Consider the following 72,089-nt stretch of genomic DNA (forward strand, 5'->3'; position numbering starts at 1 on the left):
CAAAGGAGATGAAAACGCTATATTGAAAAGACATGTACTCCCATATGCGTTGCAGCATTATTTATAATAGCCAAGACATGGAAGTAAGCTAAGTATCCATGAATAATAAATACATGGGTAAATATGGATAAATAAATAAAGAAAATATGATATATATATATATACATATATATATATTCATATATACACACACACAATGTATATTATTTAGCCATAAAAAAGAAGATCTTGCCATTTGCAAGAATATGAATGAACCTTGAGGGCATTAGGCTAAGTGAAACAAGTCAAATAGAGAAGGACAAATATAATTACACTTAAATGTGGAATCTTAAAGCAAGCAAGCAAACAAACAAACAAAATGACCCAGAACTTAGAAAGAACAGCTTAGTGGTTGTCAGAGGTGAGGCTGGGGGTTGTAGAAAATGGGTAAAAGTGCTCAAAAGGTACAAACTTCCAGTTATAAAGCAAATAATTTCTAGAGATATTATGTATAGCATGGGGACTATAGTTAATAATAGTATGTTATATACTTGAAAGTTCTTGAAAGAGTAGATCTTAAAAATCTCATCACAAGAAAAAAATGTGTAATGTGAGGTGATGAATGTTAAGTGGACTTACTGTGATGATCATTTCACCATGTATTCAAATATCAGATCATTATGTTGTACACCTGAAACTAATATAATGTTAAAAATATCATTATATCTCAATTTTTAAGAAGTTTGGAAGTAAGAATCCATCATTTGGGTAAAATCCTCTAGGTAAAGAGAAAAATAATCCTAGAAAGGCATTGATTGAATGGAGCAAGAGAGGGTCTCTTGGACTTCATCTGGGACTGGGCAGTGTTCCTTCGACAGTCGTGTAGTAGGTGCTATTTCTTGGCTATTTAAAGACGCTTCAAGGTCCCCTTCTCATTAGCCACCTCCCACTATGGGAGGTCCCATTCCCAGACTTCCTACAGCTGGGGACAAAGAAAAGCAAGAAATCTTTGGAAGGGGCTCCTGGGAGAGATTTTTCTTTCCAGATTAAAAAAAAAAATGAAAAAGAACCCTTCATACTTCATCTTGCCTTAAACGTGAATGTGAAGCCTAAAGCCATGTTGGCTTTATTCAAACAAAGTTAGAAATACGAGGAAGAAAACAAGCATATGAGGATGGTGGAAGATAAAGGTAGGAACATTCTGAATGCTTGGTGGCATGCAGAACTACTGAACCAATGCCAGCAAACACCTAACTTCAGATTTCTTGTTAGGAGAGAGGGAAAAAGCACCTATTGTTTAATCTACCATTAATCAGATTTTGTTGTTGTTGCTTGCCCAGAAAGCATTTCTATCAGATACAGCGTGTTATTCAGTCTTTACGTATAGGCATGTGGAGAATTAACATCAGTGCTTCATGTCCCATCAGTTCTTATAACAAGTTCCTCACCCTCTGCAGCTGCACAAATTGAATGCTCATCAGAATCACCTGAATATCTTTTAAGAAAAAAAGACCAGTGGAAATGATACCCAGAAATATTGCCTCAGTAGATCAGAGGTACATTCTGACATGGGGTTCATGGTTTAGGAACCACATCAAGATCCATTCTAGCTCATAAGCCAAGTGAAAAAACTCTAGTTTCTGTGAGGTAGTTCCTTTCTAAAAGAACTAAGAAATTCTAATAGCTAAGGCTAATCCATAGCTATCATCCAAGAAAATTCAATCATTCAAGAATGGAACACACACACTTCAGCACTTTGGTTCTCAATCTAGAGTCTTGGAAGCCCATCCCAAAAGCACTGAAATATTCTGAGATTGGGACCCAGAAACTGGCATTTTAAACAAACACCAGACAGGTTCTGATTCCTCTCCTCTAGGTGGTTACAGACTACCACTCACTCCTTCAGCAATATTTATTCATCGGTCACCATATAGCAGGCATTGTTCCAGGCCCTGGGTGTCTGTGAACAAGATAAACTAGGCCTGTATCCTGGGAGGGCCTGCATGATGGTGTGGGTGGAGTAGGGACATAGGCAAATTAAGAAGTAAAGAAATAAATCAACAGAATTTCAGATAGTAAGTTCTATTAAAAAAAAGAAAAACAACAACAACCCACCATGATGATGGAACAGACAATGTACGCTTGCAATGGCGGGGAGGAAGGTGTCAGGGAAGGGCCCACTACAAAAACAACATTGAACCTTAGGTCTGAAAGGACAGAAAGGGCCAAACTTGCAGTGAATAACAGGGAGAAGAGCTTTCCAGGAAACAGTAAGGCAGAGGCCTGGAGCTAGAATTAGCTGGCATATGTGAGGAACAGAAAGAAGGCCAGCTTGGAGGGAGCAGTAAGAGAGGAGGTCAGAGTAGAGACATAAGGTTGTTGGGCCAGTGTAAGAGGTTTGAGAAAAATACAATTTTTATGGGAAGCTAGCAAAAGGATCCTTTTGAACAGTTCTTGCTATGTCATAAATGAGTTGACAAGGAATTCGGTCCAATCACGTAGAAGCCATATAGACGATTGTGCCGGTGAAGAATGGAGCAATTTTGCAGTGGTATTTTTCTAAGCTTTTGTTACTCAAATTGTGGTCCATCAACCAGCAGCATCTGCATCATGTGAGAACTTACTAGAAATGCAGAATTTATGGCCTTACTCCAGACTTTGGAAAATCAGAACTGTATTTTAAGAAGATTTTCAGGTTCATGTGCACCTTCAAGTTTGAAAGTTACTGCTATTAAGCCATTAACCTTGTCTGTATATTGGAATCACCTCAGAGTTTTAAAAACACTGATGCCTCAGTCAAATTTCAGAGATCTTATTTGAAGGAGGGACAGAGGTAGGAGGTGGAGGGGACATCAGGATATTTATAAGCACAGCAAACACTAAAGTATGATTGATATGCAAAAGGTTGTATGAGACACTCAAACAAATGTGGATTCTTATGCCTTCTCCAAAGATTCTAATTCAGAAGGCCTGGGATAGGTTTTAGGAACTTGCGTTTTTAACCAATATGACACAATTTGAGAAACACTGCATTAAGAAACTGTTGAAAGTGGGACACCTGGGTGGGTCGGTAGGTTAAGTATATACCTTTAGCTCAGGTTCTGATCCCAAGGTCCCAGGATTGAGTCCCACATTGGGAAATCCTTGCTCAGCGGGGAGTCTGCTTCTCTCTCTGCTTGGGCATACACATGCACTCTCTGTCTCTCTGACAAATAAATAAATAAAATCTTTAAAAAAAAAAAAAAAAGAAAGAAACCGTTGAAGGAAAAAGAAATACTATGAAATGAGGATGCCAATTAATTTGGTTGCTGATTGAAGTATATCTGTGGGTAAATCTACTTAATAACTGCTCATCTTCTGAAAGCATAATAAAATAATGTAGATGTCTGATGATTATCATCCAAAGATCAGAGATATCCTCCTGTCAGAATTTATACTGGCTGTAAAGATTTTATAAAACATTCTGTAATCTAAAAAAGGGCCAAGGTCATGCACCAGCCTGTACTAAGGAAACCTTACATGTAGGGAGAAATTTCTTTGCAGGCTATAGAAGGAATTTTGCTTTTAAACCACATACGGTATAATGACTGACAACTAAATCAAGAAGTTCCTTATAGTTTCGGAGAGCTTAAAAAGCAGGATGGTACGAATAGAGGAGCCATAGCTACTGCTCTGCAGTGAGCCAGCTCTTCCAAACTCTCAGGTCCCATGTTTTCCAAGATTTTGTGCAACACTCATACCTCCAGGATTCTTCTTGTCTGAACTTCAGTCAGGCCCTCAGACTGAATATTACTTGATTCATTTCTATTTCATTCCTTGTTAATTGTCTTGTATGTGACAGCTTCATTTTCTTAACAAGATTATTAAACTGCTTAAAGACAAGGGTGATGTCCATCTCATACTTTTATTTCACACAGTGCCTGAACGTTGCTGACTACACAAAAGAAGCTTAGCAATTGCTGTTTGCTTGAATAATGGCAATAAATACATTATACTGTCTTCCTGAATGGTTTCATTGGACACGATGAGTGATCCTTAAAATAGGAAAAGCACACTAATTACTGGGAGATTCTAAAATATAAGCCATCCATCAGTATCAAAACAGCAATAAGAATAGCAACCAAGTAGTTTTGTTGTACTTTAGTTTTTTTCAAAGATTTATGGGAATTGTATCATTGAATTCCCATGACAACCTTTGACAAGGACAACTGCTGAAAAGAATTTTTTAATAATTTTTTCCATTTTTTTTCAGTGTTCCAAAATTCATTGTTTATGCACCACACAAGAATTTTTTTAATTATTGTGGTGAAAACACCTAACATGAGATCCACCTTTTTGACAAATTTTTAAGTGCACAATGCAATTGCTAACTATTGGAACCAAATTGTACAAAAGATCTCTAGAATGTATTCATTTTGCTTAACTAAAACTATATACCTATTAAACAGCAACTCCCCATTTCCCCAAAACCCCCAGCTCCTGACAACTGCCGTTCTAACAATCCAACATTTCACTTAGCATAATGTCCTCTGGGTTCATCCATGTTGTCACATATGGCAGGATTTCCTCCTTTTTTAAGTTTGAATACTCTTCCATTGAATACATATACCATATTTTATTTACCTATTCATATGTAGATACAATTTAGGTTATTTCTGTATCTTGGTTATTGTAGATAATGCTGCAATGAACATGTGAATGCATCTATCTCTTCAAAATTCCAATTTCAATTCTTTTGGATATATACCCAGAAGTGGGATCACTGGATTCTGTGGTAATTTCATTTTTCATTTCTAAAAGAACCCCATTATTGTTTTCCATACTAGCTGCACTCCATTTTACATTCCCATCAATAGCGTACAAGAGTTTCAATTTCTTTACATGCTCACCAACATTTATCTTTTGTTTATTTGGTAACAGCCATCTTAACAGGTGTGAGGTGATATGTCACTGTGGTTTTGATTTACATTTCCCTGATGATTAGTGATGTTGAGCATCTTGTCATATATCTGTTGGCCACTTGTATGTCTTTGGAGAAATGCCTATTGAAGTCCATTGCCCACTTTTAAATGGTTTTGTTTATTTATTTATCCAGCTAATTATTTATTTAGCTATTTATTGATTGAGTTTAGGAGTTCCTTATATATTTTGGATATTAACCCCATATCAGACATGTGGCTTAATTTTCTTTCCAGGTAATTTGTTGTTAGTGTATAGAAATGATTTTTGTATGTTTATTTCATATCCTACAACTTTATTGAATTCATTTATTAGTTCTAATGGTTTTGTTTGTAATCCTTAGGGGTTCTCAACCTATAAGATCATGTCATCAGCAAGCAAAGATTATTTTGCTTCTTCCTTTCCAATTTGGGTGCCTTTTATTTCTTTCTCTTGCCTGACTGCTTGGCTAAGACTTCTAGGACTATGCTGAATAGAAATAGCAAGAGTGGATATCCTTGCCTTATTCCTGATTTTAGAGGAAAAGCTTTCAGCTTTTCATTATTGAGTATGATATTAGCTATGGGCTTTTCACACAAGTCTTCTATTATATTGAGGTAAATTCCTTTGATATCCAGCTTATTGAAAGTTTTTATCAAGAAAGTGTGCTTAGTTAAGATCCCCCCCCTTTTGAGGTTGATGAAACTGGGGCTCAAAGAACTCTTAATCAGGATGCCACGGGCCTATATGTTGTCCACATATGAATTTGGAAAAGATGATCCTTCCTTCATAGGAAAGAAGCGAGGATGCCAAGTTCTGGCAAGTGGAATACCCACTGCACCTCAACTAGGTGACCTTCTGTAGAGCATAACTTCTAAAACTGTGGCAGAGGCTTTACTTGCAAAAACTTTCCCATTGCATCTTGACACATCAAAATAAAACCAAAGGCTTAATGTTCTTTACACTACCCACACTGGTCAGACCAGGGGGTATTTGTTTGAGTGTGTAAGAAGGCAAGAGAACAAAATTTCCAACCTATAGCCAGAGAAAATCAGCCATAAACAACATGAAGAGAGGAAAAACAACTTTGCATAGCATAGATTTTGTAATTGGGAAACTATAGGGAAAGACATTCCAGGCAGGTACTCTACCTTGAGAGAAAAAGATTGCAGTAGGTTGCAAAAATGGCCACCGTACTTTGTATCTCCTCCATCAAAAGGTGGAGTCTATTTCCTCACCCACTGAATTTAGGGTGGCCTTGTGACTGAGATGGATAGAATATGGAAGAAGTTGCAATATGAGAGTTCTGCACCTGGGCCACCACAAGCCTGACAGCTTGGAGACTACTGATGAGAGGCATGTGGCCCAGTCATCCCCAACTTCCCCACAGTGAGACAACCACTACCCAAATGAATGTGGCCACCTGCATTCGCACATGGTCACTAGCCAAGTCACCAGCTGACCCCAGACAAGAGTGAGCCTAGCTACTCACATGTCTGCCTCAGATTAGCAGAAGCACCCAATTGACTCATAGCTCATGAATAACAAAAATGGTTGCTGTTTTAAGCCGCTATGTTTTAGAGTGTTTATTTAGAAACTGATAAAATGAGTGACCCTGGAAACAAAAGAATCAGGCAGATTGTGAAACTGAGATGACATCTGCAAATAGAAACAGCCATTGTCAGCAGCAGCAAGGCTAAAGAACAAAAAGACAGTGCATGGTATAGACAGTACTAATCACATCAGCTTTTAATGTCATAGTGTCAGAATTAGTAGTTGCCATTAGTGGCATATTTAGAAAAAAGAAAAGGCACCTAATAAATTTTGCATATAGTGAATTATTTTTTAAAGTAATAGAAAAATCACAAATAGCTACAGATGCTTCAACCATTTGATTTATTGATAACAAAAACCATGTGTTTCACTACTTTTCTCAGTGCACCCTTCATAGAGAGCTAAGTTGGTAATGCGAATATATGAGACAGTACTTCTTGAAATGATCAGATTCAGCTCTTCCAACAATAGGCCCAACAATAGATTATTACTTATAAGTTTTAAGATATGAAATAAAAATTATGGATTAAAGGCCAAAAGGAGAAAAGAACAAAAAGAAGAGGAAGAAATTATTATGTTAACACTCCTTCAATATTGAAGATGGCGTGCTGAATCATGGTATATTCCAACATTTCTTCCAAACCTCAAACCAACTCAAATTATCTTGCTAGAGGGTAGAAGAAAGGATAGAGAATTACATAAGAGATAGAATCCATATCCATACCAAATCCCACAGTGACTGTTTTTTAGGAAATAATCATACAATGTGAGTACATCATAGAGAAAGTTGCTTAGGAGATGATGAGGTATATATATATATAAATATATACCTAATTAAGTATATATTTTTTCATACCCCAAAAATCTATTTGCAAAGAAAATTATGTTTGAAAGTAGACTACCTCTAAATTCCCAGATGTATCCTTGAAGACAATCTTGTCCTTCTGGGATTATTCTGGAGTCCATGTATTAAAGCAGCCATAGCATCTTCTACTTTCCCAGGCTAGTGGTTCCATATGGTCCATACAAACTCTTAAAACTGAAATCCAAGACTTGTCACTATCTAGCTACAGTGTAACTTTCTGATAATCCCCATAAATGTACAATACTTTTCCCTCTAACCAAACATAGGCAATGCTTTCCTGTCTCCATACTGATATCTTCTGTTCTCATCTCTACTTTTTAAAAACAGCATCTGAACTTTGAAGTCCACTCAAAAGTCATTTCTTTATTGAAGCATGGCTACTTTTCTACAGTTTGGGATATACTCATATCCTGAGTCTCATCTTTCTACCTCAGAAATTGGAAATCACATCCCCAGACTCTTTTATAGTTAGGAAGAAGTCATGTGACTGAGTCCCATCCATTAGGAGTACTCCCTTGACCCCTTGATAGACTGACTCAAAAAGAGCAACATAAGAGGTGACTGTGCTCAGAGGAAGGACCCTTCTGGTAAGTGTAGTAGATGAAGCATCTAGTTCTTCAATAACATTGCTTCTCAGCATTTTGGATAAGATCAAGTGCAGTTCTTCAGTAACAAAGAGATCTGAGCTTCTAGTTACCAACTTTCTTTGGATCTAAGATGTTATCAACTTAAAGAGGCACCATTATTTCACATAACTTTAAAATAATTTTTAGTTCTTCCAATAAAGCTATGATATGATATGTTCTTATAACTTAGAATGTTTATTTCAAACTTAATGAAAAACACGTTAGACACATAAACGTAGGGGCTTTTCATAAAATATATTGGGTATGTTTTTCACATTCAAAGTCTGACATTTTTTTAAGATTTGTTTATTTAAGAATGAGAGCTTAAGTTGGGGAAGGGACAGAAGGAGAAAACCTCAAGTAGACTCTGTGCTGAGGGTGGAGTCTAATGTGTAGCTGGATCCCAGGGCTCTGAGATCATGACCTGAGCCCAAATCAAGAGTTGGATGCCCAACCAACTGAGCCACCTGGATGTTCCTCAAAGTGTGACTTTTCTAAATAACTTTCAGACTCAGAATCAACCACGTCTATGTTTTGGCACACAATATCATTGTTTGTATCACTGGGACTGTTAATGTTGTAGCATTTCTTAAAAGAATGCTCCACTATTGTCCCTAGGAATTTCTTCTAAACTGCCAGTGTTAATTCTATGAGTGTTGGTTCATGTGAACAGGCAATGACAGCTAAATCATAACTGCCACTTGCCCAACAGCAATTATGAACAGCAGTCCAAATTTAGAGAGGTAAATACATTAGGGGAAAAAAGAGAGTTTTAGAAAAAAATGAAGTATGTTCTACCTCCATTGGTGATTCCAAGAATAGGAGTGACTTTCCAGTGTTATGATGTTATAGTTCATCTAATGAAAAACTGATTAGCGGTGCCTAAAAGATCATAAAATGGAACAAATGCCTCTACCTCTGTCTACCTGTCTTATAGTTTCCACCAGCCTAACACATAAGACTATGACACATATTCAAAGTAATTTACTGAGGGATTGTAATAAGCAGTCTCAGAATGGAGGAACAAAAGATATAATTTTAGCTAATTTGGACTTTCAATGTATCACACTAGGAAAGACACTTCATTCATTTATTTATTTATCTATCTATCTGTTTATTTGAGAGAGAGTGAGAGAAAGTTCACATCATGGGGCGGGGTGGCAGGGGGGTGGGCAGAAGGAGAAGGAGAGAGAGAGAATCTTAAGCAGGATCCACAGGCAGTGGGGAGCCTGGCACTGGGCTCAAGTTCACCACCCTGAGATCATGACTTGAGCCAAAATCAAGAGTTGGAAGCTTAATCGAATGAGCCACCCAAGGGGCCCCTAGGATGGACGTTTTAAAACTTAGATTCCCATGTATGTCATTCCCCAAAAGTCTCCCAGACCAACTGACTTCAACTCCTCCTTCAGCACAACTTACTACTTCCACAGGAATAAGTCTGACATTTAATTGCTTTCTGAGTTCTCCATCTCAAGGTGTATCCTGGGCTTCAATTAGATGAGCACTGACATCCACATCTGCTGAATCTCATGGTGCCTGGATAAAAAATGGGCTTCAGATATGGACAGGGGCTAAAGTGGGTTCTTCTGAACTACAGAACACCAATAAGAATCATGAATACACTGGTTCCCTAACAAAGTAACTGTATCTGTTAGAAATTTCTCAGCTGCAAATAATAGAAAATTTGACCCAACATGGTCTTATATTTATAACATTAATTATCTCTCCTATCAAAATCTCAGATAGGTCAGTCTTCAGGTGTCACATAGTGACCTTGACTTTGCTTCTCTAAGACCCTCTTAGATCTGCCTCTGTAGGTTATTTTCATCCTCAGACTGAGAACTAGATAGCTGCCATAGATCTAGGCATCATATCCAGATACAACAGTGTTTACAGAAGTTAATGATGACTCTCTCTGCTTCTCTTAGGAACAAATAAACTTCCCAGAATATCTCAGTTTTCCTCCACTTAAGACATTATTGAACAGAATTGGATCACAAGCCTATCCTGAACCAATCACTGGTAAACGGTTAGGACCACTATGATCGGTTTGGACCAGCCAGGACCTACCCCCAGGGCTGAGGTCAGGACTGGGGCCCACCCACCGTGCAGAATGAAGTCACACAGAGCAAGTAGATGCCTGAATAAAATCAGGGTCCTATTAGAAAAGAGGCAACTGATGGAATGGGAGAAGATATTTGCAAATGACAGTACAGACAAAAGGTTGATGTCCAGGATCTATAAAGAACTCCTCAAACTCAACACATACAAAACAGACAATCATATAAAAAAAATGGACAGAATATATGAACAGACACTTCTCCAATGAAGACATACAAATGGCCATCAGACACATGAAAAAATGTTCATCATCACTAGCCATCAGGGAGATTCAAATTAAAACCACATTGAGATACCACCTTATACCAGTTAGAATGGCCAAAATTAACAAGACAGGAAACAACATGTGTTGGAGACGATGTGGAGAAAGGGGAACCCTCCTACATTGTTGGTGGGAATGCAAGTTGGTGCAGCCACTTTGGAGAATAGTGTGGAGATTCCTCAAGAAATTAAAAATAGAGCTTCCCTATGACCCTGCAATTGCACTACTGGTTATTTACCCCAAACATACAGATGTAATGAAAAGAATGGCCATATGTACCCCAATGTTTATAGCAGCAATGGCTATAACCAAGATGCCCTTCAATGGACGAATGGATAAGGAAGATGTGGTCCATATACACTATGGAGTATTATGCCTCCATCAGAAAGGATGAATACCCAACTTTTGTAGCAATATGGACGGGACTGGAAGAGATTATGCTAAGTGAAATAAGTCAAGCAGAAAGAGTCAATTATCATATGGTTTCACTTATTTGTGGAGCATAAGAAATAGCATGGAGGACAGGGGGAGATGTAGAGGAAAAGGGAGTTGAGGGAAATTGGAAGGGGAGGTGAACCATGAGAGAATGTGGACTATGAAAAACAATCTGAGAGGTTTTGAAGGGGCGGGGGGTGGGAGGTTGGTGGAACCAGGTGGTGGGTATTAGAGAGGGCACAGATTGCATGGAGCACTGGGTATGGTGCAAAAACAATGAATAGTATTACGCTGAAAAAAAAATTTTTTTAAAAAAAGGAAAGGAGGTAGTATGTGTGAAAAAAAGATGTTAGTATATTAACTATGCTGGAATTTTTTTAAAAAATTAATGAAAAACCAAAACCAAAACCAAACCAAACAAAAAAGAAGTTAGGTAACCAATGGTATCTCCTAAACAAATAATCCTTCTAAATTATAATTTTTTCCTAGAGATGGTACACTCTAATCACTACTGATGAAATAAATACTTGGTGTCAGAACTCAGCCCTGCTCTCTAGGAATAGGTATTTGTATGCTTTGGCACATCGGGTTCTTTCAGTTCCACCACAAGTCTGGTGACATCAAAAAACGTAGAGGCCTCTAAATGTCCTTTCTTCCTTACTGGAAAATGACACTGCATTGGATTAGATTATTTTTATTCACATTATACCTCTGATAGAAAAGGAGTAAAAATGGAAAGCTTAATTGCTTTATATAGGCCTAATCCTCCCCCCAACACAAAAATCTGTAAATCCCTCCAGGGAATAAATGGTGTCTTTTTCATATTTACATATCCTATGAAGTTCCTTATATAATGGAAACTCCATCGAATAAAAAATGATGACTTGTTAATCTCATTCATTCTTTCCAGGATTAACCTTTATGACAGCTAATTAAGGCTCCAAGCTAGGTGTGGTCTATATCCAACGTGTGCATCAGCAGAGATCCTTTGGTTTTAGTATACTTTCCTCCCTGTGTCTCCAACCACAAGTATTGCCCAGAAGCAGGGACTTACAAGCTGGAATTCTAATGCTCCTTACAACGGATGGTACAGGCTTAGGTTGGGCGGGGGGGCGTGGAATGCATTCCCTAAATCAGACAAGCACTACCTACAGAAATTTAGACTTTTATAAGACCTTACCAATACTTTTCCTTTCAGCTTTACCCATCAGATAGTTCCTCATTCTTAAGAATTAGTGGGTTAAAAAAAAAAAAAAAAGAATTAGTGGGTTGAAAATCCTCTAGGAGAGAATATCAAAACTGCAACATGTTCAAACAGATATACACACAAATAGTATGTTTAAATAAAATTCTCTAAGTGATTTCAGATTTCTCCCTTTTTCTCCTTACTATCTCTTCTCTTATTTAATTCCCCTAGTTAAAAGATTCGGGTTCTTTCCCCTTCCCTTGTGGCACAGGATATTTGCTAAACATAGGGATTCATGCCCTTTGGTTCTTATTCTTTGACTTGTAATTCTCATCTCTCTATTCTGTCCCCAGACTCGAAGTTTGTTGTTATGTCTGAGAAGTCCTTAAATACCATGGTTACCCCAAGGGTCAAACTGTCTCTCCCCTAAACTGAACGCTGCTGATTCATGGAATGCCTCAGGGACTGTCATAGCCACAGCTGAAATAGTGACCCAAACAGTGATGCTTAGGTAAGAGCAGCTATTAAAAATGACCATCCCCTGTTACAAATCAATTAGCTACCCCTAATTTGAAAGACATTCAGTATGGTGTTCATACTGTGAATCAGGGAGGATGGCATCCCCTGAACTGATTCACACAATGCTAATATTTGTCAAGCAAATGAAGGAAAATATCAAGAGAGTAAAAAGTCAAACAAAAAAATCTCAATCTTAAGGTCATTTTCATTGTCTAATTGTCCCAGTGTGTTATCAAATGCTCATCTGAATGCCTGAGGAGTGAATAATTTCAGTTAATATCTATGTATTTCTATATAGAATGATGGCCAAATGTAATATATGCATTTAATTAAATATTTCAATTAGATTTACACCCCATAAAGTAACTTCACAGGTACTATTTCATTTGATCATTGTGGCATTCCGTGAAGTATGTGCTAAAACTATCCCCATTCCACCAGTGAATAAATTCTGACTCTGAGAGATTCTGTGACTTTTTAAAATCCCTAAAGCTAGCTGATTAAAAAGAAGAGAAGGACTAAAATCTACGTCTTTCACTCACTCTTTCCATTGTTGACATTGCCAATATACATTCATGATAAACTATAGTCCTCATAGTCTAAACAATTGTACCAAAAATTAAAAGTCAACAGGTTGTAATTCAGGTGCCCCTTCCTTTACGTGGGGACTGTGGCTTTCCCTTCCTGTCTATTTCTCTTTTGTTTAATGTAAGATCACAATAATGTTTCTTTAAGGGACATTTGAGAGTACCTAATGAATGAGCGATATTCCCATGAGAATTGGAAAGGACAATATGCTTAAAGGCTGGCTAAGTGACACCAGGGAATATTCTACCATTGAAATGGCTGAGCACTCAGTTTTCCCCTACTTGTCACTATTTATGCATTCACTGATGCTCTCAGTATTTGAGTTCCATCCTTTAAATCAAGAGAATGATGCTTTGTTAAACATAGGATTGTCTAGGAATGCCTGGGTAGATCAGCTGGTTAAAGCCTCTGGCCTTCAGCTTGGGTCATGATTCCAGGGTCCTGGGATGGAGCCCTGCATGGAGCCCTGCATTGGGCCCTCTGCCAGCAGGGAGCCTGCTTCCCCTTCTTTCTCTCTGCCTGCCTCTCTGCCTACTTGTGATCTCTGTCTGTCAAATAAGTAAATAAAATCTTTTAAAAAAAATAGGATTGTCTAATGAAACTTTGAACCTTTTAAAACTAACACTTAAGTACATGCTGCTTTATTATCTCCAGTTTATAATAGGAAAATGAGTTTCCATGACCCTTGGCTTTCTGTGGAAAAATATTGCCAACTTTTATTCTTCTAAAAGCATCCATGAGAGCTTGAGATGGTTTCCATTCAAACACTATTCTTGCCAAGGACTGTAGGCCAAGATCCTTGCTGACTGACAGGACAGCAACTATGATTTTCAAGTTCTATCTAATGATGTGCTTTTGACAGGCAAGGTAATGTTGCTTGCATTTTAGGTCTTAACCTATGATTCTAGGCAATAGCCTCTCTTGTCAGGATTGAAAAAAAAATAAGGTTTCATGCATTCGCAGATGTCTGAAACTCCAATGAAAGGCAATATATACTATTATATGAGATAGGATTTTGTAGATCAGATTTTTTTTAGGTTTTTAATATAATCCTGCATTCTTTTGAATCAACATTGCAAATATATTAAGCTCATAACTCCACGGTGAAGTGGAAGGCTATTGCTCAGAGCTATTGTATGGGGAATGTAACACTTAAACCACAGCTATAACAGGTCATTTGAGGGGAAAATGTGGTTTCAAAAAATAACTGAAAAATGCATTCATAGGCATTATTATACAATTGAATGTGGCAGTTAGGGAAAGGAGTGGGGCACTGACTCAGGTATGATACTCTTCTGTCCAACTCATCTGCCATAACAGTAAAGTGTATTTCTTTACTGTAGGAAAAAAAGACAAATCAACATACATAAAGCTTTGGTTGATTAATGATTCAGCTATGATGGAATCACTCAAAGGACAATAGCCAGCCTTTCCCACTAGCAAGGATCCTTACTGGGGTGTGGCAAAATAATATTCTCCATTCTGACTATGTCACCTGATTAAAGAGACTAATCTAATTGTATCATAGTTTGGGAGGTAAAATGAATACACACAGGAATGAAAAGAGGACCTGCCTTTGATGGTAAAAATAATTCATTTCTGGGCAATTCTAACTGATAATTACATAGGATATATTAAGACATTGTTATGTTTAATGAGACATTATTTTCATTTATTGATAATCTTTTAGTTTATTGATATAAGTGAGTGACACTCATGAGGAAAATTGTCAACTCAGAGTAGAAATCTGTTTTATTAAAAATAATGTAAAAATGTAAATGTACCACAATGGGTATTGCAAGGAAAACTACTTGCACTTTTTAATGTTTATTACTCCTCTCCTTTGAAACATCTACTGACTTCTGGAGGTGTGAGGCAGGGCTAGGATAAAGGGTGGTGGATATTAAGGAGGGCACTAGTTGTGATAAGCACTGGGTGTTATATGTCGGTGATGAATCACTAAATTCTATTCCTGAAACCAACACTACATGTTAACTAAATTGAATGTATATATTTAAAAAAATTTTTTTACTGACTTCCAAACATATGCCAAGTGCTGCTCTAGGCTTGGGAGGTACAACAAAAATAGACAAAAATGTTGGCCTCTGGGGCTGGTGGGAGGCTCAGTCTTAAGCATCTGCCTTCCGCTCAAGGTGTGATCCCAGTGTCCTGGGATCGAGCCCCTCATGGGGCTCCCTGCTCGGCAGGATGCCTGCTTCTCCTTTTCTCACTCCCTCTGCTTGTGTTCCCTCTCTCACTCTCTCTCTCTCTGTCAAACAAATAAATAAAATCTTTAAAAAATAAAAAAATTTCTAAAAAATGTTGGCCTTTGCAAAGTTTGTATTTATTCCAGTAGGAGGAGATAGATAATAAATAATGTGAGTAAAATATTTAATATGTCAGAATTTAAAGATTTATGATAAAAATATTAGTCAAATATTTAGTAAATAAGAATTAAGAGATTCGGAGTTCTACAGAAACTGTAAGTCCCACGTCATTAGTGTAACCCCAGAACCTACCAGAATGTCTGGCCTAGTAGATATTCAAGAAATATTTGTGAAGGTCTGAATGAACAAATGAATACTTTATGTTCTCTGAAAATAGGTCTGACACTATATCTCAAACTCATACTAGATTTTCCTTTTTTATCTGCTTACTTCCAAACAAGATTGGAAGTAACTTAAAACAAAAAGGTAAAAAGAATGTAGCTTAAGCAATAAAGAAAGACATAGAATCATGAGGTAATGGCTTTTTTAAAATACAAGGCTTAGACACAGTGGGTGATCAATAACTTAAGTGAAGGTATATTTGATAGCAATTTCCCCAAAGATGCATACATATTTTTCACATGATTTTTTCAAAAATATAGCGTATTTCCAAAATACACTATATCCCTTATCAAAAACTGAGAGGGGGCAGGTCCGAGTGTGATTTTGAAAGGAAATCTTGACAAGCCATTTCCATTGGCCTTAGCGCAATAATCCAAATGCATACGGCTTTCTTTAAAATTCCAAGAGTAGGGGTGCCTGGGTAACTCAGTCAGTTAAGTGTCTGACTCTTGATTTCAGCTCAGGTCATGATCTCAGGATCCTGAGATGGAGCCTGAGCCCCACCTCAGGCTCAGTGCAGAGTCTCCTTCCTCCTGCTCCCTCTCCTTCTGGTCCTCTCCCCACAGCACCCTCCCACCCACCCACCGCTTACACACTCTCTTTCTCTCTCTCTCAAATAAATAAATAAATCTTAAAAAAAAAAATGAAGTTCCAAGAGTAGAACTTAGCATAAAGTAGAATCTCAATAAATGCTGACATAAGACCATCAGATAAAATTGATTCTTGGACTATCTGTATAGTGTGATAATAAGATCAGGCAATCAGCATAAAAAAGAAAAAAAGATGTTCTTTTTATTTTGGTCTGTTTTCAGCAAGGATGTTTAGTGCCTCAATAACCCTGATCAAAGAAGGGTTCTTCTTAATCTCTTCAACTAAATAGATAGCATTCAGGAACCCATATGGGTGGGTGAGAGAGGACCACAGTTGCCTAACCAGTCATATCGGCCAAATCAACGCTAACAGATTTGTGGATATGAGATGTAGCAGCCAGAGCCAACATCATACCAGAGGCTATGTAGTGTCAGACAAAACTGAATTCAAGCCTTAGTTCTAGTAATTATCCACCATAGTTGGGGCAGCAATCTATCATAAATGAAATGAAGTTCTTGCCATCCTAAGTATAGGAGCTCAATAATATTTGTAATTATTTTTGAATGTAGATAACATCTGAGATATTTTGGAGACTAAATTTCTGGGACATCAACAAGAAAGAAATTTAGGAAAATCATATGGCATGGTGAAAAGAGAAGGTTTCCTGAGACTTTGGAGTAGGAATTACATAACCATCTCAAGAAAGGGGCAGATGTTGCTTACATAGAGGAGAACAATTGAGATATTCTGGATGGTGCAAAAAGATAATAGAATTATAAGCTAGAGTCGAACTGGTCTACACAAGTCCAGATCAGCAGGTATGAAGGCTCCTATAATATCCTGCCCCTCCCTAAGTATGTGAAGGAGTTAAGAGATTTTTCAACCAGCAGCCAGGATAGCTCATCCCCTTCTTTGAAAAAGGTCTGAAAGTTAACATGATAAGAAAGAAAAATACCTTCCCATGTCTTATGGGCAATGGGAAGAATGATGGGGTGGGCATGGGGATTCTTACTGATAAAGAAGCCCTTCCTTTAATTCCTTTTTTATTTCATTCTTCCCTTCCTTTCTATTCCTTCTGTCTTCTCTTCCTCTTCCTTCCATTTTCTCTTTTTTTTCCCCGTAACTCATTCAACAAGGGTCTGCGATGGAGTGACTTCCTCATTGTTATTTGCCACTGGATTCTGGATAAGTCAGGTGCTAAAAGATGCTTTCAGGTTTTGGTTTGCTTGGATTAGACCTGATATATTTTTCATTCTTCCTTTCTACATCTCCTAATGTAGAAAAGAGCAGCATTCAGATGAAAAATACATGGGTCATCAAGACAAGTTCTCCCCTTGGAGCACAGGAAACAAAACTTGTGATGACTGTGAATGAACTCTCTGAGAACCAAATGAAAATCACAGAAATAGAAACCAGATGTAAGCAATCATGAATCCAGGGCAATGCTCTGCCTCCAATTTATTTTTAGCAGAAATGTTATTAAAGTCTTTTCAGTACCATAATTAATTTTCAAGGATTGCCATTAACCTCATAGTGTAAAATGGGACAAGAAAAAAAATTTTTTTTTGCATGTAAAGTTTAGTGGAAAATATTGATTTTTAAAGTAGTTTGCTGTGTGTTTGGTGGTTGTTGGGGGTATTCAATGGTTTTTCGTTTTTCCCAGTTTGACCTAGGAGTAATGAATCTCTCACCAGAATGTAATTCGTCTTTCGATAATAGTGGCTGTTTATATATTTAGGATGTGTCAACCTCCTCAAGGCTGGGAAGTATCATAGCCTAATATAATATTTGGCTTTCAAGTTTTGGGTGTGTAACAAGAGGACCAACAGTCTTGTTGGCTAAAATCAACCCAAGGTATTAGAGTTTGGACATGAACTTGGCCTGCCCATGCCAGAGGGAATACAAGTACCTTCTTTCAGGCTCTGAATGAAATCATTAATTATGTCAGCAGCTCCAGCGATAGACCTGGAGACACTTTGCACTACTTAGCAAACAAGCTACCTTCTCAACTGTTTAGAAGTTTGGGGAAGATCTTAAAGATCTGTACTCACTGTACTTACACAGCCCTTTCCCTGCAAAATCCTCAGACTCTCCTTGATCCTGTGTCTCTTTGGTTTTACCACACCGGGGTTGGAATGAGATGAGGGAAATATGTGGCTATGATGCCCAGACTGTGTATTATAGAACTAGAAGAACATCCTGGTGCACCTCGACAATGAAACTCTTTTAAAATGAGGGTTTTTGGAACCATATCAACCACACTTGAGTTCCTGCTCCATTTAAGGCCATCATAGGTCTTTTGAGGAGTAATTTAACTGCTATAGACATGTACATTTTTGCCTGTTAAGAACAGCTTTACAAAGAATATGACCTGTGTTTATAGGACAAAAAAAATTTTTTAATCCTTTCCACAAAAAGCAGCTTCCTTTTTTTTTTAACCATTAAAAATACTTTGGCAGTTTTATGTATAATTACAGTTTAGCAGGATGAGAATTAAAGGAACAAAGTGCAACAAAATTCTGCAAAGGTCAGTTTTCTTAACATAAGTACTCTCACATAGTAATTGACTTCAGTATATTATGATACATCAAAAGTCCACACTTCCCCCCCTCATTCACACTCTCTGGGTAGTGAAGCACAAATGAAATGAAGGGGGAAATATCTTCAGGAAAAGCATGAAATACAAGCACTAAGCTTTTGAAACTTAAGCACAGAAACTTTTGAGACTGAATGAGACACAGGATGCCCCCAAATCCACTACAATTTAAAAAGAATATGCTTTATGAAAGGCTCCCGATAGAGATCAAAGTGCAACATAAATGAATTTTGAAAAACAGATCTAAGATAATTAAAACTATGCTTTCATTTCTCAAAAGTGCAGGTAGGAAGAGCTACAATTCAATTCCACAGATATCTTCAGAAGACCAACTCTGGGCATATAGCAGTGTTGGGTACATTGGGAAGATAAGCACACAAAGGAGAGACTGATAGATTTTTTTTTTCTTTTGTAGCTCATAGACTATTAAATCAATTGAATGTTTAACTGTTGAAAGTGGGGGGGGGGCGTCCAGCAGCTTTAACAGAGCTGCTGGTGAGGATGATTAAAACCCTCTCTAAAAAATGTATAAAGTTTAGCAGATTAAAGAATGAGATCTTAAAAATCTAATAAATGAGCAGTTGGGGAAAGCTAATTTTTTTAAAAAATAAAGAAACTGGGGGGAATTAGATAAACTTTGAAGGGAGAATTCTCAATTGGTATCACCATGGGACAGAGGAAAATACTAAGGCACCAATAGAGAGGAGTTAGGAGGAAAAAGCACCTCAAGTTATGAGCAGATAAGGGATAAAAAATAAAATTTATTTATATCATTTTATTTCTTCTCCTTTCTATGAAAGGAGAGTAAAGAGATGTATGGGGGAACTTCACTATCAAAGAATTAATAGAACAAACCTAATCTGAGTTATAAAATAATCATACTAAAATATTATTATGACAGTTTCATAATTTTCAAGGAACTGGGTACACATTTAAGTCTTATTTCATTTATTTTTATAAATTGTCAAAGAAAGGGAAAGTAAAGGTTTATATCAATTTTACTGACTTGGGAAAATGTTTAGAAGAACTTATAGAAAGATTCCATTTTTCTTCACTATTTGTATTCTGTAGATCCAGATACTGAGAGAAAAGCTATGAAAAATTATTGAATCATCACACTTTCTATTTTACATCAGGCATTCTCAAGGTTGTTTATAAACATATACATTCTATCTCTTTTTTTTTTAAGTACTGCACCACCATAAGAAAGAATGGTAAAAGCAACAAGCAATGTGTTTCAATAAGATGTCTTCTGATTTATGCAGAAATATGTAAATAAATATATATCTGTTAGGTACTGGATGTTAGATATGCCCTCCCCATAAATAAAGACACAAAATTCAATAAAAGCTATAACTGTTTATAATATTTTGTAGATTTTCAAGGTATTTAAGGGAATTTGTTATTCAGTTGGAGAGAGATGGCCAATAGAGGTAAGTGAGGGGAATTGCCAAGAGAAATTAAAGACAAAAATGTAAAATGTGGTGACAATTAAGAAGGCAAAACATTTTTTCTCCTTAAATACATACAAAAGCTTAATTAAGTTCATAAACAGTTCTTCATAAGAATATATTACAAGAACTGGGCAAAATGGACCTACAATGTTGCATATTACATGGAAATTTCTTTGTTTCCTCCTTTGTTAAGAAGTGAAAATCACAGGGTTCAGGGCTCTGGTGAATAATAAAGAACTCACCCCCCTGAGCAGTAATATTTTACGAAGAGCCCCAATCTGAGACACCTGACAATCTCCAGCAGCAGTGTCCCCAGTCAATAAAGCGGTTTTGTGGACATTCCCATAAGGATACTCTCCGGCATTCAGCTCATGGATGCCTTTAACAGATAGAGGAAGCATTAACAAGACCATCGCGCTCGTTCGTTTGAGAACAGAACCTTAGAACAGGGAAGGGAAGGAGGCTGCTGGATGACCAACGTTTCTCAAATCAGGATTAAATGTTGCCTGAGGGTGGGGGGAGACACCTTCCGGAAGGAACTAAAAGGAAACCCACAATTTGGACTCTAAGAGTTTCTTTGCGTCTATCTCTGGAAATCTGCCTCTGCTACAGCGCGTCCCGGAGTTGTGCAAACGAACACATCCTGCCTCGTGCCCCGCGCGCACCTGCTCTGTCGCCGGCAGCCTCGGGCCGGAGGGTGTCGCGGCTCGGGCTGGTGGGGGGCGGGTACGCGGGAGGAAGCGCGGCGAGGGGAGGGTCCGGGCCTCACCAGGACAGCCCGAACACGCAGGAACTCGTAACCACCATGGACAGCTCACTGGCTTCCCCCAGCCAGCTCCGAGCTGTTCACAAACTCCACAGGAGCCACCAGCGAGGTTGACTTTTATGCCCTGGAGAGATGCCATGTGTTCCACCGTCTACACCCCCCACCCCCACCCCGCGATCGCCAACTGCAACCACTGAGCAGCTATATATAGACAGAGCGGGCTTCGAGAATAACCCTCCTCGCCCTCACATCAGTCCTTTAAGGTACCACCGGATTCTAAGAATCAGATGGTGAGAGTTGGCAGAGAGAACTTTGTTCCACGTCCCTTCATTTCCTCTCCTCGCCGGTGCGGCCCCTCACCCCGCCTTGGCTTTGCGGATCCTGTTAAATGAAATAAAACAGACGGACCCCGGGGCTCTTGGAGCTGTACGGACGGGAGAGGCGGGCTGGCAGAGGGCTACTCCCAGGGCTGGAGGAAGAGGGAGTCGTCCCTGAACACCCGCGTGGGGCCCCGGACCTGGACCAGGACAGGGCCCCGGAGGGGGTGGTGGTGGAAGGGTGGGGTACATCTGCCCCCACCCTTCTCTTCCCCCACCCCCACTGGTAATTTATCGTCACCGTCTGCCAGGGGCTTATGTCAAGTTTGAGTCATAGATTGACCAGGAGGGAGAAGGGAGGGGTGAGCCCCTCTTGGAGGAAGTTCGCTCGCGCCTTCGGACCCTGTCCTCGGGTCATACTGTTCCCGAAGTTTCCCTTCGCCTGCAGCCAGTAGCGGGGCCCTCCTGCGAGGGACTGGAGGGCTAGGCCAGCGACTCTAAAGTATACCCGGGAGCGAAACCACGCGAAAACCCAGCGGGATGGGGCGGGGCGCGAAGGCCTCATTTCTACCGCTTGGGACAAAACGGATTCTGCGCGACAATCCGGAATCCAAATTCTCAGGGAAGGAAACCCCAAAACCCAGGAAACATAGCTAGACTTCCAAGGGGCTCTCGGGCCTCTGAACTTCTCAGCAAGCCTGGTATCCCCGGGAGCCAAGCCCGGGACTGCTTCCCTGGGAGACACACATCTCGCTCGCTGAGTCCGGCGCGCAACCACCAAGCCGGGAGACCCCAGAGAGAGAGCCTGCAGCTTTCATGCTCGCTTTCCAGAGGCCTTAATTCTGACAAGAGTACCAGGAAGAGCAGGCAGAACCCGAAGACACCGTCACCACAAGCTGAAAGCGAAAGAGACACAACGCCCATCTGGTGCCCGATGTCTTTATGCCAGAGGAGATGGGCACCCTACTTCGGGTGCTGCGTTGGGGAGAGATTGAGAGCTGCCGTGTTTTACAGAGGTAGAGAATGGCGTTAGGGAAGTAAACAGTTTTCGAGGTCCCAAGTGACTCCCGAGGGCAGCGCCTTGCAAACAGCAGGACTCACACTTTAAGAAAGCATGATTCTCCTACTCACAGAGGAGCTGGGAACCGGCCAGGAAGGCTGTGTGGCACCGCCCCCACCGGAGATCAGTTGCGGGATGAGGGGTTGTCGTCTGAGCCAGGTGGGACTCTCCCTGTGGTCTCGCACAAGTTCAGAGTTGCCTACTTTGAGGAGCCAAGAACTCGGCCCAGCCAAGGGCATCTGTCAGGCATCAGTCCAGGACATCAGGACTCCTGTTCCTAACACCCCTCCCCCACCCTCCCACCTCACCCCCTCGCCCAACACACACACACACACACACACACACACACACACACGAGCACTATCCCTAGCCAGAAGACTCCTCAGAGGAGTTATGGAGGTCATAGGTTTAGAAGGTACCTGACCTTGGAGAACTGGCCCCTAGAGACCTCCATTTCCTAAAGACCTTCTCAGCTCACATGGGCTTGTGGTCTTGGGGGGGAAGTGCTTCATTACTAAACTTTCTGGTCATGTTTGGGGAAAGCTGAACATGGCCCAGAACATAGGGAAGGGTGAGGATCAAGTGAAACCCACTTTTCCAATAAGAGAATCCATCAGCCCAGTTGCATGTCTAGGCATTTCTCCCTGAGGCAGTTCCTGCAGATGTCAGCAGCCAGCCCTATTCCTGGAGAAGATAGCCTCTGTTTGGGTCTTATCACCTAACTAGGAACAGATTTAATAATCATACACCCTTTCCTAAACCTACTTGGAATTTAAATGCATTACACCCTCTTTTTTGCTACCTTGATGTCAGCTGGCAATGGCCTCCTCTCAAGTCTCAGACCACATTCTAATAGAATCAAATAATTTTACTTGAGGTAATTTTGCAAACTTCTCTATGTAAACAAAGACAAAGTTAGCAGAAGGGATGAGTTCAGTTGTTTGGTTTCATAGGATTTTAGAAAAATAGCTTGGAGCTACAGACTGACAAATGTTATTGGTAATAAGATAAGGGATGCTGATTGGTTATAAGGGAATTTCTGAGCCCAGGTGCATTGTTTAAGGAGCTATAGGTACCTTTTTGGTTTGTATGTTTGTTTGCTTGTTTGGGCTGAGGAGGAAAAAGAGAGATTAAAAAGCTAAACATAAATGTTAGGGTTTTAAACTTAATTGCAATAGAAGATATCCCTGGAGATATCCATCAATTGGTTATTTTAACTTGAATTTAGGAGTAAAAGTGTACTTAAAAGTTTTGAAAATCTCTTCTTAAAATTGGCATATAATGCTGTGATTGGGGACTGGAAGATGGAAGTTTGGAGCTTGCTCATGGGCTAGGCATTCGTGTAGGTGTAGACCTCACAATGCTAACCTGTCTTCACATGGAAATACTTCAGATTAAGGATAGGCCTTTAGATCCTCCTATTTGTAAAGGTGCATTTAAGTGATAGCAAGGCCTAAGCAAGCATTCAGCCTCTATTGGCACTCACACCATGCCTAAGCAACCCCCCCCCCCCCAAAAAAAAACCCAAACCCTGCTAGTGTGAAGTCATCTCATTTGTAGTCATGTGTTCTCAGCATTATCCTGAAGGTTATTCACTTATACTGGGAACGATTATGATGTCAGAAAATATCCTTTTCAGAAAGGCTAAAAGTCAGGGTCCTGAGTATATATTGAGGAGAATTTCTACTCAAGGTAATAAACAGGGCAGCTTAGCACATATAACTGCTTTCTAATAATTGCCTTAGTGAGAACAGAAGAGCCTTCTTAGGAAGTTTTTAATTCATTTAAGACTTAATTTTAGTTTTCTGAGGAACATCAACAAAAATTATTTCTGGAAGAGACCGCTGAGAAGATTCCCTTCATTTGGCCAGAAGAGCAGAGAAGACTGTAAATCAAGGAAAAGGTGAAGTAATACATTATTAGGAAGCTTCAGGAGTCCAAGTATATAAAGACTATTTGTTTTTCCTGTGTCCATATTTTCTCTTTTTGTGGAGGGAGGAAATTCTAAAAATATTGGTTAGATTTTTTGCCATTAACACCAGAAAAGTGTGTGGGGAAAAGAAAGGGAGGGGGTCCATTTTGTTTCATTAGTAGAAAAAGCAACATAAATCAAAGTAGCCTATTGATGGCAGCCTCTAATTTATAATATTCTGAGAGAATAATGAATTTATTTACAGTATAAGTGATTTGATATTTTCAACCTATGCCTTCAACTTTTATTGGGAGAGGGTTGACTTTTTAAAGCCTGGCCACGTACTTTTGGGCTTTTTATTGTGGAAGCAAATATTATCATTTTAATATTAAACAACTTGCAAGTGTTAAATAGATCATTTGTGATTTACATTTTTGTTTTGTTTTGTTTACAGATTCCCCCCCCCCTTCAGATGTAATGCTTGCTTTAAGGCTCCTGCTTCTTTTTGGAAAAAATTTATTATAAATCAGAAAGTGTCAGAGGTTCAAAGATTGACATTTCTGAGTGCTGATACTTTGTCTTTTCATGCAATGCAAACAGATCTAACATTTAGAAATTCTTAAACGAGGGAACTTGTGGAAATTCCCAGATTTTTTTTTCCAGTGGGAGGAAGCCAAGTTTTTTAAGTATGGAGTTTAGAGTAATCAAATGAGGGAGAAAGAAACTTGTGAGAAGGGGTGACTGTCACCCAAACTAAGGAGCTAATATTAACTGCTAGCTATCTGCACTTAACGAGTGGGAAAGGGAACCGAGATTAGCGGGGGAGAGGGCGCTATTTCACCCACCCTCGGTAAAATCCGTGGTGCATCAGACAGGAAGCCAGACTTGATCAAAGGTCAGACTCCCTAAATCACCTCACATCTCCAAATCACACAGCGCATTGAAATCTACCAGTGGGGTTGTATGTCTAGAACACAAACATCCCTTGAATGGTCCCCAATTACCCGCGTTCATTTCAGAAAGATAGAGGAATCCGTGGGGCGGGCGTTCACATCCGCTGCAATCCTTTCCTAGATGATACTGCCCAGTAATTCAGAGCAGTCTTCTTCCCCGCCCAGTACTTTGGGAAGAACCCCCTGCTTTCCCTTCGCTTCTCCGAGGCAGAGCCGCGTACAGCGATAGTTCCGCTTCATCTGCGGGCTGAAGCGACACGGATAGAGTCATCCCAGAATATGTAACAGGGGACTGGGCGGGGGATGGGGTGGGGTGGGGGTGAGAGAGTAGGTTGTCGGGAAAGGGTGGATTAGACTCTAGTCGGTGGGCGAAGGGGCTGCGTGCGCTCCCCAGGAGTGTCCGTCCACCTCGGCAATTAAAAAGAGGGTCTCCATCACGTATGCGGGTTTTCTTGGACCAGCTCCAGATGTCCTCACTATTCTAAGACAGCAAGAAATGCAATCTCGACCTGAAGTCTGGAACCTTTTTTACTCTTCTAAGCGAACGCTCCCCTCCCCCCCGCCGCCTTAGGCGATGCTCCCCACTCAGCGGGTCCCCGGAAAGGGCCACGGAGGAGGATTCCCGTGTCGCTCCCCAAGCTCCCGGGCGGCTTAGGGTTTCTTAAAGCTAAGGGCCACCCTCCCGCGACCTCCCCGCGGAGGTTTCCGGGCGCCCACGCTCTCCAGCCCCTTACTCCTCTGCCTCGGTCTTGCCGGTTCGCCCCCAGCGGCCTCGGCGGCCGCGCGTCCAATCGGGCGCGGCTGGCGCGACGCGCCGGGAGCGGTGACTGTTTCGGGTCGCCCGCACGCCCTCGGGGACCTCAGCGCGCTTCTCCGCCGTGCAGTCTGGGGCCGGTCAGACCCAGCGGGCACTAGGAGATCCGCCCACGCCTCCGGCCTCCGGCCCCCGGGACGGCGCGCGGGACCGGCGCTCTGGGGTGGGGCTCGGGGGACCTCGGGGCAGCGCCGGGGGCCGCCGAACCGGAGGCGCGGGGAGCTCAGCCGCTCGCAGTACACTCCCAGCTCAGAGCTCCCCTCTGCTAACTCTGGCCGCCCGGGGCCCGCTCGGGCCGCCCGTCGCCGCCCCCGCCCCCCGCGCGCCCGCGCCCTTGCTCGCCCCGCGCGCGTTCCTAGGGCGCCACCTCTTTGCGACTAGCTCACTTCTCCGGCAGGTTTGCCTGGGAGCGTGTGAACATTCCTCTGCTAGGCTTTCAACTCGCCTCCAACCTGCGCCGCCCGGCCAGCATGCCTCCCCGCCCGTGAAGCGGGGCCGCCGCAGCCCTGCCGCTCGGGCCGCCGCCTCCCCTCCGCGCCGCTATTAACCCGCCCTCGTTGCCACCTGGCCCTCCTGATCGACGACACACGCACTTGAAACTTGTTCTCAGGGTGTGTGGAATCAACTTTCCGGAAGCAACCAGCCCACCAGAGGAGGTAGACAGACAGCTATGTATATATATGTGGGTCTCTACAAGTGGCTCTGGAACAAGACGGCCTAGTTCGCAAAGAAGCTGACTTCAGAGAAGGGAAACTTTCTTCTCTTTTTAGGAAGGGCTTAGCTCTGCTCCACGAACCTGGGAGAACTGCCGGCCAGATTTAATTAGACATTGATAGGAAAGACGTGTAAACACGCTGCTCATCGTTGATGCATATATAAAAGCATTTCATTGTGGTTATCATTGCAGAGGAACGTCTCTGATTTTTGTTTTGTTTTGTTTTCCTTTTGGTCCCTTTTTGCCTGTGTGGTTTTGGAAAAAGCACAGTTGCGGTAGCTGATTCCTAAATAAGTAAGTGCTGAGAGGCTTCAGAGAAAGTTTTTTTTCTTTCTTTCTTTCTTTCTTTTCTTTGCAACTTGGGAGATGCCCTTGGTGTCGGAGAGGCTAAGTGAGAGCCAGCTAAAACGGGGAGCGTGGTAGTCCCGGGAGATGGAGATTCCGGACTGACACTTCGGGCCCCTTTCCACTCTTGCAGGTCCCGAGAGCGAGAGGATACGATGCTGCGGAGGCTGGTTCAGCAGTGGAGCGTCGCGGTGTTCCTGCTGAGCTACTCGGTGCCCTCCTGCGGGCGCTCGGTGGAGGAGCTCGGCCGCCGGCTGTAAGTGCCCCGTCCTCCTCGGGGCGCCGGGTGAGGGCTGGGAGGGCCAGTGGGAGAGGCCGCCAGGCTGGGGCGCTGCCGAGGGCTCACAGCGGTCACTGATGCTCCTTGCCCGAGTTAAAAAGCGGGGAAAGCCGGTTACCTGCCGGGGGCTGAGACAGTGCCTTCAACCCCGGCGGGAGCACTGGTTGAACCTCAAGGGGAGACAGGCAAGAGACAAATTTTCCATGAGTTTCCATAAGAGGGAGCGCAGAATCTCCTCTGGACAAAGATCATCTGTCTGTAGTGAAAGGAAAAGGTTATACTTCCAGGACCTGGGAAGGTTTTGAAACGCTGAGGATTACAGGAGACGGATAACTCGGAAGACGCTGAGGGAGCCAGGGGACACAGGTCTGTGTGCGTTTGATTTACAGACTGAATGTGGGTGGCAGTTTGTGTGTGAAAAGCAGAAGCCTTACATCAAACTTTATTATGAATGACATAATTTTAAGCATATGAAATGAACCACATTACATAATGAACGCATATTATATAATAAAGTAGTAACAACTTTGCAATGGCACAACTCCAACATTAGTATTGATACAGTTCAGAAACGCTAGCGTGCCTAACTCCAAAATGAATATTAGGTGAGGAAAATTGTTTTTTCTTGGACTTATTGCTAACAGTTCTTTAATCTGGAGTCAAATGTTTGTATTGTAGACCGAAAACTTGTATTCTGGCATTCTTATTTGGTGGTTCTTTTAAGGATAATTTTGACTTTAACATAATCATACATCCAAGCACACCAGAGAAATATTACCATGTTGTATGACTGCAAGTTGGAAGAAAAGCTGAGTAACACTATCTTAATAATCTGTTGGACCTAGAAGTACCTTAATGTGTGTAATGCCATCTTTGGGTGATCTTTAAGCTGCAGACTCTGTTCAGGATGGGAAAACCATAAACATTGAGAACTGAGAGGAGTTTCCCTCTGGAGAAGGAATTAAGGGGCTTTTACACTAACAATAAAAATAGCAATATCCAATATTTACAATGGAGTTCATGGTGCTTCCTTGTAAATTCCCGAGGGTATACAAAAAGGCAACTGTTTTATATGTGCCCTTGGTCTATTATTATTAGAGCAGAAAATCTTTAAATGAAATTACTTTAGACATGTCTGAACCTTGGCACCAAAATGAAAATCTATTACGAATCTCCTAAGGCAAATTGTGTAGAACATTGTACTGAAGATAAAGCTGCATTGTATTCTTCAAATCAACATTTTACTGATGTATTTCTGAAAATTGTCTTCAGACATTTTCCTCTTTATTAAATTATTTAAAGTCCATATATAGATATAGATATAGATGTAGATATAGATATAGATGAAGAGTGAATTTTTAAAAGCATGCTTAAATACTGGCCAAAAAATACTGTCTTGAAACAGAGCCAGATTTTTCTTTACAGTTGCTTGAGAAATACCTGTTTTCTCTTTTGAGAAACAGTAAATGGACCATGATTAAATCCACAGTTATGACATAAAAATAGTGCTAAGTAGTCCTAAAGGCTATTTTTAACTCTTTCTTTGTTGCACCTTGCAAATACACATCAGAAACTATTTAACAGCCAGAGACTCTGTTACAGTTTTGTTTGTGGGTGAAATATAATATTGTAGTTAAACACTCACACTCAGCAGATGGTTATAAAACTACCACAAAACATTCTTATAGTTAATGGCTAATAGATCATCATATTACAGCCATGGTTTTTCCTGAAGGCTGAAATCATCAGTAGATGAAGATGTTTCATCAAATTATTACAGCCAAATGGAGTTTAAAAAAACAAGTCATTATTTTTGCATTGCTGCCAAGTAACAGTAAATTTTGCGTGCTAGACAAAACATTATTCTACTATTACACTAAATCAACCTAATTTCTTGAAAGAAATGTTAACATATAATCAAATCATATTACTCCCCAATTGCTTTTTACACCAAGTATTAGAGAAATTGCTTTAGATATTTTTTCTAACTAGGGACTGACTTTGAGGGGTGGAGGCAGGGGGTGACTACTACAACAATAACACTTCCTAAGCCATGCAGAGGAGGCAGTTATAAGTTGTGATAGTCCAAAAGATTTTAACTAATGGGGCTAGAGCATGAATAAATTAGAGGTTGGAAAGTGAGGCCTATAGACATTCTTGTCGCCATGAACATGACTTTCGGCAGGTAGCAACCTTTGTGTTTAAGTTAGAGAGGGAATTCCAGTAGATTCAGAACCTAAAACATAATTGGATGATTTGTTTGGGAGCCAGACTGGGTCTATTCCATTTAATGAAAAGCATAACTTTTGACTGAGTCATTTGGGTTGGAAGGGACTTGTGGTGAGTCATCTTCACTCTAACACCCGAACCCTGACTCGTGCATGTACCACAGAACTGTTCTCAAACCCAGACTCCTTCGTAAATAGCTGAGCCTCAACACAAGCCTGCTGCTCCTTTCTGTGCTGGAAGAGGCGGTCCTATCACTCCCTTTGCTCCCTGCGTTCCTTGATAGCTCCTTCAATTTTCTCTTCTTCCCTGAAAACTCCCTGGAGAGTGATTTTTCTTTAGAGCAGAAGAGCTATGTTTTGACTGAATTTATAGTTACCTATCTTAAGCATTTCTCCCATATTTCTGAAAATGTTCTTACAGTAATCAAAGGAGACCATAAACATACCATATTGGGATTGTAACAAACGCCGTGCGAACCACTGGGCTAGGGGATGTTTGCGGATGTATAGATTAATAGACTATTATTGAGACCGTATTTATCACATAAATATTTCAGAATTATCTAAGTGGAAAGCCTCCTTACTTTGGATTCATTGCTCCCCACCTGTGTATATCTAGTTTGTACATGCTAGTTATTTACCCTTGTGTGAGTTCATGTCTTGTTTTGAAAATAAGTAAAATGCTCCAGGCATCTTACTCCTTGTTGATGATAAAGATAATATTAAATCCCTGATCTTCCAGTGCAGTTGCCCAATCAGAAATTCATTCTTCACAATATTTTAAATGCAGAAGTCTTTGAGCTGTTCCTTGTGTTTGAGATTTATCATTTAAGAAAATCTGTGAGATTTAGCATTTAAGAAAGTCTGGGTTTTCTAATATTATATTAACTATTGCCCCTAAAGGCAGAAAGAAGCTTGGTACCTCACAAGAGAGACACTATTTTAAACTGAACAGACTTGTGCCATCTTTGTAAACTTTTTATAAAACAGAAGGATAGACTGACCCCTCCTTTTCTCATGAGAACCATCCTGGGAAAGTGCAGTGCTTGGGTTAAGAAGGCACTGTGACTCACAGTTGACAGGCTGGCCAAGATGACAGGCATATATGCCAGCCAGAGGGGGCATAAGCAGTGGTGGCCTGATTAGAACAGACCAACCATTAAAAGTTTTGGCTTCAAGTTAAGCTAGGGTGGACTGTATTATACATTTGGAGAGGAATACAGATCGGGTGGTTATCTTCCAGGAACTGAGAAAGAAAAGCCCCAGGTCCTATAAATGATCACTGGTTAAGAACAACTTTAATGGGACATTTTGCTAAAGGATACATCTTATGAAGCTGCAACACTAATGAAATATGCAATTAATTCCCACTTATTCTTCAAGAATGTTATTAGAGAGTATAAATATATTTGTACCAAAACCTCAAATTTGTATATTATTAAAAGTTTCCAGAATACTAACTATTGCCATAAAGTAAGTGAATTTTAATCTAGTCACATGTGGCACCTTCAAAAAGGAAGAGAGACTCCTTCATGCCTCATTTAAACCAGGCTCCTGTTAAATTCCTTTCCATTAAGTCATGTCTTTTTTGAACAAGCTGCATGGCTTAAAGTCAGTCCACACACTAAAACACTAAAAGGAAGCTGGTATTCTGGGTATAAGGTCTAGAGAAATAATGCCTGTATTTTCATGTCTTATTCTACTTTGATTCACAATATGACTGTGACATCTCTCGATTTCCCCCAGTGATAATCCAAACTCTAGAAACCCTTTTTTGGGGGGATGAAAATGGCCTTGTTGGAGAAGTAAGCTTGATCTTCAAGTAAACCGTTAAATTGCTATCCATTTGCCCACTGTCCTCATGTTTCCCACTGCAAGCTTTTTACTCTATGCCCTTCATTTCTTGTTTCCTCAACATACACTTCTGCTTCCACGGAAGAAAGGACTGAGGTCACTGAAAGGCAGTCTTTGGTCTCAGAATCAGAGGACCTGATTTTTGGATCCCTGGTTCTGTTTTCATTTTGTGGACAAAGGCAGGTCATTGAATCTCTCTGAACCTCAACTTCCCTATCTATAAAATGAAGTTAATGCTATTTTTATTTTCATATTTCTCTGAGGAGTTAAATATAAACAAATAAGGGACCCAGATACTGTGTGAGAGAGAGGTAAGACAACATGGGAGATAGCCCTGTGAACACCCTCAGATGCTTGACAGTGAACCATTTGGAAGAGTTACAGAGTGGCAGAAATTGGAGTAAAGTAAGGCACAGCTGAAGCAGGCATGATATGACTGATTCAGGTATGCAATCCCTGCATATGGTTAATAATATACACAAGAATAATACAAGCATATGTGGATGGACATTTAAACAAGAGTCAGGGTGCCACCTAAGAGGATTGATGGGAAATTAGTTGATTCTCTTCCACTACATTCTCTTCCACTACACTTCATTAGAGTGTTGTTTAAACAGAAAAGCCACTTCATACTTGCTCCTAGAGACATTTTTTAAGACAAAGAGAACAAGTAGAAAAGTGAATATCTCAATTTAATACTAAGGATAATACCCTCTGAAATTCTAAATTTAAAAAAATAACGATGCACAGAAAAAATAGGATGATCTCAATTTAAACACAAAGAAACCCACTTTAAAGGGACCACCCACTACTTTACAGAAAAATACACATATTCTCTCTCTGACACTTCGCTTTCAAATATAGGCTCTTGGTAGCCTGCACTCTACTCCTCGTATTAAAATTCAGTCTGTTAGGTAGTTCCCTAGACAGCCTCTACTGCTCACTTCATCTTAAGCTTCTGTTTGCCTTTCTTCTTAAAGCTTGCTGTTCTCTGAGATTCAGTATTATTATTTTCTTAATAGGGGATTAGTGTGTGTGTGTGTGCGCGTGCGCACGTGTGTACGTGGCTGTGCACTCGGGTGAGTACTCAAGTAAATTCAGCCTCCTTTTAATTTCACAGCTAGGACATCTGGATTTATTTTCCCAACATAAGTCTGAAAAACATGAAAAGAAGCTCGGTTTTTTCTGTCCATTGCTGAAAATTACAGAATCATAATGTTTTAAGTTGAGAAGAGAGCATAGAAATCTCCGAATCTGACCCCTGCCTTTTAAATGGAGAGGGGCATGTTCTCACCAAAGCCACAGACCTAGAGAGCGGCATAAATGGGATTTGGGGCTACAGACTCTGAACTGCCCACACTTCCTTTCCCTCTCTGCTCTTTCCCTGATCCACAAGCCTGCTGCCCTTCCAGCGTATGCTTTGCGTTATCAAAGGCCCTTCCTCTTGTCTTTGAGGTCTATACCAACAACTAAAATATTCTCCTTTTCTTCCTCCCCTGCTGTTTTTTTTCTTAAAGCAAAAGAGCTGTGTCTGAACATCAGCTCCTTCATGACAAGGGGAAATCTATCCAAGACTTACGGCGACGATTCTTCCTTCACCACCTGATCGCAGAAATCCACACAGCTGAAATCAGAGCTACCTCGGAGGTATCCCCGAACTCCAAGCCTGCTCCCAACACAAAGAACCACCCCGTCCGATTTGGGTCTGACGATGAGGGCAGATACCTAACTCAGGAAACCAACAAGGTGGAGACATACAAAGAGCAGCCACTGAAGACACCTGGCAAGAAAAAGAAAGGCAAACCTGGAAAACGCAAGGAGCAGGAAAAAAAGAAACGGCGAACTCGGTCTGCCTGGCTAAACACTGGCATGGCTGGGAGTGGGCGAGAAGGGGACCACCCATATGACATCTCTGCGACATCGCTGGAGCTCAATTTACGGTAACTGGCTTCTGTGCCCCATAGCCTCTCTTTGGTGCTGCTCTAAGCTGTGTGGTGTCCCTTCCTTTCACCCACCATGGCTTGAACAAATCTTGAATGTCCTCCCTTTCTGTCCCTCTATCCATTGCTCCACAGTTTAAAAGCTTACAAAACAAGACAGTTCAGCATATTATCTGCCCTCAAGTAGTGTCCTCCCACCACCTAAGCACAAACAGGGCTTGGATAACCTGTTTCTCTTCCTCCACCATCGCAACCCCAACACCAATCCTTTACTACTGTACCAAAGAACTTCTCTTCTAAGTCTGGCTTCAGAAACCCAGGACCACCTTCATCATTTGCTGCAGAAGTTTATTCATTTCCCTACTCTCGCACCTTGGCAAACTTTCTTGATCATTTTGTCATTTCTTAACTTTTTTTTTTCACTTCAGGGGTGAACATAGAAGGCTTTGATATGATCTACAAACACTACAAAACAATACCCTACCATAGACAATTCTGAGCCAGTCACATTTTCCATTTAATTATATTTAATTAAACCTTAACTTTATTTTTCATTTAAATAAATGTTAAACATTTAAACACACACTCTCAATTTATTTAATTGAATTTAACTCTGGTTTCTACCAACCCATGAAAAAATAGTCATGAATTCGGAAAATTTTTAAGTTTTGACTTGGGAAGGACATAAGTTTTTCTCATATATCCATTTATCCACTGGGAAGTTGAAATAATTTTCCAGGGCATTGCAGTAGGAATAATAAGACTTCACATTTACATGGCTTGTTCATTCTTGGCTCACAGATGCAAATGGTAATGGCATTCACTGACTTTGGGGTCAGATACCTTAAGGTTCAAGTCTTAATAGGTCTGAACCTATTAAAGTTCACAACCTTGGGCAAGTTACATAGTCTATCTAAGACTCACTTTCCTTTTCCGTGAAGTGAAGATAATAACTGTAACAACCTCATAGAGCTGGGCAAAGATTAAACAAGATGACATGGGCTAAATGCTTGTCATAGTAAACAATAACGTGTAACTTGTTGTTTGGGTACTTTTAGATCTAATAATGATTGTTCTATCTATCTGGATATGTGTGTCTGCATGAGGCGAAAAAGCAGCAAATATTAACCTCATTTTATAAACCAGAAAACCAAGGTACTCCATGACTAAAGGACCTGAACAGCCCTGAGAGCTGGGATAGGTAGTCCTCAGAACTGGATTTGCTTCCCCATCTCTGGATATTTGGTCCAGCACTGTGTTTAGTGCTGCCTCTTAATTCAGACATTTCCACCAACACAATCTTTTCTGTTTTTTACTTTTCAGTTTAGCTCTTCTGTGGGGTTTGAAAGAAAGAGGAAACCACACAAGGACGTGTCATATGCAGCTAATGATCTCATTAATTACAATCCCTTGTTACCTCTCCAGGCTTTCCACTGACTAGTAGAGATAAAATTACAGGGTGATGTTTCAAGGGGGAGTACGGACCTACTTAGCATCAATTCTCTCTTTGAGTTAGTTGACAAAACTCATCATTAAATAGCTTATAAAATGATAATTATATTGGATGAATATTTCCACTGCAGTAATTAAGGAGTAATGACACTAAAAAAACTTTTAGCAGAGTGAATGACCTATTCTGGAAGTATCTAATGGATCTATAACGGGTAACAAACCCTGTAAATCTTGGCCAAGAGCACATATTCAATGTATTTTAAGAAAGGATCCTAACTACATATTTATAACTAATGCAAGAACTTTATTGCCAAAACCCATTTTTATCCATTGTTGTACTCTGTGTGTGTGTGTGTGTACATACATTTATTAGAATTCTGAAAACGAAAGTATACTTTTTTATGGATTTCATTTATTTAGGATTTGCAATGCTCTGAAGTATCTGGGAATTTAATGAAATTCAGCACTCATCAATTCTTATGCCCAAAGCTACCCCTATGTTAAGGGAGATCTAGTAAAAATTAGGCAGTGGCCTAATCAAATCCAGACCTAGGACTAAAAGAAATAGAATGTTTCTGCTTTCTCCTTTCTGTTCCCTGGTTGTGAGGGATGTTCATGGAAAGCACTGTTTGTCTGGCAGCCGGATGTTGGCCCTCTCCCAGTACAACCCAGCAGAGGTGCAGGGAAGATCGGGGAGATTCAGGAGTGTACTGATGAGACTCGATGGGGCCATGCAAGTGTTCTAATCCAAACAGAATCTTTTCAGAGTAACTAGGTTACAGTTTTGTAAGCAACCGATCTTTTATTAGTGTCCTCTCTTTAGTCTCTTTGCATAATTATACAGTAATCTGATGATATGGCAAGCACGAATTGTAGTAAAATATATGTAGTATTTCTTAAAAGAAACTACTGAGCTAAAACTGTCTGGCTCCTCTCACATGAACCCGTTGGAAGTATATAGTTCAAATGTTGGAAATCACATTTTGGAATTTTTGATGTTGTAAATGTGATGTCCAGATACGGTAGGACTCATTTAATTGAGAACATATATTTTGCCTCGGTAAATATTGACTTAGAAATAATACAAAAGTTTTCAATATTCAAAAGAGACTCTAAAGTGTTGTCACACACATGCACAAACACACACACACACACACACACACATACTTTCAGGCCATGTTATATGTTTTACTTGGCTATTCTAAAACGTGCCATTATAACAAGCAAACTGGCTGGACAAGGGGAAATATAATTAAAAGATCTTTTCCTTGGTCCTTTATTTCTTTTTTCTTTCCTTCCTTCTGAGGAAATAATTGTTCAAAATACTCATCATTCCCTCTTTGTTTGCATTATCCTTAAGTTCAATTCACTACATACTATTCGACATGAAAACATTTTAAAATTGATATAGCACACAAATTATTGAATTTTACAGTCACTTTTTATGTTTTCTTCATAACATACATCCATCCACCATTAAAAATGTTAATCTTAAATTATTTTCTCTGCAGTTAGGAGCTATTTTGCCATTCTAATTAAAATGATTAGTGAAGATGTCAATTTCTTAAGACAAGAAAGCATCCTAAATGTTCAACTTGCTTATCTTTCTTCAAGCTGCATGTGAAGTTCCTAACTTGTCAAAAGTTGGCTCTTCCGTGGTTTTCACCACCATATGGGTCTGCCATGTAAAACTCTGCCCACACTCTGGCTATTAATGCAATGGCACAGCCAGTTGAGTTCCAGTCCATAGGTGCTTCTTTTAGACACCACTGAAATAGACACACAAAAGAAGAGAAAGGGAGAGAGAAAAGCAGAAAAAATGCTGCCAGCCCATCTTAAAATACTGTCACTACAATGTTGTAGAAAGGGTTGGAAGAGATGTGAATCTCAGGTGGTAATTTATTCTGTGTAATAAACAGTGAAAAACTGCTATTTTATACTTTTAAGTTAATTGATTCTTTTTCTATAATTTAATATGGGTTTTCCCAATTTCTAATTCCAGATCAATTCCAAAAACCAGCAGAGTGAGAGACAAATAGTTCTTAGTTTTGACTTCAGAAGCTAAAATCCAAAAATAATTTCATTCATTAGTGTTTAAGGACAGCTAAAGCAATGACTGATATCATCAAATAACCAACCAAACATACTGCTCAATTACACATCCTTCCAACATTTACTCCAAATCACACACTCTACTCTCCTAACAGCCATTATCTTAGTGAGAGATTGGCCAAATGGAAACCTGAACAGAATAAGCAACCTTTGGATTACCCATGTCAGGCATCTCTGGGGAATAAGCTTTTAGCAAGGTGTACTTGATGATGGCTTGCACAACCTAGTCTTATTTCCACTCTCAAATGTGTGCCTTCTCTTCCCAGATTTGCCAGTTGGCAGCTTTGGAAAATTCCCCCAGGGTCTCCTTTTTCAGACATTATATAGAATTAGAAACCAAGCCTTTGCTCTTCTTGTACTACACTGATCATTAGATCATGCTGAAGACCCTGCCCGCAGCAAAGGTTCTGGAGAGTCAGGCAGATCCCACTGATACCACCTACTGGGAATATTTACAAGAAATCCCTGGAATCTTTTCCATTGTAATTCTGTATTCCTTTATTTTTTATGCCTTTTCACTTGTTAAGGAGAATTAACCTATTTTCTTTTTCCTCTTTTCTCCCTTCCTTCTCTTTTCAGGAGGCATTGAAATTTTTAGCAAAGACCTTCAGAGGACGTATTACAGGATTCTGTAATAGTGAACATATGGAAAGTATTAGAAATATTTATTGTCTGTAAATACTGTAAATGCATTGGAATAAAACTGTCTTCCCCATTGCTCTATGAAACTGCACATTGGTCATTGTGAATATTTTTTTTTTTGCCAAGGCTAATCCAATTATTATTATCACATTTACCATAATTTATTTTGTCAACTGATGTATTTATTTTGTAAATGTATCTTGGTGCTGCTGAATTTCTCTATTTTTTGTAACATAATGCACTTTAGATATACATATCAAGTATGTTGATAAATGACACAATAAAGTGTCTCTATTTTGTGGTTGATTTTAATAATGCCTAAATATAATTATCCAAACTGATTTTCCTTTGTGCATGTAAAAATAGCAGTATTTTAAATTTGTAAAGAATGTCTAATAAAATATAATCTAAATTACATCATGACTCAGAAAGTGAATTATGTATACCCTTTAAAATTTCTACTAGAAGGAACATGATGTAATATTTTTAACTATATTTGAATATAGCCGTAAGTATAATATGTTTATATTGGTATATATTCCAACATTTTCATATTAGCTTTTAGTTAAAAACCACTTAAAATATATTTTTTCCAATAGTGAAGTTCAATTCAATAGAATGGCTGAACTACTTAGACATCCTTTTATGAAGTATGTCTAATTTGAAGTAAAGAAGGAAGAGAGCAGAAAAAGGGCAGAGAAGTCAGGAGAAAAGATTCAAGAAACTCAGTCCAGAGAGTTAGCCAGATCTGAGAAAACGGAGAAAGGCAGATCAGGAACCTGAAGGCCAGGGATAATTTTCACCAATGTAAAGTTTAATTTTGAAAGATCTTGCTCTTACTGGTAACAGCAAGAAGCATAAAAGAGCTATTGAGAATTTTACCAGGGAAAGGGATAGAGTGGGAAATATATATCAGCTCAAAAAAAAACCTTCCCTGGGGCGCCTGGGTGGCTCAGTGGGTTAAGCTTCTGCCTTCGGCTCAGGTCATGATCCCAGCTCCTGGAATCGAGCCCCATACCGGGCTCCCTGCTCAGTGGGAAGCCTGCTTTTCCCTCTGGCACTCCCCCTGCTTGTATTCCCTCTCTAGCTGTGTTTCTCTCTGTCAAATAAGTAAAAAAATCTTAAAAAACAAACAAACAAACAAACAAAAAACCTTCCCTGAAGAAGACTGCTTTCCTGTTGTATCACTCAGGATTCCAGGGACTTGGGTTGCTAAATAGAATGGTGTGATGCCATATGTAATCACCTTTCCACTATGACTATCATCCTATTTGTTCCTACCTCTGTGTTCAGATGAAAACAGACTTTCTTCTACAGAATTTTTTCTTTAACTGTCCACAGCTCAGGACCCACCCATCAGTAAAACAATACAACAAGACAGAAAGTCTGTGAATCAAGCAAGCCCATATTTAGGAAGTATTCTGTTAATGCTCCCAATCCTGTTAGATATCTATTAGATGTTTGGAAGATGCACAAGAAGTAAAATACCGTAACTGCCCCCGAGACTCTCTCATCCTAGTCAGTAGATTATACATACATTTATAAGAAACAACTAAATGCTGGATACATGATCCAAAATTCTATGAACATTTTAAAAAGGAAATACACACAAAGGGAGAGATTGGTCTGAGCTCTATGTGATTAGAATAATGTTTCTGAGATATTCAAATATTCAGACTGAATTTATTCATGCTTTCATTTGAGCCCCATAGCCTTCAAAACAGGACCCATCTTTGTATTTTTTTGGTAAGAAATGCAAACCTATGTTAATAAGCAAATTCTAGAATTTGTGCTTAGTTTCATATATGAATTTGTTGGATACAGTTTGTAGCATTCAAATATTGAAGGCCAATACATTAAGCCTGTATAAGGCACCTAGTTTGGAGTGCTATAACAACAGATATGACCACATTTTACAAAACTCCATCTAAAACTCTAAATCTTAAGATTGTACCAAATCCATCTGAGTTGTTCCCATGAAAAATATGTTTTTTAACACTGCCTTGGTAACTACTTGAACATTAAGGTAAGGAAGTATCAGATTCAGGTCATCTTTAAGGTTTCCCTCACAAATAGCCCATCCCTTAAAAGAAAAAGAGGAAGAGGGCACATGGAAATTTATGGTTAGCAAGTCTCACCAAAGCATTACTAATACAATTAGTGTCTTTAGAGTCATACAAAGGTCTTCTAGGAGTGGTAAAGACTAAAATCATAGGATAAGGCATGGAGTGGGAAGATGAAGGAAGCAAAAAAGCCTTTTAAGAACAAATGGTGATTTTTTTTATGACATTGTCATTTTCTATGAAGGAAAAACCGAAATATATAATTTAAGATAAGTGTTTAAATATAAATAAACTCTTAGCAAATTATAGTCTAAATGAATATTGTTCAGCCTTGAGATAAGTAATGTTTATAAAGCAATAACAATTTAAATAAGGGTAAGCTGGACTAAGTTTTCTAGAATTAAGAAAACCTAATCCCCTAATTCACTATTAACTTCCTCCAATTTCATTCAAACAGAAATCTGATACTTAATTAGACATCTAAGATATAGTCATGGATATTGGGGAGTCCAACTCCAAGCAAAAGACAAGAAATGATAGTTAAGTGTGAAGCCCCTATTCCTTTCCTCTGTATTTCCTTAGCCATTATTGTAAAACAGGTACATTCTAAAGGTTTGTGCCTACAACACAATGAATATATTCAGGGCTATGTTAAGTTATGATCCCAACTTGGGATCAAGACCTTTGCTGGGACTAAGAGCCCGATGCTTAACCAACTGAGCCACCCAGGTGCTACTGGTCCTGAAAAATTTAAAGTGAATACTGGCATCTCCCTTCCTTGTTACAAAAATTAGTTTGGAATGCAGGTAGCATCAATTCTAGAAATAATGGTGAAACTGACACCTTCGGAGACAGCATAATCATACATTTCGATGGTTATGAATTTGGTTTTAATTTTCTATTACCTATTCTGAGTATCAGTTGAGCAAATCAAGCACTTAAAGCATTTTTATTTAAATTCATTAAATTTATTTTATTTTTAATATATTTCTAAAATATATTAATAACTAATATAATACTAAATTTTATTAAATTTAAATATTTAAAGCATTGAGAATTTTTCTGTATTTACCAAGCAAGAACAAAGGGAGTTAAGCTTCTTAAAATTCAAAAAGTTCCTTCAAGTCATATACTAATGGACCCAACAAGAACAAAGTCAAGTAGAACTTCAATTGTATCTTATAGTCCATTCTTAAATACTGAAATATGGTTTAATAGATGCTCATTAGTGGTTCAAGAACACAAGTTAATGCCTTTTATAAGAAATGAGAAAATATGTGCACCATCACAGGGTGTTACCTTTAGGATAATCTTGAGTTTAGTTCTAGAGCTTAATTCTCAAACTGTAAGATACAGTTTGTTATTTTTACCTTTGACCACAAAGTCCACAGAAAAATACAATCAGCTCTGGGCAGAAATAATGTGTTGAAGCTGAGAGGATTCATCTTCTGTAAATAGTATGCACTTTTATTGAGAGTTCTAAGTGTTCCCAGCAGAGCCACCATCCCTTCCTCAAACAAAGGGTCAGAGACATTCCAATCACAAATGTTTGCCACTTCCCTTTATTTAATAACCCAGCAGGTGTTAAGAACAAGACTATTACTAAAGAGTCTACTATATAGTTAGCAAAATCCTGCTACTGGTAAGCTAGTCCAAGGACTGAACATGCCAGGGGAGGTATTAAACACTGGTAGCTACAAAGATTCCAAAGACTAAAGGTATTACTTCAATGAATTACATATCACAGGTCCTGGGGTTAACTCCTAAAGAGAAATGCTATTCCTTCCAAGTTGCCAATGTTACTTCCCTAATTACTTTGTGGACTTCTTAAGGACAGGAACCTTATCATTCAACACATACTACCCAATACCAAATAATAGGATTAGTACATAGCGGGTGTTCAATAAATAATCTTTGAACAAAATTTAAAAGTTCTTTCAGCTTCCGAATGAATCAACTGAAAAGCAGAGCTGAGGAAAATGTCTGCCAGAGGTAGGAGATGGATCAGCGTTTTGAGTATTTCAGATTCCCAGGTCATGCCATTTTCTTATTCCAGTAACAAGAAGCTTGGAGAATAACTGCTCTAAGTTGTCAACTGTTCACCAGAGTGCCTTTGTTTTTTAGCCTCTGGTTTAATATGAATTTTTTCAGCTCTGTAAGTACAAGAAGCAAGGGTTTTTTGTTGAGTACACAGCGACCTCCCAGAGGAAGGGAGGAGAATTTAAAATATCAGGTTTTCTTCCTATGAATACACCGCACAGAAGTTACCCACAGGGCCCAGTTGTGCAAAAGAGGCACACTGCTATTTTGTCAAAAGATTAATGTACACAGTTCCCAACCAGAGCTACCCAACATCAGGATGAGAACATTCACATCTCTGTGTAAGTTCCTGATATGCTCATATTTACAACTGCAAAGCCCAAGGGATATATATGTTTCAAAACTGCATTTTAGTTAAACTTCAAAATGTCTTCCAGAAAATGTCATTACATTTTCCTACAACCTGGAAGACATTTAAAAATTGGAATATAAAATGTGTCACATCTGAAAAACTGGATTGTTAATGGTGACTCCTACTTCTTGCCAAACCTGCATTGCTTTGGGGTCTGAAAGATCGTTCATCCATCTTCCATTAGAGCAAGGTAATTGTGGTTACAGCTTCCTGGGTCGCCATTGAAAGACTGATGGGAAGTGGCTACATTGAGTCTCATGTTCTACAAAGTATATGCAAAACAATAATAAACCATACCATATTGGATCTAGTAATTCTATATTCACATTACTCTTTTTTTCATTTATCATGAGTTTTAGTAGGACCCTTGAATCAACGCATACTACAAAACAATATACTGCAGAGTTGCATCATAGATACCTACAGGTAAAAGAAACTAGAAAGCAGGAATGTTTTCTTAAGGAGGATGTGTTTCTCTTCAGATGATACAGTAAGAGATTCTAATTGCCCTGTTCCTCAAGAATTGGCAATTTTATTCTATAACAACATTTTATGCCATTATACCAACCAGAATGGTAGAAAGAATAAATTAGCCTAACACCAAGCCAATATATAACAGAGTTCATATTGTTCTTTTATGAGCTTGCACTATCAAACTGACACTCTCTTATTTAATCCTTCCAAGCATCCCTGATACTATGTCTCCATTTTACAGATGAGACAGCTTTGCATTAGAAGTCTTACCCAAGATCACCCAGCAGCTCACATAGCAAACAGGACTCCAAGCACGCCTCACCTGCCCTCCCAAGTCTGTACTCCATGGGCCAGATACAAATTTTGCAGTAAAGCTTGCTTCAGAATCAACTTCTTTTAGACAAAACTATGTCTGTCTTACTTTCAGTGAGTTCAGTTAAATCACAGGTCTGACACAATCCTATTTTGTTCCCTTCTCTGCCTCCTCTGAGGGTATCATTTTACCAGCTTCTGTCCTTCGTGGCATCTTGTAAAGCTGACTATTACCTATATTCCACAAAACTCATTTTTAAGTGTGCCCTCTTTCTCTCAATCAAACACACACACACACACACACACACACACACACACACACACAGGCATATGCCTGCAGCCAAGAAGCCCAGGTGTTTGCATAGTCCCATGAATGAGCAGCTGTTGCTTTAAAAGGAGGGAGGCAGAGGAGGGTGAGGGAGCGCTGGCTGGCAGGCGGGTGTGTAAACGTATACAGAGAACCACTTTCTGTAAGAAGGCTAAAACATATTTAAAATGGGACCACCTCAGAGATGAAATCTTTCCCCTCCTGCTACCTCTCAACCTGCTCCAAGACTCCAATATTCAGTTTTTCCAAGCCTCCCTCTCCCTCCCCCTACTTCCCTAGAGAATGCTGATTTTCTATGGGAACACTTGGCACATCACAGAGCGGTTCCCCTCCTTCATTTCACAGGCAGAAATAATCTCAGCAGTTAATTATTTCCCTGGCCAACAGAGGAGTGGGCCAGGCTCTGCATGCTCCTCTATCCACTGCCCACACAGGGCAAACAATGAGGGTGCCCTCATGGTTTCTTTTCAGTGGGCTTTCATCTCTAAACTGGCTTTTGGTTAGTGATTTATTTATTTTGAAATTACACAGAAAGAGAACAAGAAAATGTTTCCATTGAGATCAACTTGATTTAGGAAAGAAGAATGCCTTCGTCACAGGAGGGCGCTGTGGAGAGAACAAACAGGGCCGGACTGGAAGGTCTGCCTCTTTTGATTTGGAAACCAGCTGGGGCAAAGGTGAAGATAACATACCAGCTCCTGAAGGTGCTGGCTTGACTTGGTTTTGAAAGCATTGGCTGCTGCAACCTCTTGAATTCTCCCACTTCCCTCAGTCTGAAACTGCCTACCTTTTCTCATCAATTACATATTCTTCCATTTTCATAGCTCTCAGTCTAATTGTGAAGAATCCTGCTTGCTCAAAGCTCTCATTCATTTAGTACTAAATTAGTCTTTTAAAGAGATATGCAATTAGATATACATTTTATTGCCCAAAAGAATACACAAGTTTTAGGGTAATGGCTGCACATACTTTACTGATGCACTGAACAGGGGAGATGATATCTTTACCTATTACTATGTTAGACTGTTTGACCATGTTGCTCCAATGGGCTATCGTTCTCATAACGGTTCTCCTTGTCCCAAGGAGATAAGGAGATTCTTTTCCAAGAATCACATAGATTCGTATGCCCAAGCAATGAAGGCTACTCTAACCTAAAGGCAGATCCAATTCTATCTTCTTCTGGGGAGGACTATTATCCTGGTTGTCTGATGCTGTCCTTATATCACCTTCTCCAATAGTTTCACAATTAAGAGGTGATTAGCTTGAAAAGTAAATGTCCAGCAGACTATGTTAAACTGATTGGTTTGTTGTGCTTGCAGTTCATATACTTACTCTCTTTGGATGCCATGCTGAATCTACAACTGTTTTACCTTTTTTTATACTATAGACAGAGATACAGATATAGATGTAGCTATTTGGCCATTATTTCCTACTGAGCTTATGTCTTTCTTTGAGTATTGGCCTAGCAGCAGCCAACTGGCCAGTAAATACGTATCTTGGTTGAAAGTGACTGGGTCATCTGGAAATATCCCTATTCACTGGAGGTGGAAGTTGCATTTCTTGTATTTGACATAGACTGTACCTCAATGCAAATTCCAGACAGTTTCTATCACCTTTTATGTTAGTTAAATGGTAACAATAATAATAACTCCTCGTGCTTGTTTAGTGCTAATGTAGCCAACCATCACAGAAACAATATCGCCATAGAATAAGTCTACTTTGAGTAATCCATAATACAAACTAAAACTTCTAATGTTTTAAGTAAATGCAAAGAACTTTGTAGTAATAAAAATTACAGGGCTTTTCTGCTAGTCAAGAACTAAGAGCTCCAGAAAGGGTCTAGGTTACATAAAGGTAGGGATACTTTCCTATTATTCAAGAGGAAGTCCACATAACAGGTGCCCTATTTAACACTCACTGCACACACTTAATAAACATCTCATGTGTTAGGAACACAAGACACAGAGACAACTGAGGCACACTATTTCAAAGAACCAATAGATTACTTATTGCAATCCTAGTTTTACCTAACTTTCTGCTGGTACCACCTGGTATTAGGAGAAATATTTCTCCTTCAAATACTACATCCCTTGTTTCAGGAACACATGTTGTTTGTCTTCCCAGTGTAGGGAAAATATTTGTGTTTCCAGTTGAAAACTATGCAACTAGATTCTAGAGGAAACTCCTGTAGGTTATCAGATTCTGATTCTGGGGAAAGTATTTCATAACGCCGTGAACTGTAGGTAACCGACAGCAATGTAAAATAATTCTTGTCTACAATTTTGTCCTGTCTAGTAGAGGATGTACTGACTTCTTTCCCCACACTTGGAAAAAAGTTTTGCCTCCATTTGCATATTCATTTCAATCTTTTTTGAACACGTTATAACATCCATCAGTCCCCTCATTAATTAGTGCATAGAGTAAATCTTTAACATATGTTCTTTTATAAACATTAGACTTACGATTCTTAAAATCAACTGGTAATACAGTATCTTCCATGTAAGGTGTCCACCCTTTCTTTAGTCCATCGTTTTGGGAAGACAGGAAGGTTAACACAACCTTCCAGTCCACAGAGTGGGCAAATGACCCAAACTTCGTAAAACAGAGAACTCCACTATCCCTGACCATAGTGATTGGTTTAGGGATGGGCACATGATCAAAAGTGACCAATCAGAGTTCTCCCTGGACATTTTAGTTGGGCATTATGGTAATAATGCTGCGGCTTTCTTTTCACTCTTAGGTTGTAAGAAAAATGTCTACATTTTTCTTGTATTTATCATCGCCCCAACTGTGTGAAGGAAACTAGTATAGAAAGGGAAAGAAGCCAACTTATAAAGAAAAGCAGAGAAAAGAGATGAAAAAAGATAACCATGAAACCATGGTTTGTGCCTTGGATCCACCCACTCCTAAAAGTTTTAGCTATATGGCAAGGGGCAGGGAAGGAGGAACAACCTCCTTTTTCTTAAACTAGCTTGGTTAGATTCTGTCACTTGGATCTAAAAGGTTCTAAAAAGAAAGCCTGACTTCTGACTTTTCCTGAATTTCTCTTCTCCAACAGCAATCCTTCCACTTCAGAAAATGTTTGTGAGCAGCTAAACTTATTTGAGCGGCTAAGATCATTTTAAGATAACAGAGATATGGGGCACCTGGGTGGCTCAGTCATTAAGCATCTGCCTTCTGCTCAGGTCATGATCCCAGAGTCCTGGGATCGAGCCCCTCTTTGGGCTCGCTGCTCAGCAGAAGGCCTGCTTCTCCCTCTCCCACTCACCTGCTTGTGTTCTCTCTCTCTTTCTGTGTCTCTCCTGTCAAATAAATAAATAAACTCTTTAAAAAAAAGGATAACAGATAAATGAGATAATGAGATAAAGGAGTAACACACTTTTCATTTATATTAAGTCAAGTTTAAAGGAGAAGGCAGTCTCTTCTGGGACTTCTTGCTACCACACAGCTTCCAAGGCTGCAATAACTTCCTCTGGCAATTGACACGTGAGTTTATAGTTTTTTTCTATCATCCCAGACAGACTACTACATCTTCAAGCATTGTCCACCTCCCTCCCCAGCCCAGTAATATGGGGTGCCTATATTAGTTAAGAGTTCTCTAGAGAAATAAAACCCATGGAATATATGTAGGCCTTTGATGTCAGATTGGAACTTACAACCTCAGTTCTTTTAGGTCTCAAGCTTGCCAACTGAAAATTTTGGATTTAGCCTCCATAATCCTGTGACTCCATTTCCTATAGTATATCAATCAATTTCTCTCTTTCTTTTAGGGCCTTTTTTTCTCTTCTTAAATATTCTTACCTCCTTCATAATAGATTAGTTGATTTATAAGTATATATAGATTTATGTCATAGATTTATATATATTATATATATATATTATATAGAGAGGCCATAGATTTATATAGATTATATATAGATTATACAGACATATATATGTGTGTGTGTGTATATATATATATATACAGAGAGAGAGAGAGAGAGAGAGATGGAGAGAAAGAGAGTTTCAAACGTAAATCTCATCCAGAAATACCCAGATATACTCAAAAATAATGCTTAACTTCATGATTAAAAACTCCTGGCAAAGTGTGTTTAGAGGGAACATACCTCAGCAGAATAAAGGCCATATATGAAAACTCACAGCTAACATCATACTCAGTGATGAAAAACTGAAAGCTTTTCTTCTAAAATCAGGAAGAAGACAAGGATGCCCACTCTCACTACTTCTATTTAACATAGTTCTAGAAGTCCTAGCTGTGGCAATCAGATGAGAAAAAGAACTGAGAAGCATCCAAATTAGTGGGAAAGAAGTAAAACTGTGACTATCTGCAGATGACATGATAGATGAAAACTCTAAAGACTTTACCAGAAACTACTGAAACAAATAAATGAATTCAGTAAAGTTGTAGGATACAAAACTAAGATACAGAAATCTGTTGTGTTTCTATATACTAATAATGAAGTAGCAGAAAGAGCAACTTAGAAAATAATCCCTTTTACAATTATATCAAAAAGAATAAAATACCCAGGAATAAATTTAACCAAGGAGCTAAAATACCTGTACTCTGAAAACTATAAGACATTGATGAAAGAAATTCAAAATGACACAAATGGGGAAAAAAAAAACCATTCTCGTGGATTGGAAGAATTCATGTTGTTAAAATAATATACTATCCAAAGCAAGCTACAGATTCAATGTAATCTCTATCAAAATATTAATAGTATTTTCCCACAGAACTAGAGCAAATAATCCTAAAATTAGTATAGAAACACAAAAGACCTTGAACAGTCAAAGCAATTTTGAGAAAAAAAAACCAAAGTTTGGAAGTATCACAATCCCAGATTTCAAGATATACTGCAAAGCTATAGTAATCCAAACAGTGTAAATCTGGCAGAAAAGCTGACCTATAGACCAATGAAATAGAATAGAGAGCCCAGAAATAAGCCCACACTTATATGGTTAGTTAATCTATGACACAGGAGGCAAGAATATGCAAAAGAGAAAAACAGTCTCTTCAATAAATGGTGTTGGGAAAACAGGATAGCAACATGCAAAAGAACCTGGCAAAAATTTTACCAAGATAAAAGCAAAGGAAGCCATCAACAAAACGAAAAGGCAAACTATCAATTTGTAAATAATATATCTGATGATTAGAAGCTAATACTCAAAGTATATAAAGAACTTCTGTAACTCAATGCCAAAAAAAGTAAATAATCTGATTAAAAACAAACAGAGGACCTGAATAGACATTTTTCCAAAGAAGCCATCCAGATGGCCAACAGACACATGAAAAGATTGTCAACATCACTAATCAGCAGGGAAATGCAAATTAAGACCACAATGAAATATCACTTTACCTATCAGAATGTCTAGCATCAAAAAGACAAAAAATAACAAGTGTTGGCAAGGATGTGGAGAAAAAGGAACCTTTGTGCACTGAGGTAGGAATGTAAATTGGTACAGCCATTGTGGGAAAACAGTATAGAATTTTCTCAAAAAATTACAAATCATAATACCAAATGATCCAGTAACTCCACTGAATATTTGCCCAAAGAAAATGAAAACACTAATTCTAAAAGATATACGTACCCTTATGTTTATTACAGCATTATTTGCAAAAGCCAAGATATGGAAGCCACTTAAATGTCCATTAATAGATGAATGGATAAAAATGGGATATATAAATACAATGAAAAATGACCCAGACAATAAAAACAATATGATTTTTCCATTCATAATAACACAGATGGACCTAAAGGGTATTATGCTAAGGGAAATAAGTCAAACAGAGAAAGATAAATATCATATGATTTCATTTATATGTGGAATCTAAAAAACAAAACCAATGAGCAAATAAACAAACCAAGAACAGACTCATAAATACATATAGAGCACAAACTGATGGTTACCAGAGGTGAAGGGGATTAAGAGGTACAAGCTTCCAGTTATAAAATAAATAAGTCACAGGGATGAAAAGTACAGCAGAGGGAATATAGCCAATAATTCTGTAATGACTCTGTGTGGTGCCAGATGGTGACTACAATAAAAAAAGAGGAGGAGGTGGAGGAGGAGAAACGTTTAACCAATATCTGGGTGCCCTGCAGCCCAGTCAAGTTGACACAGAAAATTAACCATCACAGTGCCCCACTCACGCACTCCTATAGCACACTGCAGAATGGAATCAAGACCAAGAAAAATGAACCAACAGTGAGTGCCTCTTCAAATCAATAATTATTAAATAGAAAAGAAGCCATATGCTATTGTGGGGAGTTAGTAGAAAGGGGAAACTGCTTGAGGTAGCCAAAAACTTGCTTCTCTTGCATTGCCTGTGAACGGTTCCCCTGATCAGATTTGCAATCTCAGTCCAGCTGAAGGAAAGCCCTGAAGACAACCAGCCTCACCTCCTAAGAATGCAATTCAGTGATTCATTATTAGTATTCAAGCAGAGTCCTGAGGTGTCTCACTTACCCCACCTCAAGATGTCTATGAAAATAGTCCGTCAATCACAATCATACTGCCCTGAGTTTTAAAAACACAATTTGTTCCATTTTGCACATGTTCACTGACGTTTAACACCCTGCACAGCTATACTACTCTGTGATTTTACCCGACTCTCTGTATTTTTCCTATAGGCATTCCTCTTATGCTGTGTTGTAATTGCCCACCTACTTCTCTGTATTCTGATAGACTGTAAACACCATGAGAACTAGCCCCACTAGAATACGATATGGCCAGAACAGTATCAGGTGTTCAGTAAGAATTTCTTGAATGGGTACAAATGTGTAACTCACAACTTTTAAACTCCCTAAAGGCAAGGATCTTATCTGCCCCACACTTTTCACTGGAGATTTGTCAGAGCAGTGCCACACACACACACACACACACACACACTATATATATATATATATATATATATATATATATATATATATATATATATATGTTATTATTCCTCCTGAGTTTCCCGCAGGAAATCTCTAACAAACCACCCTCCTGACTGTGGGCACTTACCTTATTACTTTGTTTTTATAAACTTTGCCCACCCCCCATTGGCATAACCAATTGTTAACTCACCATTCGATAAATACAGCTTAATATTTTCAAATAAATTGCATAATAAATATTTTCCGGTACATCATGTTCACAGGCTACAATTTCTAAAGCCATTTCTTTGCTCTTTCTTTTTCTCTTGTTCATCAATTTGACTATACCCTCTAATGAATTGTATGTAGCCTTACATGGATTTCCTGTTACACTGTAAGCCAAAACACAAATTTCTGAGTATTTCTTTCAAAGGCTCCTCCCAGGTAGACCCACCCTTTCTAAGTGTTTTCATCTCCTACTCTAACCTAGCTTCACTTCAAGATCAACTAAATTTATTGTCATGCGGCTCCTTCCACTGGTTCTTCCTCTGCTGGCCATGCGCCTTTGCTCAATTTTTTCCATATCTATGGAACAACAACCAAACCACAAGTTTCTCCTCTTTAAATCACAGCTCAAGGACCAACTGCTCCAAGAAGTTTTTTCCCCACCCATCTTCCAATCCATCAGATCATCACTGACCCTGACTTCTCCCACAACATAACCTTGAAATGACTGAATTTATAAATATGGTGTGGCTGCAGTCCAACTTCTGGCTTACGTCAATACTAATGGCCCAATCTCACTATTAATCAATGTTAGATTTAGAAAGAACCAAAAGAAATGTTCAATAGTCATTAAATCAGCACTGTAAAATTTAGCATTTTGGGGTGAATACAACTAGGTGTACTTCATTTGAGTTTCATGAATTTATTCCTGCCTCATTCCATGGAAATTTGAGATTACAGTAATACAGAGCATATAATGACAATTAAAAGTAGTATCAAGAGCAGGGAAAATGTGGATAGAGTAAAATACCAAGATTATGGGGAAAACTGAAATGTAAATAATCAGGCCATAGACTCTTCCATGGTTATTAAAGTTGAGCTGCTCATTTAGCTATGATCTTGGCACTAGATGATTAAACATTAAGTCCTATTTCTTCCTTAATAGTTAAAATTAATCCATCCTCTTGGAATGCTGTGAAAATAGTCAGGTTACTAGTACTTTTCAGAGTTGATAGCTGTAGCATAAATTAGTGTTTCTCAAACTATTTTGCCTGAAACTTAGTCTCAAAAGACATGGCATAAACATGGCATAAAAAGGGGGGTCCTGTGTTTAGTTTGGAAAGCTTTGAGTCATCCTGCAGAAAATAATCTTATTTTATTTTGTTAAAATCCAGTTCTTCCCAAATGAAATAGAACACAATTCCCCAACCTTTTTCTCACATAACACCTTTTCCCATACAACATCCCACAGAAATAGCTTCCAAATGGCTCACTTGGAAAAAGCTGGCAGGACAGCTTTTAGGACAATAGCAAAGAAATCAGAACCACCACATCTTAAGATGCTTCAGTTGTATTTGTAATGTTTTAGTTCTTAAGCCAGGTAGTGGGTATACAGGTATTCATTATATAATTGTACATTCTTTTTGATGTGCTTGGTACACTTCCTAATTGCAAAAACAAAATTAAAAAAAAAATCCCTGTCATAGACTCTAGGTTCTAGCAACTTCCCCCAGGCAGTGTATAGCAAAAGGGCTGGTGACTTCATCTGCAGAATGGGCCCAACTGCATGGCTCCAACATTATTTGGAACAACAATAAATCAACAGTAACCATAAGAGCAGCCAATACTTACCTAGTACCTACTATGTGTCAATCATTCTTTCAGGGCTATGAATTCATTTAATCCTTATGACACCCCTTGCATCAGTATTATTAACCATTCTTTGCACATGAGGAAATTAAACCATAAAGATGGTTTAATGTTTGACTCCTGAATTGCATATTTTAGCAGCACCCCATCTAAACCTTGTGTTATCCAGGGTGGTCAAGGGGGACTTTGCACATATGGAGACACTTGAACAAAGGCCTGAAGGAATTAAGGGAGAGAGGTGTGTGGGTATCTGGAGGAACAGCATTCCAAGCAAAGGGAATGCCAATTGCCCATGGGGCAGGTGTGCTTGGCGAGTTTGAACAACTCTATTAACAATATACGACCCCACGTAATCAAAGACCTGCGAACCTCTGCAGACATGTTCATTTATTCATTAATTCTAGCTCCCTCAATGCACCTTTTATTCTCTCTTTTGCCTCTAGAATTTTTCTCCTCTAGAACTACTCCTCTCTCCCGGTCCCTATGTCCCTATCTTTGTCAAGCTAACTTCTTTGGGTCTTATGTTGCATCTTCTATTACATCTTTGACTTTCCCATAAGTAGACTGTTTCCTGTATATCTCATACCTCCATGTATAGATAATGTGTATTAGGTACTCCCCATGAGCCAGAATTATGCTAAGAACTTGTCTGGCATCATATCACATAAATTTCATGATAGCCTAAATGAGATAGGATTTGTTAGTGTCCTCATTTTATGGGTGAGGAACATGAGGCTTAAAAAGCAACTTACCCGGGCGCCTGGGTGGCTCAGTGCGTTTAGCTGCTGCCTTCGGCTCAGGTCATGATCTCAGGGTCCTGGGATCGAGCCCCGCATCAGGCTCTCTGTTCAGCAGGGAGCCTGCTTCCTCCTCTCTCTCTACCTGCCTCTCTGCCTGCTTGTGATCTCTGTCTGTCAAATAAATAAATAAAATTCTTAAAAAAAAAAAAAAAAGAAAGCAACTTACCCAAGGTCACATGACAACACGGGTCCAAATAAGGCCAAAACCCTTGCTCTAAGCATTCTGCTATAAAGCATATTGAGCACTTATCACACTGCTCTGTAACTGCAAGTTCACATTAGCTATCACCACCAAGCTCCTTGAGGCGAGGATTATGTCATGTTCTTTAGTGTATGGAATGGTTTCTGCTACATAGTAAGTTAAGTAAACATGACTAAATAAGTGGAATAGAGTAGCTTTCTTCATAAGCAGTGCAATCTTGTCTTCAGGAACTCAGAGTCTAGATCAGCACACTGGGATCTGAGATTTAATTCTAATGTTTAGAAGAGGCACCATCCAGGCATACTTTCTTTGGCCAAACCACACAGTGTATATTTCAAATTCTGCATTTCTGCCCACTCCGTCTCCCCTGCTTGGCCACTTTGACCATCCTCCCTTGTTTCTCAGGGTCCAACAGAGATGGCAACTTTTCCGTCCACCAAGCCTCCTTGGACCAGCCTGACACTTGTCAGAGTCTCACTCAGTCCATGACAGTCCATGACAGTGTCTCCAACAATCCAGAACTTTGCCAACATAGCACCTTCCAGAACATCCCTCAGATGACTTCCTTACTCTATTCCTAACTCTAAGCTGTACTCTACATCCGTCTGATTTCTGTGCTTAAATTATTCTGTACATATTTTTAGTTCTGTTACATTGCATCATGAAAGATTCTTAAGTTGTTCTGTTTCCCCTGTTAAGCAACATGGGGAGCAACAATCAAGGCTTTAAAAAACCTCAAATGACATTTGGAAGGCTTGTTTATTAAAATGACTTTTTTTAATTAAATATTTTTATTTATTTATTTGACATACAGAGATCACAAGCATGTAGAGAGGCAGGCAGAGAGAGAAAGAGGGGAAGTAGGCTCTCCGTCGAGCAGAGAGTCCAGTGTGGGGCTCCATCCCAGGGTCCTGGGATCATGACCTGAGCTGAAGGCAGAGGCTTTAACCCACTGAGCCACCCAGGCACCCCAAAATGACTTTTAAATTTTAACTAAATATCATTTAATTCAAGAGTTATTAAAGCTTTACTTAAAAGGTACTGGTGTACAAGAGGTTATTTTAAGTATTTTGGAGTAGGAATAAATTTCATGTAATATTTGAATTATTATAGCCTTTTAACTAAAACTCTATAACAGGTCTTATCTGAGTCATTTTCTTGTCTCTATTCTGAACACTCTGTACAGGATGGATATCTAAGGAAGAAGAGACTCTGGTATCTATATGTGATCATCATTTCTTCCAAACAACTACTCCTAAATAGAAGTTACTGGAAGTAAATGTCAATTATTCAACAGACAGACATACAAAGCTTTAAAGAAATCATACCACTGATGTGCTTGAAGATTTTTTAATAATGCTGCTTTGATAATTATTGACCTATTTAATTAGCATAGATTCTCTTTTTTATTGTAGATAACCACATTTTAATAGGAATTTACCTCAATAGTAAGTCTTTATAGAAGGCTTAATATCCATAGCCATATATTACCAACGTTCAGATTCTCTTCATTTGTAATAATGTTGGCTAAGATTGCTTGAGCATTTCTTACAAATCAGGCACTGAATTCAAGAGCCTTGTATGCATTATTTCATTTAATCCTTCAAAATCCCTAGAAGTCAGTAGGGTTTTTATGCCATGTTGCAGATAAGAATCATTAAACTCATTGTCCAAGCAACAGGTATCCACAAAGGTCATAGTCAGAATTGGAAGCCAACAATCTGATCCAAATACTCTGTTTTTGTTTTGTTTTTTTGTAAAATAAGAATTCATTCATAAATTGAGACATCCTTTGGGAATTTAAAAAGTAGAATAGTTTGCTACATAGTTTTTACAACTGATAAAAGGAAAAGGAAAGGGGGGAAAATCCCAGATGCATAAGTAAGATTTTGAAATATATCAGTTTGATGTGTATGGTCTACTTTTTCTTCTGAAAAAAATTAACATTTCCTATTAATTACAACATAGTTTTGAATTATGGGATAAAATCCTTACCTTATTTCATATTTAAAAATTATTAATTAGTAAGTGCCACAGACTTTCTTATATTAAAATATATTTTTTTGAATTTCAAAGTATACCATTTTTGGTCCTTGAGGATTATCTGATCATACACTTTAGCAAGTTTCTAACTGCAAAATAGCAAGTTGGAACAGAAAATATAGAATTTGCCAATTTTAAAAAATTAGCCATTATAGCTAGATCTAAAAAACCATTTGTTTTATAAAATCCCTTGTGTCTTTCAATTATTAAATACTGACATCTTAAAAACCCTAAACAACAGAATTTCTTATTGTGAATTATGCCATGATAATATAAAAGTTCCAGATTTAAAAAAAAAAAAATCTTATTTCCAATTTAAGCCACATGAAAGAAAGCTGGAAGGGATTTAAGGAGATCACTAGGTTCATCCTCCAACCACTTCCAATCAAGACTAGTATTCAGAGACATACTTTAAGGTTATGTACTAGAATAATGTCAACCGTATTCTTAGATTGGGCTGTGATTATTTGACATGAAACAAAATGTCATGGGCATAATCTTAATTCCTGTTGACAGCTTGGAAGATACCACTAGGTGGCAGCACAGGAGACACTCAGCCTCTGAAGTGGACTTCAATTGGCATGACTGGAAGGGTAAGCCAAGCCAGAGAAAGGTATAGAATTCTGCTACAAATTTCAAATTGTGTGGCTTTGCTGGCTACACCCTTTATGGGTTAGAGAAGACAAGAACAATAATTTTCTTTTAATTAAGGGAAACATAAACTAATTCCCTTAGTTTTTTCCTTCACATGCATATTTTTACATAGTTGTAGTGAACAATTTAATATTCATCAAATCCATTTTCCACACTGTAGTCAGACCCATATTTCTAAATGTAAATGGAATCATCCTCTATCCATGCTTTAAAATTTTCGATGGGGGCGCCTGAGTGCCTCTGTCAAGTGTCTGCCTTTGGCTCAAGTCATGATCCTGGGGTCCTGGGATGGAGACCTGCATGGAGCTCCCTGCTGCTTCTCCCTCTGCCTCTGCCTGCCGCTCTGCTTACTTCTGCTCTCTATCTCTCTATCAAATAAATAAATAAAATCTTAGGGGAAGGCTCCATAGCTCAGGGGTTAGAGCACTGGTCTTGTATAAATAAAATCTTAAAAAAAAAAAAAAAAGATTTTTCAATCTTCTCCTTGCTTCTTCCAAATGGCCCTGTATAGATCATGTGGCCTTTACCTCCCCAAAGTCACCTTTCCTCCTGCTGTAGCACCCAGCACAGTGACAAGCACTGAATTCATATCTACTATTGTACAAAATTGTTTAAATTGTGGAAAAAATCACATAATATAAAATTTACCATTTTAACCATTTTTTTAAGATTTTATTTATTTATTTGACAGAGAGAGATCACAAGTAGGTAGAGAGGCAGTCAGAGAGAGTGAGAGGGAAGCAGGTTCCCTGTCAAGCAGAGAGCCCCATGAGGGACTTGATCCCAGGACACTGAGATCATGAGCTGAGCCAAAGGCAGCGGGTTAAACCACTGAGTCACCCAGGTGCCCCCATTTTAACCATTTTTAAGTGTATAATTGAATAGTGTTGTTATATTCACACTGTTGGGACAGAACTTTGTCATCTTGCCAAACTGAAACTCTACAGCCCTTCAACAACTTCCCCACCCCTAACAACCACCATTTTACTTTCAGTTTCTATGAATTTGACTACCTTAGATACCTCATAGAAGTAGAATCATACAGCACATGCCTTTTTGTGACTGGCTTATTTCACATAATATAATATCTTCGTGGTTCATCCAGGTTGTAGTATGGGGCAGGATTTTCTTCCTTTTTAAAGCTGAGTAATATTTCATTGCCTATATATATATATATATATTTCACTGCACATATATATGCAAAGGAATATATATAATCATGTATATGATATCACATTTTGTGACATAGTATGTCATATATGTGTCACATAAAGAAAATGTATACATATACATGTATGTGTGTGTGTGTATATATGTATAATATATCATATTCATCAGTTGGTGAACACTTAGATTGTTCTCATGTCATGGTTATTCTGAATCATACTGCAACAAATATGGAGGGGGATGTAAATATTTCTTCAAGATTCTGCTTTGAAAGTACTTTTGTCCATTTTCTTCTCTTCGGAGAAATGTCTATTAAAGTACTTTGTCCATTTTTTAATCAGGTTGTTTTCCTACTGTTGTTGAGTTTATAGGAACTATTAATATTTTCTGGATATTAATCCTTTATCAAATATATGATTTGAAAATATTTTCTCCCATTCTACAGGTTGCCTCTTCACTCTGTAGATTGTATTCTTTGTGCACAGAAGTGTCAATTTTTTATAAAGGAAAGCTCCATAGTCTACATAATTATCATTCTTCATGGGGCAGTCACATCCTTCCACCCAGCAAGTGGAATCATAATTTATTTAACCATTCTTACAATGGTACATTATTTCCTATTAAATAATGCCATAAAAATAGTATTAGTGATTATTTCCTTAGGATTTATGTTGCCAGAAATAGAATTACTGGATCAATTAATATAAACATTTTATTTTACAAATTGCTTATGGTCTTATTACTGATTGCTAAATTAATTTCTTTCTCTTTTTTCTTTCTTTCCCTTTCTTTCTTTCTTTCTTTTTCTTTCTAAGACCAACAATAATATTATATTCGTTACTTTGTTGAACAGTTAGTACATGCCAAGCACTCCGCTAGATTATTTGAACTTAATACCAGTCCTCATATCGATGCTACAAGGTAGGAATCATCACCATTTTAGAGTTAATAATACAAATTCAGAATTGTGTTAGTTACCCAAGATTGCATAGTTTATAAGTGACAGAATTATCATTTAATGTTAATCTGCCTTACATTGATTATCTCTGCTTGCAAATATACCACTTTCACCATTCCTTCACATCCTCTTTAAGACTTATAATGTCTGCTAATTTAATAGATGAAGAATGGGTAATTATTAAGGCACATACCTTTGATTACATGCATGGATGAATATTTTTCCGCATTTAATTTACACTGCCCCTTACTATTTCCCTACCCTAGACTGAATAGATATTTCTTTTTATTGCACAACCACAGCACATAGCCTTTTATAACAAATGTTATTATGCAACTTTTGTCCTGCCTTGAATTGTAGGAGTTTCTGAGCGCCAACCCTAGTCCCCCATTCACTGTTTATATCCTCAGCCCTATTTTTACATCTTGCCAAATTATTTTTTCTATAATAAAGATATTAACCCTTGTCAGTCATACTTGTGCAATATGCAATGCCACTCTATTTTCCTTTCTTGTTAGTGTTTTTTCTATATATAGCATATACTCCTTAATTTTTATATATTTGTTTTTAACATGGTCATTTTTATATTGATCACTTAATTTGTGGTTTCTTCTATTGTTTCTAAGTGTAGAAATTTATTTTATCTTCATATATAAGTGCTGTATAAATATTTATTTCTATTTTCTTGTTTTGCTTTTTTCTATGATTCAATTTTGATGCTTAAATCTTTAACCCCTCTGAAATTTATTTTGAAGCACAGTGTAGATACAAATTTATTACCTTCTCAAAATTGTAAAGTAGATGGTCCCCATACCATTTATTAAATAATCTTTCCTCACTATTCTTAATGCCTCAATTATATATTAAAGCCATTTATATGAACTAATTTTAATAGCAAGTTTATTGAAACATAATTCACACTAAAGGGCACAACTCAGTGGGCTTTGTACATTCAGAATTGCACAACCATCATCACAACCTAATTTCAGAACATTTTCATCACCCCAAAAGGAAACCACCCACTGTTAACAGTTACTCACCATCCTCCCCTTCCCTACCCTCCGGCAACCACTCATCTACTTTCTGTCTCCATGAATTTGCTTCTTCTGGACATTTCATGTAAATGGAATCATACAAAATGTGGCCTTTTTATGACTGATTTATTTCACTTGCTTCCCGTATTCATCCATGTTGTAGCATGTATCAGTACTACATTCCATTTTATGGCCAAATAAGATTCTAATATATGGGCACCTAATCTCAGCTGGTCTGCCCGAGACCCCCTGAGCGCCAACCCTAGTCCCCCGTGCGGTCCCATTTCCGCTCCAACAAGATGAAAGAAACTATCATGAACCAGGAGAAACTCTCCAAAGTGCAAGCACAAGTGCGCATTGGTGGGAAAGGAACTGCTCGCTGAAAGAAGAAGGTGGTTCATAGAACAGCTACAGCAGATGATAAAAAAAACTTCAGTTCTCCTTAAAGAAGTTAGGGGTAAACAATATCTCTGGTATTGAAGAAGTGAATATGTTCACAAACCAAGGAACAGTGATCCACTTTAACAACCCCAAAGTTCAGGCATCGCTGGCAGCGAACATTTTCACCATTACAGGCCATACTGAGACAAAGCAGCTGACAGAAATGCTACCCAGTATCTTAAACCAACTTGGTGCAGACAGTCTGACTAGTTTAAGAAGACTGGCTGAAGCTCTGCCCAAACAATCTGTGGATGGAAAAGCACCACTTGCTACCGGAGAGGATGATGATGATGAAGTTCCAGATCTTGTGGAGAATTTTGATGAAGCTTCCAAGAATGAAGCAAACTGAATTGAGTCAACTTCTGAAGAAGATAAAACTTAAAGAAGTTACTGGGGGCTGCTATTTTATGACTGCTTTTTAAAATTTTGTTCATGGATCTGATAAAATCTAGATCTCTAATATTTTTAAGCCCAAGCCCCTTGGACACTGCAGCTCTTTTCAGTTTTTGCTTATACACAATTCATTCTTTGCAGCTTATTAAGCTGAAGAAGCCTGGGAATAAAGTTTGAAATAAGATTAATAAAGTTCTTTGCCTAGGGGGAAATAAAAAAGATTCTAATATATGTAGGGGCATCTTGCCTGGGTGGCTCAATTTGTTAAGCATCTGCCTTCAGTTCAGGTCATGTTCTCAGGGTCCCCGGATTGAGCCCTGCATCAAGCCCCACATGGAGCCTCACATCAGGTTCTCTGTTCAGCACGGAGTCTCCTTCTCCCTCTCCTTCTGCCTGCTGCTCTGCCTACTTGTACTGTCAGAGAAATACAATCCTTTAAAAAATACTTAAAAAAAAAGATTATATTATAAAAAATAAACATTTTTTTAAAAATAAAATAAAATAAGATTCTACTATATGTATATACATTTTGCTTACCCATTTATTAGTGGATGGTCATTTGACTTACTTCTACTTTTTTGGCTATCATAAATAATATAAATATAAACATTTGTGTACAGGCTTCCATGTGTGTGTATATATAGATATGTAGATATATAGATATTTTTTCTCTTGGGTATATACCAAGGAATAGAACATCTGGATCATATGGTTTAACTTTAAGGAACTGCTGTACTGTGTACAAAGCAACTGTATCATTTTACAATCTCGTTAGCAATGTATAAGAGTTCCAATTACTCCACATCCTCATCAACACTTCTTATTATCTTTTTTATTATAGCCATGCACGTGGATCTGAAGTTGTATTTCATTGTGGTTTTAATTTGTATTTCTCTAATGACTAATGATGTTGAATACATTTTTATGTGCTTATTGGCCATTTGCCTACCTTCTTTGGAGAAATGCCTATGCAAATTTTCTGCTCATTTTTTAATTAGACTATTTGTCCTTTTGTATTTGAGTTAAAAAATTTATTTATATATTCTGGATACAAGTCCTTTATTTTCTCCCAATCGGTGGGTTGTCTTTTCATGTTCTTGATGATGTCCTTTAAAATGCAAAAGTGATGTTTTTTTAATGAAGATTAAGTTACCTATATTTTTCTTTAGTTGCTTATGCTTTTAGTGTTACTTCTAAAAAACTATTGCCTAATCCATGGTGACAAAGATTATGCCTATGTTTTCTTTTAAGAGTTCTATATTCCCAGTTCTTTCATTTAGGTATAAGTTCCATTTTTAGTTACTTTTTGCATATGTGAGGTCCAACTTCATTCTTTTGCATACTGATATCCAGTTGTTTCAGCACCACTGGCTAAAAAGATCATTTGTTCCCTGTCTTCGACGAATTTCTGGACCATTTATTTGTTCCAGCGATTTCCATGTTCTTGAAGGTCTACTATGTCTTAATTATGTTTGCTTTGCAATCAATTTTACACCTGGAGAAGTTACCCTTCCCTTATTAACCGCCTCCATCACCCACTCTCCTCCCCAACCCACATATTCAGAATATTCTTTTTGATTCTCATCCACTTATTATCCTAGATCAGTAGTTTACCAACTTTGCTCCCCCAGACAACAAATTCAAAAGTTTATGGTTCACTGCCTGCATTTCTACTTAGTGATCATTTCCTTCCTCTTGAATTGTTGTTGTTAAGGGTTTATGTATTTTTCTCAATCCATTGTTCTCATTGAACAGGTATTACCTCCATTTTAAAAAGTGAATAAATATTTAAAAATAGATACACAAGACAGAGTTAAATTCTGTGACTTGACCTAATTCACCCAACTAGACATTGGCAAAAACATTTGACTATCTCAATTGCTATAAAGTATATTTCTGAGAATGTTTCCACTTAAATCTTACTGTTTTTGATCTACTAATCTGGATTTTCAAGAAAAATTGAAATGTCTGTCAGTCAGTCTAATTGTACTTTTTCTCCATACTGGTTTATTGTTGTATATCACCAAAGGATTTATAATTTGATAAACTCTGACCTGTCAAAGCATCTGTAACTTGGATAAAGCCACTAACTATTGGCTGTGTCCAACTGTTTTCTCAGTTTTAACTTAGAGGAAGAATTCCCAAGGGAGGCACAGTATGATTCTTTATGGTGATGGGAAGACATATGTAGCTTAGGATAAGTAGTTTTTATATTGCTCTTTTAATGCATACTACAGTTATTAAATCTCAATAAAATCTTCAGGGCTAGGAGAATATACCCAACATTGAATGAGAAAATGCTGTAGTGGACATATATCTACCACTCTCAAAAAAATAAAAGATAAGACACTATTTTGGAGAATAATATTGGATCTTCTTCCATCTCCAGGTCTGTATAAGCCAAAGAAAGTTATGTAAATTTATGCAATTTGCCAATGATTGGGCAATGCAATCTGCTGCCTTTCAAATATACAGATCATTCTCTTAGTACCAAAAAAACCTCCCCACAAATAGTCTAGGTCAGCACTTTATAATAGAAATAAAGTGTGAGTCACATAGAGAAATTTTTAAATTTTTAAAATTAAATTATTGAATTTTCTGGTAGTCACAAATCAGTAATAAGAAAAAGTCAAAATTACTTTTAATATATATTATTTAACCTAACATATCTAATATATCATTTTAACATGTAATTATTATGAAAATTATTGCTGAGATATTTTCTGTCCTTTATTCATACTGAGTCTTTTAAATCTAGGGTGCACTGCACACTCAAAGCTCATCTCAAATCAGCCATATGTCTAGTACTCCATAGACACATGGGGCTGGTGGCTGCCATATTGAACAGCACAGGTCTAGACAGAAGACCTCAGGAACTTCTCCAAGTCAGAGGGCCACCAGCGGAAGGAAAGGAGAAAAGATAAAAATTGGCAAAATGAAGAAAAATGGAAGTACAGGAGGAGAAATGAATGAGAAAATAAGAAAAAGATAAATGAAAGGAGAGAAAGGGAATGAACATTTTCTGAACACTTGCAGTGTGCCAGCAGTTAAGTATAATGGGAAGTGCTCAGAAGCTACTTAGAAATAATCTTTAGCATCCTCTGTAAGTGAAAAAGTCACATTGATACCAAACTATTATTACTGGTGATGATGCAGTAAGTTAGAAAAGTACATTAACACCCAGTCATAGGAAGATATTATTCTTGTTCACATGCTCATAGTATGGAGACATATCTGCCTCTGGTCTGGAATATAAATCACTGAGAGGGCTGCCTTTGAGAGAAACTCTTTCTCGTACCTTTTTTCTTTCCAAGACACCAAGACACAATACCAGACATCCCCTTAGAGGAGGTCTAGGCCAGTGGAATTTGCAGTGCAACTGGAATGAAAAAGGGAATGAAGGAGAAAGAAAAGAAAACTCTGTGATTTTAGTAGTAAGGGAATTCTTGGAGCAGGCTTCTACTTCCGAGCCTGGAGGCCATTGTTATACTCGTGGAGAGACCTCTGGCTGAGCCTATGAGAAGAAAGAGCTTGTAAAGGGCATAATACCATGTCTCCACTCCAGTTTAGTGGATAATGTGTGAATTGCTGGCAAAAATATTAAGTATCAATTTTTAAAAAATAGATTTTATATACTCACCATATAACTTAATAATAGTCCAAATACATCTGCCAGACATATACTTTAAATGCCCCACACAGATGAGATGCAGTGAACTGGGCAAACCAAAATTTTCCATGCTGATCTAATTCAAGCCTGGCATCTGGTAGAGGCTGTATGTAGGATTGGCACATTGTAAATTCATGTTGTTTTTGCTCATTCCCTCACCTGGAGCCATGCTCTTTACACCCCCATCCAACTTTGAAACATGGAAGCCCTTCCCTTTCTTAGACCACCCCAATCCCAATGGAACAAGCTGAACCACTCCCAGCCAATGGAACTACTGCTTTAAAAAACACTCAAGACATTATTCATCATAAGTATGGAGACGTTTCTTTGGGGTATTTTATATTTTTTTTCAGAGTCACTTATATTTGCTCTTTTCACTTTTGCAAATCTTTCTGGAAGCATCACTCAACTCTTTGTTTTCTACTTCATTTAATCAAGTTGGAATTTTTTTCATTTAAGTCTTCAGATATTTGCTGTCTTTCTTCTTGTGAAGCAATGAAAAGCCCTGTCACTTTGGTTGCCATAGACCACCAATGGCCCGTAATCATCTCACAGTGCTGTTCTTGCAAGAGCAAAGCCTTTAGAAACCAGACCCTAATAAGTGCAAGTTCTTTTCCATGCCTAAAATCTGCTTTGAGGATGTGCAAGAAGTGTTATCATTTAAGCCCACTGTAGGGTTGCTACAGTCTAACTAAAAGACTGGCTCTGCTCTTGAGCCATCATGAAATGATACATATGTCTCTGCAAACTTAGAAGAGTAAGAAAAAATATTGATGTTCTGTGTGTTTTAGATTTTACTTTTTTAGATTGTTGTTTTTAGTTAACATTACCATTTGGTTCTTTAGTTATCTGATGGGCATGAAGGACTACAGTTGAGGAGTGGGGTGGAAAGAAAGAAAGGAAGAAGAGGTTAAAGACGGAATTTAAGGCAAGGCAGAATGGCTAAGTGATTAACACCATGGAATTAAGTCATAGCTTCAAATCCTGGCTTTCACACTCTCCAGCTGGGTGGCTTGGGCAAGCTATTCCATTCTTTAAGCTTGTTCCCTCAACTGTGAAATGGGAATACTACTCAAATCTACTTCAGGAGGTTGAGTGAACTAATTAAAATAAAGCATGTAAAGCAATTAACAAATGTCTGGCACGCAGCAGTCACTAAGTGCTATGGATTATTAGCACAATTAGTAGTAGTAGTACAGATGGGATTAAACAGAATGAAATAAAATCAATGCTATACTTCATTCTACTCATTCCATTCCTCCCATTTTTCACATTGATTTTTTTTCTTTTTGGTGTCCAGGGAGAGATGTGGTTGTGGAAATTGGATGGGTAAGGAAAGTGCTTTCAGAGAGCAAATTTAAATATCATGCAACAAGCACCATAGGGCAACATCACAACTTTCGGGAATAGAACGTTGCAAAAGAAAAGTAATTCTAAGAATGTATGTCTTCACAATCACCTCTATTAGATCTTTAACCAGAACTTTCACTCATTTCTACAAAATGGAAATAAGAATAATTTACAGAACTATTTTTCACTTGACAAATCTCCATCCCTGACAGGATCATCTCTCCTCTCCTCTTTCTCATCACTCCCCAACAGCTGGGGTCAGGTCCAGGGTGATTGTTCTGGGAGTTAATGAACCTCCATTGCCCCTGACTTTGGCTACCTCCACCTTGTGGTAAACTATCTGAAAAAACTGGAATAGGAATGGATGAGGGCAAGAAGGCTAAGAGACTCTTGATCCTTTTCCAGAAACCCTGCAGTTTCTGGCAAGAGCAAATTCTGACTGTATTTTATTCAGATATTAACAACCATAGCAGTGATTTTACTGCCTTTGAGAAAGGCAATGCCCCAGCTAAAGAAAGGCAATCTACAGCATCTGACTCAGTGAGTCTGAGAGCAATGACCCTCTCTGGGTATGAATGTTCTATTGAAACTGACCGAAGCAGTTAATAGCAATCTTCAGTTGGGTTACCTACAAATGTTCCTGCTCCTCTTCCCAAGGTGTTCTTTTTCTGGCAGCACCAGTTATCTGCTGGGAAACTTAAATGAATAGAAATAAGCTGGATGTAGCCAACTGTCAGGGAGGTAACATGCCAACCAACCACATATGCTGTTAAATTAAGTTTATCATTTACATATCTACACACAAATACACATCTTGTGTGGTCCACAAGAAGATGCTCTTATTAACTTCTACTACATGTGATAGTAACACAATAACTATCTTCACAAAATAAAGTATGTTTCCGTATATTACTATACTGAATAGTATGTATATATGTGTATATACGTGTGCATTTATATATGTGCATATATATACATATATACATATTTCATACATTGCAACATATACTGAAATATACTTAGATTATACCTAGAAAGTATGGTTCATGAGGCAGGAGTCTGTCCATCTTCTTACAACAGGTACCTGATAAACTTTGCTGAAAGAACATACAACAAATTATTTCATTTGGTCCTCAAGGCAACTGTATGAATTAGGAATGAAAAGTAATATTACTGCCAACGTGTTGTAGGTGAAGGATTCCAAATGGCTCGTCCAGGGCCAACTAGCTGGAGAGAGCAGAGTCAGACTGTAAGCCCAGGTTAAGTGGCTTCTCCTCCCATGCTTCACAGGGAAGAGATCTAACTTCTATCATGGGAGGAAACAAAAGTTGATTGTTTTCTTCTTTTACCAGGTAATGTTGCTAGACTAAATCCATTTCACCTTCTGTACTCATTTTCTTGGATTGGGTTTAGCAGGCACCCGGGGTTGAAAGAATTAGTGGCCAGTTCTTTAGGGGTTTTCATTCTTCTGCACCTCTGAGCCAATCCAGAGCCCCGATAACCCCCAACCACTTTTCTTTTTGTCCTTCCACCCTCTTCCTCCTCCCTTGCTTTTGCTTCTCTGTCTTCCTTTGTGCTCTACTTACTCAAGCGGATAAAAGAAAGTAAACACCCTCTTTTTGTGGAATCCTATCTGGTACTTCAAACTCTTGAGATCTCTTCCTCATAAGCCACAGTGAAGAAAAAAAAAAAAAAAGAAAAGCTCCATTTACAGGAAAAGATGGAAAACTTAGTTGACACATTACTTGCTACACGTACACGTATGTGCCCACGCGCGCGCACATGTCTACCCCCCACATACACACATGCTCATTAATCCTTAAAAAAACTTGATTTTGGAGAGAGATGTTTGGATTTAGAGTGAATCATTAGCCTCCCAGTTCTTTCTTCTTTCCACCAAACATGAGGAACACTGGATAATGTGTCCAGTCAGTGGCTTTTTTTATTAACCGCCAAATGTTTAAAAAAAAAAAAAAAAAGCCCATGTCTTATATCTGCACACCTACTAAGGAGACAAAAAGATGGTGGACAAGAATTGAGGATTTTCTTGAAAACATGTCTCATTTTAGGGGAATGGAATAAATGTCTCTGAAAATCCTGATGTCCGTGGGTATGAATGCCCACTTAGTATTTAGCATGTTCAATTTCTTGCTTCCAGGCCCTCCTGGCCAAATTTATTACCCATGGCCAAAGAAAGGATTTTTTTTCCCCCATGAAACTTGTTTTGGCTTGAAGTAAAGTTCAAATAATATTTACCAAGATTATTAAAAAACTCTAAAACTTTTTTCTTCTTCAGCGTTCAGGGATGGAATGTCAGAAAGTGTTGACATTAATTTTTAAATTAATATTTTTGGAAGAATTTTCTTTAATAAAAGATCAAATGATGACCACAATGCTGGATATGGGCTACTGATTGGTAACAATGCTTGTCAACAGCAAAGTTCAGAACTTTAATGCAAACTCTCCCATGCGTTTGCACACAATGGAAATACAAGTTATCTTAAATAGAATTTTTTTGAATTTTTGTTCTAGCTCATCTTCGGCCCTGAGGCTGAAATGCAGACCTCAAAAACATCTTTGCTTCTAGCAGGAGAAAGAGCATTTCTTAACTGACCCATATAGTGTACATTCGTTCTCTATTGGCATACGCTAAGGAATTCTGTCACCGCCCACCAGGCCCTTAGAAAAGACTTCTGAAGAAGAAATTGTCTTGCCCTTTCCAATCTTCCTTTGTTTCAACACACAGCTACAGCAAAGAAGTATAAAGAAGAAAATGAGCAACAAAAAGCTAAAGATTTTAATCATTTATTTTATAGAATGATGGTGATAACAGATGGTAGGATTTTTTTAATGTCCTTTAAAATAAAAAGTTGGCACTTCAAAAATTAAAAAGAAAGATTATAAGCTTCATTCAAACAGAGCTGGTTTATAGCTGAAACTTCACTACTCGGCTATGTGGCCTCAAGAACTGAACTCCTCCTGGCCTCCGTTTCCTTGCCTGAGAACTTAAGATAATAAGAATACCTTTCTCTCAAAGTGATTGAACTGGCACTCCCAATCCCCACTTTTTTCCCCCTGGAAGCCTGTACCTATACCAATCCCCACTTTTTTTTAACTTTGTTTTTCTTCAGGACAGTTATCATCTTACAACATACTCTATGTTACTTACTTAGTTAATTGTCTAAGGACGCTCCCTCCCATTAGAATGCCCAGGAGGGCAGTGACTTTGAGTCCTCACAGCTGTATTCTATCCAGCACACAGTAGGTACTTGATAACTATGTACTTAATGCTCAGTAAATGAAAATAAAGTCCCAGCACAGGGCTGGGGCATAAGACCCCCTTCCTCTGAGCACACCAACGAACCCACTCCTGTCATTGTGAGGGTCATAAACAGAAATAAGATGGAGACTTTCCAAGAGCACTTGTTTTTCTTCTGGCCTCCTCACCCTCCTGCTTTTTGTCACAGCACACCTGGTGAAGAACTCTACTTTCTCTTCCTGCTTCCTTTAGCAGTCACATTGCCAGTGTCTATGGAAGCCCTAGAAGATTCTGAATCAGGATGGAGCCATCCTGGGAAGAGAGCAAGCTAAAGTGGCAACTTGCCAGACTTAAGTAGCCCCATCTGACCTGAGTTTCCTTCTCTTTCCTTTTTATTTATTTTCACTTTTTTTCCTGAAAAGTAATATTCTCAGTTTCTCGAGATAAAATAGGGGGTTTTCTCTTTTTTTTTTTTTAAGATTTTATTTATTTATTTGACAGAGATCACAAATAGGCAGAAAGGCAGGCAGAGAGAGAGAGAGAGAGGAGGAAGCAGGCTCCCTGCCAAGCAGAGAGCCCGATGCAGGACTCGATCCAAGGACCTGACCCGAAGGCAGAGGCTTAACCCACTGAGCCAACCAGGCACCCAAAATAGGGGGTTTTCTTTGTCATTCTTAAAGCTTGGTGTTGTGCCCAGGTCTGGACACCATCTGCTCTAAATGATATGACACATTTACCTGGACCCCACAAACCAAGGATACTGCTTCTCTCAGTGACCAGGCATCAAGAATGCCCACAGACTTTAATCCCCCTGGGAGACCAGGTCTCACTTTTACTGGGGTACAAATGGGGTGTTTGAGAATGGAAGCAAAGCAAACCATCAGAGGAGATATGGACAAACTTAATTTCATGATGGACAAAGTCAGAGCCTTAACTTCCCTCCTTCCTTTCAAGATGAAAAGATCATAATCTTTGGGAACAGCTGGATTTGGGCTAGAATCCTAACTCTCTACATCTAGGCCTCTATAAAATTGCGATTTCCTCATATAAAATGGGATTGTAATGCTTATCTCCTAGGATTATTATAATTCAATGAATTAATGCTTATAGTGCATCTGATACAGTATTTGGTACTGTGTTCCATAAATGTTCATTTGCTTTGCCTGTACTCATCTGCCTGGCCCAGTTATCTCTTATTGTGTGACCCCGAATAATTCATGTCATTTCCCTAAGCAACAGGGTCCTCAGTTCTATGGAGTAAATGGAGTAAGTCTTACCCCCTGGGTGACAGTAAACATTGTCATGCAGTGACAATCTAGAGCATCATAGTTGCTCAGTACAGGCAGTTATGCCGATTACAACCTGCCCTTTAGTAAGCACCAACTTTTTGTTGTGACCACATGACTCATCCTCCAGGCACTTCAAATACATGACCTTGTTTATTTAATCTTCAAAGCAATGCTCACTCTGAGGTAGGTGTCCTTATTTTCATATCAAAGATGAAGAAATTAAGACCTAAACGTTACGTAAACTTGGTCAGGATTACAGATAGTAAGTGTCACCACTGTTATTTGAACTTGTGTCTTCTTGACTTTTAAGTCTGCATTCTCCCTGATAACTATGCTACAGTGACTCCCAAATTATCACCATCCTTATTATTGTCTCTTCTAGTTATCTTTTGCCAGATCAGATCTACTTGATCTGACACACCTGTCCCCAGGGTCCAATCATGTCACCTAAGTAGCATATGCCTTCATGGCTCACAGGGCCAGGAATACCAAGTCCTAATGTCTTTGGAGCTGGAGTACAGGCTACTTTGTCCACTCCTTGAGTTTTCATCTTCCTTGGAAATGCCTTCTTGTTTTGGAATATGTAATAGAACCTCCCCCCCCCCAAAAAAAAACACGGAAGGCTAGCAGCCAACTTCTAGATGCCTGCCTAGTGATTAGAAATGAAGATACCAGAAAAGCCTGCAGGAGGTAAGAATAACATAAAGCTACAGCAAAATCCATTCAGAGAGCTAAGTGTCAGCTAAAGGGAAAAGGAGTTCAATGGCACAATTAAAAAATCCAGGCTTGTCCAAGAGTCAGGTTAACACTGGTAGGAAGAAGCACAGACCTGGCATTCAGTAAATATTAATTGGATAGATGGATGAAGAAACCATGTTTATTACATCAACTGATTCTTAAAATCACAAATAGAGAACCTAGGTCCTTTGCATGACAGTCAGATCCTGAGTATGTCCCATCCTGAACTCCCCCCACTTACACATTACCAACCTTGCCTTGAGTCCTCAGAGTTGACAGTCAGGACTCCCCTAGCCATACCCTATTATTGAAGGGACATTAGAGATCGTGCATTATGTCTGGCTTACTGGCATGTGTGTCCCAAAGTTTCTAAATCAAAGTGAGGTTCAAAGGGATCAGAGTAACACGAGAGATGCCAAAGGAGGAAGCAATATGGGGCCACCTCCATTAGGGGATGGAATGCTTGAAACTGATGACTGCCCCCAAAATTCCAAACAGGTTGTCACAGTACATATAACTTTCATCCTTCCATGCTGCATAAAATCTAGAAAAAGGAAAAGGGAGATGACTTCTCAGAGAGTCTGAACTCCAGAACCTTCCCTTGGATGTAGTTCCATCCTGGCCATTGAGCCATGCTAGCTTCTTCACACCGCTCCCACCTGCAGGCCTGGGAGCACAGTTCCAGATGCTGCATTTTGCCTTGGCAAGAGGCATACCTGAGGCTTCTTGGCAGAAGTAGTTGTCTTGGTTTCAAGACATCCCTGTTGCTGGTTCCTGCTGCCTTGTTCCTAACTCTTGCTCCCCACCCCATTTAGCCTTCACCTCATGAACCCAGAGTTTCCTGGCTTCCGCCTAACTCTTGGCCACAAGATCTCTAGTGCTTGCCAGATTCCGGGCGCTCCCAAATCCAACCAACTTCCCAGGCTTCCCCTGGCTTTTTTGGTCTTGATTCTCCATCTCTGGCTCATCGCCTGTCAGCCCTTTACAGTTCTGGTTGAATACCCACTCACCCTGCAGCCAACACCTTACCTATTGCCCCATGATACTGTTTTTTTTTAGAAACCTAGTACAGAAAAATCTAGTACTATGACCCTCCTTATACTCAGGTTAGGATAAACCTAGAAGGGATGTTAAGAGTTCTCTTTGTGATAAATAAGCGGGCCAGGAGAATTATTTTGGGAAGCAGATCCCTAGACTTTGATGTCTTTGTATGGAAGATCTTCCATTATCTGCCCTTCTTCCCTGACCACACTTCTTCCCTCTTAAGGAACCTCCATCAGAGCAACCAGGCATAAACATTCATACCACCTTTCAGACCTAATTTTCTCACCATTGCACTCCACACCACCAATTATTTTAACATTTTAAATATTTCCCCCACTCCTTTATTACATATTAATTCTTTTATTCACTTAACATACATTCTTTATGTTCTAAAATATGCAGCTAATGGCATAAAATCATCTGTTTAAAAAAAAAATTCTTTGATCAACGACACACATCGTCATTGAACCAATGCTTGATTGAACTGGGGGAATATGGACATGGAAATACAGAGGCACTTCCAGGGAGTAACCCAAGCATTCTACCTAAGAGGGTGAAAGTGGACAATGTGTCTGTTTTCACAAGGCAAGGCACAGCTTAGCCATTGCAGTGTTTCTTGAACTTTTAAACATCCTGGCACATGGGAAGTCAGCAATATTATGAGGAACATTGAGATAAACAGAGGAGGCCACATACAATAAGACACAGCTGTCCAGGTCTTCTGCCATAGACCCTGCCTCAAGGGCTGAGAGTGTCAATGTCCCAGCACATCTCTAACCCATTGGTAGCCCATCAGAGTACTGTGACACAATGATGGGTAAGCTCTGACCTCCAGTAGTGGCCATCCATTCTTTCATTCCAATATTTCTGGGTTCCTACAAATATTTTGAGTGGTTATACTAGTGGCTAGTATTTGTTACACCAGTAAACAAAATAGAGAATGATCCCTGCCCCCACGAGCTTTGAC

The 72,089-nt window shown here is 38.8% G+C and overlaps 1 protein-coding gene and 1 pseudogene across 3 annotated transcripts; both read left to right on the forward strand.

The window, feature by feature from the left end:
* Positions 1–25,454: 25,454 nt before the first annotated feature.
* On the forward strand, positions 25,455–38,109 carry PTHLH (parathyroid hormone like hormone). 3 transcript variants are annotated; one of them, XM_059404786.1, is made up of 6 exons: positions 25,455–25,612; positions 26,543–26,801; positions 27,126–27,154; positions 27,339–27,461; positions 33,085–33,507; positions 37,651–38,109. In XM_059404786.1, exons 4-6 carry the CDS (start codon positions 27,361–27,363, stop codon positions 37,658–37,660), a joined length of 534 nt encoding a protein of 177 aa, XP_059260769.1. In that variant the 5' UTR covers positions 25,455–25,612; positions 26,543–26,801; positions 27,126–27,154; positions 27,339–27,360; the 3' UTR covers positions 37,661–38,109. The 3 variants fall into 3 exon arrangements, with proteins under 3 accessions (XP_059260769.1, XP_059260767.1, XP_059260768.1); XM_059404784.1 differs by lacking the exon at positions 27,126–27,154 and having other exon boundaries at positions 25,458–25,612; XM_059404785.1 differs by lacking the exons at positions 25,455–25,612; positions 27,126–27,154 and having other exon boundaries at positions 26,056–26,801.
* Positions 38,110–59,222: 21,113 nt separating this feature from the next.
* LOC132020640 (transcription factor BTF3-like) lies at positions 59,223–59,969 on the forward strand (annotated as a pseudogene).
* The last annotated feature ends 12,120 nt before the right edge of the window (positions 59,970–72,089 follow it).

Source organism: Mustela nigripes, chromosome 6, assembly GCF_022355385.1.
Source record: "Mustela nigripes isolate SB6536 chromosome 6, MUSNIG.SB6536, whole genome shotgun sequence".
Lineage (NCBI taxonomy): Eukaryota > Metazoa > Chordata > Mammalia > Carnivora > Mustelidae > Mustela > Mustela nigripes.

Excerpts from the sequence above, each read along its gene's own strand:
- PTHLH (XM_059404786.1), top strand. The coding sequence starts at position 27,361 with ATGCTGCGGAGGCTGGTTCAGCAGTGGAGCGTCGCGGTGTTCCTGCTG. Across the intron at positions 27,462-33,084 it reads GAGGAGCTCGGCCGCCGGCT|CAAAAGAGCTGTGTCTGAAC; the intron begins GTAAGTGCCCCG and ends TTTTTCTTAAAG.